The sequence below is a fragment of the Rana temporaria genome, chromosome 2 (genome assembly GCF_905171775.1).
Source record: "Rana temporaria chromosome 2, aRanTem1.1, whole genome shotgun sequence".
Taxonomy (NCBI): domain Eukaryota; kingdom Metazoa; phylum Chordata; class Amphibia; order Anura; family Ranidae; genus Rana; species Rana temporaria.
In genome coordinates this window covers 236,418,458-236,490,546 of record NC_053490.1, presented here as the reverse complement: position 1 = coordinate 236,490,546, position 72,089 = coordinate 236,418,458, and the positions used below count along the sequence as shown (strand labels likewise).

At 42.8% G+C, this 72,089-nt stretch overlaps 1 long non-coding RNA gene and 1 pseudogene across 1 annotated transcript; both read right to left on the bottom strand.

The window, feature by feature from the left end:
- Window positions 1-31,319: 31,319 nt before the first annotated feature.
- Window positions 31,320-31,526, bottom strand: LOC120929968 (annotated as a pseudogene).
- Window positions 31,527-47,695: 16,169 nt separating this feature from the next.
- LOC120928586 lies at window positions 47,696-48,848 on the bottom strand. Its single transcript, XR_005747243.1, has 3 exons — window positions 48,477-48,848; window positions 48,033-48,237; window positions 47,696-47,896 (listed from the first exon to the last, which is right to left on the bottom strand). It is a non-coding gene; the product is annotated as an uncharacterized LOC120928586 (long non-coding RNA).
- Between the last annotated feature and the right edge of the window lie 23,241 nt (window positions 48,849-72,089).

Genomic DNA, 72,089 nt, shown 5'->3' with positions numbered 1-72,089 from the left:
GCTGCGATAAATGCAGTAAATTACTTGCTGATATTAGAGAATTAGAGGGTTACTTACAATATGACTTCTCTAAGGTGCAATTATAATACCTTTATTAATTGACACATTCTAGTTCTACTGAATATAAGACAAGAAAACAGTTACAAATTGATAACTCTGTGGTAATGGGTGCCTACAGTTTTGGCCTCTGACTAATGTTGTAGGGACTGTGGCCACCGTTGCACATTCCTTCATATCTGATGGGAGTGCCACAAAATTACTGCCTTTTGGGCAGACATAAGGCAGCAAATTGCAAAGATTCTTGACATCGATCTTACTTTCACACCATTGCAATACTTACTTCACGTTCCTACACGTTACTACTACTGTTCCCTACTCCATCTACTTAACACAGATTAACGCTTACTACCAATCTATTGAATAAGGACACAAGTCCCTAGCAGAAACGACTGGATTATTATGAACCGGAGGATTGGATAGCCACCTGTAGTGATAGACAATACACAATCTTGCCACATGGGGCCAGATTCACGTAGCTGCGGCGCAGCGTAACGTAACCCGTTTACGTTACACCGCCGCAAGTTTTCAGATTTAGTGCCCGATCCACAAAGCAATTACCTGGAAACTTGCAGCAGTGTATCGTAAAGACGTCCGGCGCAAGGCGAGCCAATTCAAATGGGCGTGTGCCATTTAAATTAGGCGCACTCCCGCGCCGGACCTACTGCGCATGCTCCGTTTCTCAATTCCCTTTGTGCTTTGCACGCAGTGACGTCATTTTTTCGAACGGCGACGCGCGTAGCGTAATTCCGTATTCCTGGACGGCTTACGCAAACGACGTTCATTTTTAAATTTCGACGTGGGAACGACAGCCATACTTTAGACAGCAATACGTTTGCTGACTAAAGTTAGGGCACCAAAAACGACGACTAACTTTGCGACGGGAAACTAGACTAGCGGCGACGTAGCGAACACGAAAATCCTTCGTGGATAGCCGTAACTCCTAATTTGCATACCCGACGCTGGTTTACGACGCAAACTCCCCCCAGCGGCGGCCGCGGTACTGCATCCTAAGATCCGACAGTGTAAAACAATTACACCTGCCGGATCTTATGGATATCTATGCATAACGGATTCTATGAATCAGTCGCATAGATAGAAACAGGGGTACGCCGTCGTATCAGGAGATACGCCGTCATATCTCTTTTGTGAATCTGGCCCATGGTTCTCTTAACACCTTGGACTAATAGGAGCCTTGGACGAATGACCAACATAAAAGCTTGGGATCTTGTCAGACACATTTAAAAAAAAATCCCTTTACTTTTTCTGTGTTTTACAATGCTAGACCTCAGGGATTGAAAAATGGGGATATGTGGGACTTTGAATGAGAATGCAACGGGGGATTTTGCACCTCCATCCCTAATTGCTATGCAAAAAAGAAGGGGGGAGGGTGGGACTTTGAATGAGGTGTGTGTGTGTGGTAGAGCCAGACAATTCCATATATGATTGTAAAAAATTATATGACGAGGTCGGCCTCTCTTGTATCTCCAGCCCAAGCCCCACTGAAGGTGGAACAGATGGTGGCTAGGGTCAGGAGGAACACGAGTGCCTGTAGGTGTTGCTTGCAGAACTTGCAGATGGAATGGTAGGCTCGGTGGCACAGGCAGGATGACAGGCACGGAGACCAAGGCAGGGAAGGAAGGCCAAGATCAGAAACAGGTATCAGGCAGAGTTCAACAGGGAATCAGAAGATCAGGAAATAGCTGAAGACCAGTCAGCACTGTTTGGGAGTCAGGGCCCACTTTAAATAGGCCGTCTGGCACCAATTGGGGTTAGGGACGTGCTCTTGTGCGTGCACACAGTCAGTTGCACACGCGCATTAGCGATCTGGGAAGCCTGCTGTTGTGCGTGTGCATGCGCACGCGTGCACGCCAAGGTTGTTCTAATAGTTCTCTTACATGTCTCAATACAGGTGCCCAAAGTGTATATATTTGCTTATATTGTTCAATAGGGTTATAATACCGGTAATAGAGGGCGCTGGTGATAGTGGTTATAAGATGTTTCAAAAGGGTAGGTGGTTTCCTCAATGGTTCTTTCAGGGGGTGGGAAGAAAGAAAAAATAAGGCCCTAAATTACATTTATGTCTGCTCTTTTTTGTGAGTGATTAAGCTATAAGTTTGGTGTATTCATCAGTAGTAATAAAGTGTTGCCAGCATGACCATATTTTCCTGAATTTTGAAGTGGTATCATTGGCTTGATGAATGAGTTCTTCCATTTCTGAAGTTTTCTGTATATGTCTAACCCACTATTATATGGCTGGAGGGTCTGAGGAGTGCCATTTGGCAGATATGCACATATTTGCTGCTTTTACTATGTGAATGGCCAGGGAGTGTAAGTATAATGCTTTCAAAATTGTAGAATGGTGTAGAAGAAATTGGGCTGGTGAGTAGTCTAGGGTGAGAGTGGTGATTTGGTGAGTCTACTTCTTTCCAAAATAGTTGTATGAGAGGGCATGCCCACCATATGTGAAGCAACAATCCCAATTCCTTGAAACAGCGGCAGCATTGGGGAGGATGACTGGGCAATATTTTATGTAGTCTGAGTGGGGTCTTGTACCATCTAGAGAATATTTTGAATGCATATTCTTGTACAAAGAAGTTAACTGCCCCCTTATGAATGTATGTGTAGATATTTTTCCATTCCATCTCTGAGAGATCAATGGACAGGTATTGTTCCAATTTGTGACTACCTAGATTCGATTTGGAGTTCTGATCCACAAAAAACAGAGCATATGTGTTTGAGATCAGATACCTTTGGGGTTCCATTTTTAGGCACATTGAGTCAAAGGGTGTAGTTTGTAGGAACCAGTCTGGTCGAGGATGAGATCTTTTTCGAGGAATTGTCACAAAATATGAACGTAGTGCGAACGATTGGTTAAGCATCCGGGAGGACAATGATTATATAGGGATAAGGCGGCCTTGCTCATAAAATTGTTTTGCACGTATATATGGATGTGGCCATGTATCTATTAGAAAGGTTGTGGATATGCCTTGGGAGAAGTCTAGGTTTTAATGAAGTGGTGTCATGGGGCCTAGAGTGGACAAAATGTTATGTTTGCGACAGGATTCCTGGAAAGTTACTAACGTGGGATTTATTAATGGGTGGTTCCTGCAAGTCAATAGGATGTGTTTGGGAGCAATCCAGGGAAGTTGACATAGTGGGATTTGGGACATAGCATGTTCTAACTGGACCCACGACTTGACGCCGGAGTGAATGTTCCAATCGATTACTCTTGTTAATTGGCATGCTCTGTGGTATTTAAGGTTGTCTGAAAGGCTTATAGCAACTTTTAATTTAGGAATGGTCAGTCTCTAATTCTGGGCTTTAACTACTTGCCGACCGCCCATCGTCGTTATACGTCATCACTTTAAAGTCGGTAGCGGCGGAGGAGATCGGGACCGTTCGGCAGCTGTGCGGGGTTGCGAGTGAAGGAAAAATCTCCTTCACCCGTCCCCATAGCTCTGCTGGGCGGAAGTGACGTCAAAACGTCAGTCCCGCCCAGCGTCTTAAAGCAACATTTTTTTTTGTCATTTGAAAAAATGACATTTTCAATTTTTTTTTTTTTTTTTTGCATTTAAGCCTAAATATGAGATGTGAGGTCTTTTTGACCTCAGATCTCATATTTAAGAGGACCTGTCATGCTTTTTTCTATTACAAGGGATGTTTACATTCCTTGTAATAGGAATAAAAGTGATATTTTTTTTATTTTTTTTTATTTCAGTGTTAGAAATTGTAAAATAAATAAAAATAAATCCGAAAACCCCCCCAAATTTTTTTTAAAGCACCCCGTCCCGACGAGCTCGCGCGTAGAAGCGAACGTATACGCGAGTAGAGCCCGCATAGGAAAACGGTGTTCAAACCACACAAGTGAGGTATCGCAGCGATCGTTAGAGCGAGAGCAATAATTTTAGCCTTAGGCCTACTCTGTAACTCAAAAAATGCAACCTGTAGAATTTTTTAAACGTCCCCTATCGAGATTTTTAAGGGTAAAAGTTTGACGCCATGCCACGAGCGGGCGCAATTTTTAAGCGTGACATGTTGGGTATCATTTTACTCGGCGTAACATTATCTTTCACAATATATAAAAAAATTGGGCCAAATTTATTGTTGTCTTATTTTTTAATTGAAAAAAGTGAATTTTTTTCCAAAAAAAGTGCGCTTGTAAGACCGCTGCGCAAATACGGTGTGACAAAAAGTATTGCAATGACTGCAATTTTATTCTCTAGGGTGTTAGAAAAAAAATATATATAATGTTTGGGGGTTTTAAGTAATTTTCTAGCAAAAAAAAATGTTTTAGTCTCGTAAACACCGAATCATAAAAACAGGCCCGGGGCTTAAGTGGTTAATAACAGTTTAATACATAGGTTAAAGTGAAGTGTTGTATTACAGTTGTTGATTTTCTAATGCCAAAATTATGATACCACTTTTGATTATTGAACTTTTTGGTCTGTTGCATTACCATTTTTCTTACATTCCTGTATGTAACTGGCACTAAATTAAAGTGAATATTATTCACAATTGTCTATCTTAATGCATCATTGGATTTCACTACACAACATCCGACACACCTGGAACCACCAAATACCATCAGATACCTGCAGCACCGTAGCTCTGAAAGACAGAAAAGGTTGGAGTCACCACTAACCTTACTGATAAGTACTACTAATCTATTATAGGCTGTTTGTATTTTTTTTTCTTTTTCATCAAGTGGTAAAAAGCAAATTTAAGCGGAATGGAAGTTCTGGTGTAAGAAACAGCAAGCAGGCAAGCAAGCAAGCAAAAAATAAATGAACCGTCTCTTCTGCAATAAATTGCCCCTACCTGCCTGCCCTCTATATCTTCCAGAACTGTAAACTGAGCTGTGTATGTCCAGCTCAGCCTTCAGTGCTGGACTGGTCTCTGAGTACCAGGATGATGGCCAGAGAAAATGCCCAAAGACCAACACTCAGAACAATATTTTAGCATCGGTATGAGACCATTGGACAGGCAAGTATTAAGCCTTTAGTTCTGCTTAAAGGTGTAAATACAAAATATGAATTATGCAGCAGTGACCCATCTTTGCAGTTATGCGTTCTGTCAAGCTCCGTTTCTATGTTTAGCGTTTTTGACTGAAGAGTCATGTGAAGTCTCTTTTAACAAAAATGTTTCCCTGGCAATTTGTCTTTGTTAAGTGTATGCAGCATGACACATGCACTGTGCAATGTACAACCTAACTCTCTTTCCGGCATGGCGAGATGAGATAACTGTGGATAGGAGGTAGCTGTGACTTAATATGCAAATATGTGTGTGTTTGTAGGTTTAATTCCTCTTTAATTTTGACCATCAATAGTTCCTGTTCACAGCTCAGCAGAAGCATTATCAATGGGTCTCATCTCTACACAATTACTTTATTGATTACATATGCAAGCGATCACAGAAATGTGATGCTTAGAAAGCAATTCTAAAATAAACCCATATAGAATTGAATGTTAAAGAACATATTTTAAGCTTCCTTTCTTTCTGAGAAGTCCTCATGATGGAGGGTGCTGCTGGAAGCCAAGCTGTTCAACTGTCTTATCAACCCTACCCTTATGTTAACCTTTTGAAAATGCTTGTCTTTAAATTAAACCAAGTGCGTAATGTGCTAGAAGTAGCACAATTACTTCCAATATGCTGTATTTGCACTGTTTGCTGTTGCTGCAGAAGACAGAATTAATTCAGATGTACAAAATGCAAGCCAATGTTCTGTGGTTATATCAAATGAAAGCCGATAATTAATATTTCATGAGGTGTGAGTACTCTCTAATGAAAGGAAGATGATTTCACTACATACCATTAAATATATTCTCTTTGTTCTTCTCTGCAATTAGCAATGATAACATGCTTTTAAATTAGAAAACAATTTCAGCGGTAGTAAATTTTGCATGCATGACAACACCTTAAAGTGGTAGTATACTCTGTACTACCACTTTAACCTACAGGTAAGCCTATAATAAGGCTTACCTGTAGGAATAAAGAATATCTCCTAAACCTGTAAGGTCTAGGAGATATTCCCCCCCTCAGATATGACCAGGGAGTGAATTAGAAGCTTTGTGGTGGCATTGGCTAGGAAGGGGGTGCATTTTGGAGATGTTGCATGGGTAGAGGCAGCAAGCTTTTTTAATTTAAAACATTCAGAGATTCAGCTTAAAGTGGTTATAAAGCCTTACATATACCCACTGAAGTGGCTAACTTCAGGAAATACACAGAGAAGAAACAAATCTTACTACATAAGCTATACCTGTCTATCTGCAGCCCTCTGTTCTTTACAGTCATTCAAAGTAAAGTTAGACAGCATTCCCTAGCTCCAGTGCAGGGGGTGGGGATCTGATGTCACATCCTGCACAGCACACAGCACAGAGCTGAGTGTAATCTGAGACCTGGGTGGAAGGAATGGACACCCCCTCTACGCAGTCTCATAGAGAAACATGCACAGCTGAGTTGGTCTATCGCCTGCTGTGTGCTGGGGGAGATTTTTATTGGTGGCTGTTTTTTTATATATACAAAGTTTGTTGATGCACTGGTTCACTTTATCACTCGCCTGAGGAAGGGGTGCTGTGTGACCTCGAAACGTTGCACTATTGTGATGTTTGTTTTGCATTAACATTTTTGGACGTAATTGGACGATCCGCGGTGTGCTGGCGAATATGTTCGTTTGCTGGGGGAGATGTCTCCAGGGATTGCTTGATGTCAAGTCACATCTGACAGTTGATCATTCCACCCCTGCTTCACTATTCTTCTCCTTTCCCTTTAATCACCCCTTTACTGCTTTTCAACCTCTTTCTCCTCTGTACCCTTCCTCAAACATGGGCTTTATTATGTGGTTGTTATTGCATACCTATTTTAAAAATAAATACATGTTATCCAATTGGGGTCTATATGTTGAATGATGAAACTGTGTAGATACATACAATATTCTATAAGAAAGAAAGGCGCCTCTAAGTGCAGTATTAAGAGATTTAATATATAGAACAAGTGGTTAAAAACACTTACAGGATCGTAGAATTAGTAAGGCATGTAAAGCAGAGTCCTCGTGTGAGTTCCTAGTCCTTGCTCTGTCTGCAAGTGGAGAGCGGGAAGAGCCGTCAAGCAGCTGTCAGAATTTTCCAATGGCGTGCAGAAGCGAGGAGACAATGAGGTGGCCTGGGTACTGAATTGACGTTGGAACACACAAGGCCATTGGCGTCAGTGGAGGGTGGAGGGGGTAAAGTGTTTCGTAAAATGCGCGGCTCCTTCATCAGACTGTTGCTGCTCTGGCTGCACGCGCAGTTGAGGATGGGGGCAGAGAAGAAGAGATTGAAAAGCAGTACAGGGGTGATTAAAGGGAAAGGAGAAGTGAAGCAGGGGTGGGATGATCAACTGTCAGATGTGACTTGACATCAAGCAATCCCTGGAGACATCTCCCCCAGCACACAGCAGGCGATTGACAAACTCTATATTAACTCTATGCTCTATATGAAATATCTTAATACTGCACTTAGAGGCACCTTTCTTTCTTATATAACCTTCCAGAGTTGCTTCTTTCTCGAACAAGCTCTGCCTGAAGTTCCATCCCTAGACCGGCTATCCACCTCCACCAGAGTGCCCTCAACTCTTCCCTTTCTGCACCTACAATATTCTGTCTACATTTAATGTTGATATAACATTAAAGCGGGGGTTCACCCTATAAACCCCAAAAAAAATATATTTTTTTCTTCTACCATAAAATCAGGCATTGTAGCGCGAGCTACAGTATGCCTGTCCCGATTTTTTTATCCCCGTACTCACCGTGTACTCGTACATCGAAGATACCGACTCCCCTCGGGGAATGGGCGTGCCTATGGAGACGGAGGATGATTGACGGCCGGCTCTGGCGCGTCACGCTTCTCCGGAAATAGGCGAAATAGGCTTGGCTCTTCACGGCGCCTGCGCATAGCCTGTGCGCAGGCGCCGTGAAGAGCCGAGACCTACTCCGGCTGTCTTCGGGGAGAGTGACGTGCCAGGGCCGGCCGTCAATCATCCTCCCTCTCCATAGGCACGCCCATTCCCCGCGGGAGCCGAAATCTATAATGTACGAGTACACAGTGAGTACGGGGGTAAAAAAATTGGGACAGGCATACTGTAGCTCGCGCTACAATGCCTGTCTCGATGGTAAAATCGTGTCACTGAGGGTGAACCACCGCTTTAATAACAATTTTGGAACATAAAAGCATGTATACATATCTCTACCGCCTTCTGTTTCCTAAATCTCTATGATTAAAGGTGTAATAAAACCCAAAATTTTGTATATTGTAGCTTACCAATTCTTATATGTGGTGGCTACATTTGTTTTCTTTCATTTTTTGGTCCAACCTGTCCAGCAAAATTGGCAGTTAGAGGGTTGGGACAAACCATTTAACAACGACAGGGATGCTTACAATGCTCAGCTTTTATTTATTCATGTCCAAAAGATGCTGGAAAGAACCAATTAATGGGCCAGATTCACGTAACCCGGGCGCAACTTAACTTTTCCGATTTAAGTTACACCGCCGCAAATTTTCTGCCTAAGTGCCCGATCCACAAAGCACTTACCTGGAAATTTGCAGTGGTGTAACTTAAATTCGTCCTGCGCAAGGCGGGCCCATTCGAATGGGGCGAGTCCCATTTAAATTAGGCGTGCTCCCGCGCCGGACGTACTGCGCATGCTCCGTCGGGTAAATTACCCGACGTGCATTGCGCTAACTGACGTCGCACCAACGTCATTTGCTTAGACGTTAACGTAAATGGCGTCCAGCGCCATTCACGGACGTCTTACGCAAACAACGTTGATGTTTAAATTTCGACGCGGGAACGACGGCCATACTTACCATGGCTTAAGACAACTAGGGCTCAGCCCTAGTTTTACGCGGCGTATCTCGATGGAAACGACGTAGATTTAGATCGACGGGCCGTTCGGTACGTTCGGGGATCGCCGCAAGTCTTCATTTGCATATTCTACGCCGGCCGCAATGGCCTCGCCACCTAGCGGCCGGCCTAGAATTGCATCCTTAAGATCCGACAGTGTAATTCAATTACACCTGTCGGATCTTAGGGCTAGCTATGCTTAACTGATTCTATGAATCAGTCGCATAGTTAGAAACAGAGATACGACGGCGTATCAGTAGATACGCCGTCGTATCTAGTTTGTGAATCTGGCCCAAAGATCCTGCCAATCTGTACATTTAAATGTCATTGTGCCTTTCGGGATGTTAGCACTATGCCAGGATTTAATGATACTACTACCTTTCCCTCTGCATTGGTAACTTTTATGGTGCACATACATTTGTTTTTAGCTGTTCTGTAATCTCTTTCTAATGTTACAATATATTTACTGAACTTTTAACTCTGCAGTTATTTTCCTGCAAAAGTATCCATTCCTTCTGTCTTTGTGTGATGATTGTATAGAGAACCAGCCAATGTCAGACAACCACTGTAATTTCAAAGTGTATGTTACAATTGACTTCAGAATGAGCCGAGGAAAGATAAGGTCACCAACATTTAGATGTCAAATGCTTTTTAAAGGCAGATAATCTATATCATTTCAGACATTTCATGAAGTGTCAAGGCAAAGATGAATAAATAAGGGCAAAATATCAGAGAACACATGAAATGCTTTTAGCATGACATTCTTACTTTTGTCCCCTCAATTTTTCTTACCGATGAACAAAATAATAGTATTCACGGTACATTTCTTGGTAAATTAGTTTAAAACACTTTAATAAAGGGCATCTGCTAAGAAACAAGGTTCTATTTGTTGTATGACTGACATTAAAGGCAACAGTTTGCTATACAAATGCATTTGTGTTTTATTTAAATCAAATTCCATTGAGGGCTCAGATTTTCCATCTTCCACTTATTTGTGTATCTTCTATAAGTGCTGAATAGACAGCTTAGGGAGCTCCTGTCATTAAATATATAACAAAATAAATAAAAATAAAATAACTGCGTATGAAAGTACGGTTACCAGTACCACATCTATTGCAGTGAATATTTGCTCTCTTACTGGTGGAACCATCAGCATCGGAATATTTGCTTTCTTGCCAGTAGAAACTTCGGAATCTTACATTCTGGAGTGTGCTGGTTGCCTCTATATCCCCATTGTGGCTCCCCCTCTTCCCAGTCACTACTGTATACCAATTGGTTTTCCCTTCAAAGCTGCAAGGTGGTGGGGTTGGGAGCCAGAGCGTACAACAGCCAACACACCCAGAAGTAAAGTTTCTACTGCCTTCTAGCTCTACAAGTGAGCAATGTTTGGCTGCAATGAAGGGGTTACTGGTATGCATTATTTCCCCAGTGGGGCTTTGGACAGCAATGTAACAAGAGCAGAAATTTGAATATTAAACGGAGTTGTTTATTGGAAGAGTAATCCAGTAGCATGAAAAAAATACAATAGAATTTAGTCTGGTCCAATGATACAGTATATGTACAGTACAAATACAATTTAATGCAATAAAAGAACATAATTGTGCACATCACTACATAGAATGCGCTATGGGTTGTGCGAGCACCGACGCGTTTTGAGCTCTGTCCGGTCTCCTCAGGCCCCGTACACACGACCAAACATGTATGCTGAAACTGGTCCGCGGACCAGTTTCAGCATACATGTTCGGTCGTGTGTAGGCGCGAGCGGGCCGAATTCCAGCAAACATTTGCCCGCCGGGCCTTTTCCCAGCAGACAAATATTCCTGGATGTGTTTTAAAACCGTCCGCTGGAATCCTGCCCGCTCGGACATGTACGGTCGTCAGTACAGACCTACCGTACATGTCCGAGCGCCCGCCGTCCCTCGCATGCGTCGAATGACTAAGACGCATGCGTGGAAGCCTTTAAATGGCAGTCCCGCTCACGTCGCCGCGTCATCGTCGCGGCGACGACGCGGACACGCCCCGCATATTGTTTACGAGCGGACTTCTGTACGATGGTTAGTACAGCCATCGTACAGAAGCCCTCTGGCAGACATGTACGGTGAAAACGGTCCGACGGACCGGTTTCATCGTACATGTTTGCTCGTTAGTACCCGGCCTTAGGGGGACAATTGGCTCTAAAAATACATACATTACATTGCATTACATAATTTAAAATTTAGAAAAACGTCATATATATTGTTAAATAAATCATAATGGTATATTTACCACTCAACGGTGAAATAACTATTCATGTGACCAGAGATAATAATTCTGTTGAAGAATCCAGGGGGCTGGATTGCCACCCACATCCCCCCTGAAGCACCACCAAAGGAAAAAGACGACTGCCCCAAGGGGCTTGCAAAAAAAAAAAAACCCATAGTCCTCTTTTACATGGGCTTTACAGTCAGGTTTGGCTGTTAGTAGACATATGCACACTGAAATATTTAGTTTTGGGAATTTCATTTTAGTCCAAAAAATAAATTCATTTAGAAATTTGTTTTTATTTATTTTGCTTCGTTAAAAAATGCATTTGTTCTAAGAAGATTCGACGGAGCAGCTAAACTGTACGACCCCGCGATTGTACATTTCCGGTCGAATGTTCCACCTACAAGCTATAGAAGAATTCTAATGTTGTATGACACTAGTAATAATTATATTTAAAAATTATTATTACTAGTCAACCAACATTCAAATTATTCTATAGCCTATGGGCCAGACATTTGACCAGAAATGTACGATTGCGGTGTCGTAGTTTAGCTGCTTGTCGTATCTTCTTAGAACTTTCGACAGTCACCATAAGCCTTCAATGACAGATTTGACGTTTGTATGTTTTTCGCTGCTTCGTCGAATCTTCGTTGTTCACTGTCTCTATAATGTCGAATTTTTCCTCTCTATGTAGGATAATCTTGGACTAATAGAGTTAAGGTTAGGCACATTCGACCACAGGTTTGATAGACACAGATTGCTATCATCAGCGTCATGTCGAATCTTCTATCTCTATCGAACTGTTGTCGCAACAAAAACGAAAATTAAGCATTTTTTATGTCGAATCTTTCGGATTTCGGATTCTGCACGTTCATTTTCATTTATTTATTTTCAAACGATAACGAAAATACCTGAAATTCGTACGAAAATGCATTCGGACGTAAACTAATGCACATGTCTAGCTGTTAGTGTTTCAGGTGGACCTGACTGAAAGCTCCATGCAGTTCTATGGGCAGACGGGTGGCCAATCTCTCAGTCCATCTAGGTCCAGAAAATAAAACAGAGAAGAACTGAAGACAGTCAACTGAACTTAAGACAGATGTGCAACCTGAATCAGTACAAATTTTCCTACCACAAAACAAGACTGAACTGATGATTCTAATGTGACAGGAAAGCAGGCCATCATTCTCTTTAATCACTTCTAATCAATTTACCCAGTCCTGTTTTTCCTTTTTTTTTTTTTTTACCCCAAAATACCTTTTTTTATGCGACCGTGCACTTTCAGGTTTCTGACCTTGATGAGAATGACAATTCCCCCTGCCCAAAACCTCTTAGGCCTTGTACACACGACCGAGTTTCTATGCAAAAAACAGCAAGAAACTTGCTGGGATTTTTTTTTTTGCAGAGGAAACCGGTCGTGTACATTTTTCGACGAGGAAACTGTCGAGGATCCCGTCGAGCCAAAAAGAGAGCATGTCTTCGTTTTCCTCGACGGGAATGGAGAAACTTGCCTTGTCAAGCTCCTCGACAGCCTAACAAGGAACTCGACGAGGAAAACGATGTGTTTCGCCCGTCGAGTTCCTCGGTCGTGTGTAGGAGGCTTTAGGATACTCACAGTACACATCCCAGGAGGCTTTGGAAGAATCTCCAGCACACTGCACATGTGCAGGGGTGTGTCTTTAGGGTTCCTTCTGCAATGAACCGGAGGAGACCATCTCCCTAAGGAGGCAAGAAGAGAAGATCACAGTTTAGGACCCAGCATGTGGAGTGGCATGTTACACCAGACAACAATCGATTCCCTGAGTGTGTAAGTATGGTTTTTGAGGACAGCCCAGCAGTTAAGGTACTGGCACACTGGAAAAAAATGCATGTGTATAATAATATTAATATTATTTTGGGTTTTAACCTTTATTTGCCATCTGTGCAAACAAGGGGCCAGATTCACAAATGAGATACGACGGCGTTTCACCTGATACGCCGTCATATCTCTGTTTCTATCTATGCGACTGATTCATAGAATCAGTTACGCATAGATATCCCTAAGATCCGACATGTGTAATTGTTTTACACTGTCGGATCTTAGGATGCAGTACCGCGGGCGCCGCTGGGGGGAGTTTGCGTCGTAAACCAGCGTCGGGTATGCAAATTAGGAGTTACGGCGGATCCACAACGGTTTTTCGCGTTCGCTACGTCGCCGCTAGTCTAGTTTCCTGTCGCAAAGTTACACTTTTTTTTTGGTGCCTTAAAGGGTCACTAAAGGATTTTTTTTTTTTTAGCTAAATAGCTTCCTTTACCTTACTGCAGTACTGGTTTCATGTCCTCATTGTTCGTTTTTTGCTTTGAAGTAGCTGTAATTCTGCTGTGATCTCCACACTTCCTGGTTGCCTGTTTCCTTATAACCATCATACTGGGAAATTTTCACGGTGGTCTAAGCTGTCATTACTGTGTGTCTAAAACTCCTCAGAACCAATCAGATTAATTTTAAAAACAAAATACTGCCCTGGATTTGTTTGTATTGGTTCTGTGTGTCTTCCCGACTCACCTCTCACCCAGAACTTCATGTATATACCTTTAAAACCGAAAATGAAACTAGAGGCACATTATATGATAGATTAAATTCAATTTATAATAATTTTTAAAAGGAATCAGTTAACTTTTATGTCTCTATACCCAATAAACAGTCATTTCAGCAAAAAAAAAAAAAATCCTTTAGTGACCCTTTAACTTTAGTCAGCAAGTGTATTGCTGTCTAAAGTATGGCCGTCGTTCCCGCGTCGAAATTTAAAAATCAACGTCGTTTGCGTAAGTACGCTACACGCGTCGCCGTTCAAAAAAATGACGCCACGGCGCGCAAAGCACAGCGGGAGTTAGGAAACGGAGCATGCGCAGTAGGTCCGGCTCGGGAGCGCGCCTAATTTAAATGGCACACGCCCATTTAAATTGGCCCGCCTTTTGCGCCGGAGGCCGCGGGCGTAGTTTTCATCGCAAGTGCTTGGTGAATCAGGCACTTGCGATGAAAAATTGCGGTGGTGTAACTTATCTAGGATAAGTTACGCCGCCGCGATTCTACGTGAATCTGGCCCAAGGTTCACAGCATGATAAGTACAATGGGCTTCAGACAAAAATAATAGAGTAAACTAATAAGAAATTATCTAACACCAATGTCAGAATTTATCTAGTATTCACATCACAAGGCTAGATGAAGGACTGACATGACAGAAAAGCAGGCAAACAATCTGGACTCAATAGACCTATTACTCTTACTGATGCTGAAAGACTTACATTTATGCTTTCATTTCAACAGAGACATTTTCAAGTTTATGACACTTATAAATTGAGCGTTCACTACTCACCTGCTAGAGAAACTGCCATTCAAGCTTTTGCTGCAGCTTTTATCACACTGAGCTTAGAGGAAACTGAAAAAGATTTATTTATTTCCAATTAATTACTTAATAGAAGGAAACTATAAGAGCAATAATAAAGATGTGCGAAAAGCAATATCCTGTACCAAAAAAAATTCAGTTTCCTGCAGTCGGATTATATTTCAGCTATATGTTGCTTTTTAGTTTTGAGGGTAACTCTGTTTACCATTTCGCTTTTCATTTTCCTACTTAATTTTTTTTAATCACAGAAAGTATGTTTTTTCTGTTATGTAAAATACGACATACGTGTGCCGTAGAAATAATAGATAGCAATATCTTTATGTAATAAAGGATGCAGAACATTTTCCCCTGCAGTTACTGTAGGTAACAATCACATCCACTATTTAGGCACTAAAGTGGTGTCAAAGGGATTGATTTACTAACGGCAAATAGAGACTGTTTGCAAGGGGAAGGGAAGTTGCACTTTGCAAGGAAATTTGCTCCAGAACCTCAAACATAAGGTGAAGCTCAGATGACAGACATCATCCATTCGTGTGCAAGCAAAATATATATTTTTATTTTCCTTGTGATATTCATTGCAGATTGCAATTTTGCTACATTTACTAAGCTCTGTGGCAATTTCTCTTGTAATTTGCTTCTTCTCTTGCTAAGTAGACAGCCTATTTGCCTTTAGTACATCAACTGAAAAGAGTATAGAATCTTTGGTTTGGTTAACATGGAAAGATCCCTACTTTGCCTAACGACTGAAATAGAAATGTAGTAGATTAAAATAAAATACTAAAACAATGGACTAGCTAGAGAAAAGATATATATATGTGATATTTGGAATATTTACAATTTTGACTATCATAATTATAATTCCCAAGAGCATATTCTCTATGGGCTAGATTCAGGTAGCCGGGCGCATTGTTACGACGGCGTAGCGTATCGTATTTACGCTACGCCGTCGTAAATCAGAGAGGCAAGTGCTGTATTCACAAAGCACTTGCCTCCTAAGTTACGGCGGTGTAGCGTAAATAGGGCCGGCGTAAGCGCACCTAATTCAAATGAGTATGAGGGGGGTGTGTTTTATGTAAATGAGTGGTGACCCGACGTGATTGACGTTTTTTACGAACGGCGCATGCGCCGTCCGTGTACATATCCCAGTGTGCATTGCTCCAAAGTACGCCGCAAGGACGTGAACGTAAATTACGTCCAGCCCTATTCACGAACGACTTAGGCAAACGACGTAAAAAAATTCATAATTCAACGCGGGAACGACGTCCATACTTAACATTGCGTACGCCTCATAATAGCAGGAGCAACCTTACGCCGAAAAAGCCTAACGTAAACGACGTAAAAAAAAAATAGCGCCGGGCGTACGTAAATTTGTGAATCGGCGTATCTAGGTCATTTGCATATTCTACGCCGAAAACGACGGAAGCGCCACCTAGCGGCCAGTGTAAATATGCACCCTAAGATACGACGGTCTAAGAGACTTACGCCAGTCGGATATTAGGCTAATGTCGGCGTATCGTGCTTTCTGAATACAGAAAGAAGATACGCCGGCGCAGCTTTGAATTTACGCGGCGTATCTATAGATACGCCGGCGTACATCAATGCTGAATCTAGCCCTAAGTATTCAGCTGAGAATGACTGCTTAGGTATGAAATTACTGCATGAATTGTAGGGAGTATCAGCGTAAACTTACAACATAATATGAACTGAACCTTGAAATGCCATTCATTAATTTTCATGAGCATCCCAGAAGTCTTAAAACTTGCAGAGCCACATTATGCAAACGTACAATTCTTATGGTAAAGACAAGAGAACCCCCCCACCCCATCCCTTGTATCTTAATACCAGTTACAGCAATGGACCCATAGAGAGGTATGGCAGGGGGTGGACCAGGCCTTGACTTGCCAGGAAAAGCCCACATTTGCGTTATAGAATGCACTGGAATTCAGGTCTTCTAAAGTGCTCAAGAGGGTAGTATAAGGTGCAAGCAAGCATATCTAGGTAAGTGCAGTTTATTCATGTTGCAAATTCAAAGCCTGTGTCCAATCACAGCTGATCATATGTAAACAGACTTGCTGGTTATCGGCAGTCCTTTCCTCACACGCTGTGTCTGTGAAAGGAAAGGTGAGCGATTAACTGGCAAGCCTGTCAGCACCTCTTTATTATTTATATATATATATTTTTCTTGGATATCTCCATTGTAATTTCTTATCAAAAAATTATTTTTGTTAATTCATATAAAATCTATATGATTGTATTCATTATTGCTTTTGTAGTGACCATTTGCTGTATATTGATTCCTTCTTTTGATCCATTACAGTTCAGTTCTAAAATCACTCCTGAAGAAGCTCTCACGAGCGAAACATGTTGAGAGAACTGCAACAAGTTGTTATATGGAACTGAAGTTTCCATGTTATACACTTCAGCTGGTCTTGTAATTATTTATATATATATTTCTGTACTATAAAATGTATTAATTTTTTTTTCTATTTTTCTAAAACCATTGTGTCTCGCACAATTTATCTGCACCATATAATAGTCCCAGGGTCCTCAGGTACCCAACTCCCCTCTATCTATACACCTGTCAGCACATTGTTTACACTGATAATGAGGGCACTGATCACCAGTGCCCTGATTATCAGTGCAGCCCCATCAGTGCCAATCGGTGCCCATTAGTGCAGCCCATCAGTGCCCATCAGTGCTGCATATCAGAACTGCCTATCAGTGAACATCAGTGCCGCCTCATCAGTGCCCATGAGTGTCGTCTCATCAGTGCTCATCAGTTCAGCCTATCTGTGATGATCAGTGCAGCCTATTAGTGCCCATCAGTGCAGCCTCAAAATATAAAATGTATATTTTCTTGCTAGATGATTTGTGACCTTTAAAGTGGAGGTTCACCCTATAAAAAATTTCTAACACTACATCCAGCACCGTGCTGCATATAAAATGACACTGACCTTTATTTTATTTTTTTGCCGTAGATATCGCTTAGCCGTGGAATTCACCGCGGCTTCCGGGTTGGGAATCCCGCGGGAGTGGGCGTTCCTATTGTCATGCCAATTGATTGACATGCTAAACGACGGCGCACACAGCGCGTCACGACTTCCCGAAAGAAGCTCGGGTCGGCTCGGCTCTATTCGGCGCCTGCGCACCGGCATTGACATGCCGGTGTGCCTGCGCACCTGCATGTCAATCAATTGGCATGACAATAGGAACGCCCACTCCCGCGGGATTCCCTACCCGGAAGCCGCGGTGAATTCCACGGCTAAACGATATCTACGGCAAAAAAATAAATAAAGGTCAGTGTCATTTTATATGCAGTACGGTGCTGGATGTAGTGTTAGAAATGTTTTACAGGGTGAACCTCCACTTTAAAGGTCACAAATCATCTAGCAAGAAAATATACATTTTATATATTTTTTATATATATATACATATAATATAATATAATATATAATTAACAGCTATTTGTGCAGCTACATTTTTACTGTTGTCTTTTTTTGGGAACATATTTTGCTGTACATACACATGACAATAGTTTTAACTGCTTCAGTTTTGATCATTGGATCAATGGGAATTCAAAATAGAGGTTGTGGCTATGTTTGGCTGCTTTTGGAAAATAAGTATATGGCCAACATATCTGCAGAACAAGTCCTAGGGCAGTGTCTCTCAACTGCTGTCCTCAGGGCCCACTAACAGGCCAGATTTTAAGTGTTACCTTGGGGAACTGCAGACTAGAATGCTGCAATCACTGAGCAGAAAATGATATAACCTGTGATGTATTTCAGTTATCTTGCAAACCTGGTCTTTTAGTGGGTCCTGAGGACAGGAGTTGAGAACCACTGGCCTAGGGGGACATCTGCCTGATTGACTGAAATATGTTTCATGCTCTATATGTGGTTTCAGTCTCTCTCTCTCTCATCACAGGCCTCAGAGGAAGCAGTGGTAGCCATGGGCTCCTGCCAATCAAATCCTGTGTAGAGGGGGTGGCAGGGTGGGATGAGCAGTGTGTTTTTACAACGGCACACAGCCCGCCTCAGGATTGATTGAGCGCCCCCATAGCAAGTGTTTTGCTATGGGGGCACTATAAAGGGAGAAAGAGCTGTGAGTTCTGATAGGGGATCCCAGAAGAGGAGGTTTAGGGCCTCTCTGTGCAAAACCTTTGCACAGAGCAGGTAAGTGAAACATCTTTATTATTTTAAGAAAAATTAAACCTTTACAACCACTGTTAGTTTGTCACTTGGCTTAAACTCTTGTTTGTGTTCAACAAGATATTTACAAGTACTAGCTGCTAAATACTCAAAATAGTTTTATGGATACACAAATAAAATTAATTCATGCTTTGTAATTTCTTCATAGGTGAAAGGCTTTCTAACCACATAGGCCCAGATTCACGTAGGAGATACAACGGCGTATCTCCAGATACCCGGTGTATCTCTGAGTGTGAGGCGTCGTATCTTGGCGCCTGATTCAAAGAATCAGATACGCCAGAATTTGTCTAAGATACGACCAGCGTAAGTCTCCTACGCCGTCGTATCCTAACTGCATATTTACGCTGGCCGCTAGGGACGTGTACGCTGATTTACGCCTAGAATATGTAAATCAGCTAGATACGCCTATTCACGAACGTACGCCCGGCCGTCGCAGTACAGATACGCCGTTTACGTTAGGCTTTTTCCGGCGTAAAGTTACCCCTGCTATATGAGGCGCAGCCAATGTTAAGTATGGACGTCGGGCCAGCGTCGAATTTTCCGTCGATTACGTCGTTTGAGTAAGTCGTTCGCGAATAGGGCTGTGCGTCATTGAAAGCATTGGCTTTTTGCAAGTTAATTTGGAGCATGCGCACTGGGATACTTTCACGGACGGCGCATGCGCCATTCGTAAAAAGCGTCATTTACGTGGGGTCACAATAAATTAACATAAAGCACGCCCACATGTTCCACAATTGAATTAGGCGGGCTTACGCCGGCCTATTTACGCTAAGCCGCCGCAACTTTGCTTTGTGAATACTGCACTTGCCTGTCAAAGTTGCGGAGGCATAGCGTAAATAGGATACGTTACACCCGCTCACAAATACGCGCTCCCTACGTGAATCTGGCCCATATTCTATATTTATCTACAGCATAAAGGCTCCTAGAATGTCCTTGCAATTTCACTTTATCCTTAGGAATCCACAAACATTTCAAAAGCAATAATAAGGCCTTAAAGCAGGGGTGCCCAACCAGCCCTGCTCTGGAATGGAATAGAATACTGTTATTAAAGGTCAGTTTATTACTAAAATCACAGTGTATAGGGCATATCTTTTCTGCAGTGGTTACTGGGCTACCTTTAAACAAATCCACAGATGCAGAGCAGCGCACCTGCAGGTTACCTGCACTGAGCCATAGACTTATGTTATTACCGGCGAGTTTGGTGAGCTTTCTGAAAGTGCACCAAACCTGCAGAATATAATAGAAGTCTATTGCAAAGTGCAGAAAAGCCAAAAGATACACTGTGTTGTACCCGTGGTGTGGGTAATGAACAGCGCATCAGTATGAAAGCAGCCATGGGCCCCTTTCACACGGTCAGTTCAACCCAATTGGACCCTCCTTTAATCTCTAAGGAGTGGCAGATGTAAACCGACTTGTGTCCTACCTCCAATTCAATCAGGCTGTGTCTGTGTCCGCTCTGCATATGCAGAGTGGACACGGACCTGCCATCCGCCCGCTCTGCTGATTGTGACCCATGACCGATTACCAAGTCACTTAAGTGGCCCTTGTGCTTCAAAAGATTGGGCATCCCTGCCTTAAAGTGTATGTTACCTGAACATTTCATATTGCTTGTATACAGTATGTATGTTGTACTGGTTACTTGTGTTAAAAAGGATTCTGTCCTCTTTGTATTTCTTCCTTTGTGTGAAATACCCAGTGATAATACCAGTCCCCCTGCTTTCATGTTTCAAACTGACCATGCCAGAGCATAGAAGCACACCCATTCTAGTGTGGTCAGTTTTATAGCTGTGCTGGGAGCCTGTTCTCTAAGGCCTCGTACACAAGACCGAGAAACTCGTCGTAAAAGAAACATTGTTTTCCTCAACGAGTTCCTTGTCAGGCTTGTCGGTAATCTTGTCAAGCTTTCTTTACGTACACACTGTCAAGACAAAATCTTGTAGTTCTAAAATGCGGTGACGTACAACACGTACGACAGCACTAGTTCAATTCCACTGGCGCCACCCTTGGGGCTGCTTTTACTAATCTCATGTTACTGCGTGTTAAGTAAAAGTTTGGTGAGAGACGATTCGCGCTTTTCAGTCTGTTACAGCGTGACGAATGTGCTATCTCCATTACGAACGCTACTTTTACAGAAGGTGCGCTCCCGTCTCATACTTTATTCTGAGCATACACACGAATGTGTTTCTCGTCGTAAACCAGCCCGACGAGAAACACGACAAGGAAATTGAGACTCCTGACGAGAAAAAAGAGAACTTTTTTTCTCGTCGAGATCCACAACAGTTTTCTCAACGAAAAACATACACACGACCGTTTTACTCGGTAAAAAAGCTCTGCCACCAAGTTTCTTGATGGATTTTGTTGAGGAAAACGGTTGTGTGTATGAGGCCTAATTGTCAGACTTGTGATAACATCCTTATTTAAAATGCTCTTAGTAAACCGTTTTGAGTTCAGTACTGATTCTAGAGGCAGTTATACATGGTTACTGAGTTGTAATTTTTACAAAACAGCCAATGGCATAATTCATTATAGATATATATTGCTTTAGGAGGTTGTTTGCAGGGTTGGCACCTGGGGCATAGCAAATTTCCCTAGTCCTAATACAAAATAATAAAGTGGAACTCCAATAAAATTTTTTTAGCTCCTCTTCCTTCTTCAATAGAGAAAAATGTGCCCATTGTACTTACCCTTTTCACAGCTTCCTCTTCCATCCAGTGCCAACAATAAGCTTTAAACAGATTGACACTCTTGTCATTCTGCCCATTTTCTGTGAGTTCGTCCTGTTACTGACACACCCTGTGGAGGGCATGTTTTTGTGCAGCTTGAAGAGAATAAAAAATGCGCCTAAGTGCTGTATGTCTGATAATAGTAACATTTATTCATAGAAACAGCCAAATGGCTACTCACTATACAGTTGTACAAAAGCGCTCGTAGGAAAAGGAAATGGAGTCACTGTAAGCCGTCATCGATACTCCGTGTGATGATGTTATATCTCCTCCGGTGTAGATGTAATTTGTTGCCGGCCTGGAGAGGAGCGAGATGGAGCTCAATAGGCACTGCACAGCCGGAAGTAGCTGTTCAATGGCATGCGTTCCAGCCTGGAGTGCACACGGCTCTCAGCGACAGGAAGTGACGTCGGGTTGGGTTCAAAGTGACGACGCGTTTCAATGCTTCCGCATTTTCATAAGATCTAATAGGAGGAGGAGGCTGTCAGCTACTACATAGTGTGTGTTTTTTTGAAAATTCGGCAGCTAAATAAATGTTTTCACATGGCGGATGTGTGGCCACGTGACAACCCAGTTAATGTCAGAGGAAAATCTCAACCCCCCCCCACTGTAGTCTTTAAATCAGGGAAGGACAGCAGTGGGCAGTCACGTGGCTGCACTTGGCGATGTGAAAAGAGGTATCTAGATGCTGAATTTTAAAAAAATACAAACACTGTGTAGCATATCTATTTATTACAGAGGGGCTTGCAGGAATTGGGGTCACTGGCTTTATAACCACTTTAATGTTATATGTATTATGCAGTAGTTTCTCTGCTCCTAATGCCTTTGATTACTTGCTAATTTTCCAGGAAGGGAATCCTCTCTGTTCCGAGGCCCTGTCCTGGGTGGAGTTACTGCCAACTTTATTATCAAACCCACTCTTACACTTAACAAAGTTTCTGGTTCTCTTATTTCCCTAGAAGTTTAGTGCAATATCCTGGGGAGAGTCATTTCTCAAAACCCCCACAAGAGGGCTACAATGGCAAGAGGTGGTGGCTCTGGAATTGAAAACCTGAATTGAAAGAAGAGCAGATTAAGTGAGAAAGTAAGGCCTCGTACACACGACCGAGGAACTCGTCGGAAAAGACACATCGTTTTCCTCGACGAGTTCCTTGTTAGGCTTGTCGAGAAACTCGACAAGCTTTCTTTGCGTACACACGGTCAAGACCAAATCTCCTCGTTCTCAAACGCGGTGACGTACAACACATACAACGGCAGGGGAAGTTTGATTCCACTGGCACAACCCTGGGGGCTGCTTTTGCTAATCTCATGTTACTGCGTGTTAAGTAAAAGTTTGGTAAGAGACAATTTGCACTTTTCAGACTGTTACAGCGTGACAAATGTGTTATCTCCATTACAAATGCTACTTTTACAGAAGGTGCGCTCCCGTCTCATACTTTATTCTGAGCATGCGCGGGTTTCTTAGCATACACACGAACATGTTTCTCGTCGAAAACCAGCCAGACGAGGAACACGATGAGGAAATTGAGACTCCCGTCGAGGAAAAGGAGAACTTGTTCTCTTTTTTTCTCGTCGAGTTCCTCGACAGTTTCCTCGATGAAAAACATACACACGACCGCTTTCCTCGGCAAAAAAGCTCTGCCACCAAGTTTCTTGATGGATTCTGTCGAGGAAAACGGTCGTGTGTACGAGGCCAGACCCCTTTCACACTGAGGAGTTTTTCAGGCGTTTTAGCGCTAAAAATATCGCCTAAATACTGCCTGAAAAACTCCTGCCATGCAGTCTCAGTGTGAAAGCTCGAGGGCGGTGCGCTAGCATAATCCATAATCTGAAAACAACTGCACCAGGAATTAATGCACTGGTGTTTTACACATCTTAAAAGGTACCGGTGCGGTTTCAAATTAAGAAAGTAGGGGCCTCAGTCTTAAGAATAAAACGTTGTTGCATTGAGTTTCCTATCTTGATTGGAGTGTCTCTTTAATGTTATTTTTGCACATACATAAAATATACATACAATCTGCAAGCCATTTTATATATATATATATAACTATATGGTTGCACAGCTGATAGTTATTAATAGACAGTTAATGGGACCTTCATGCAGGATGTATTCCTGAATCATCTAGCAGCCTGGCTAGGAATAATTTCCCCCTGCCTGGTGATCCACATTAATATATTTTCCCACATAAGAACATATATCACCGGATACAATTTTTCAAATATAAATATTTTAAATTATATGGCTATCAGATTTATTTTAAATTACTTGGACTCCAGTGACATTCTCAGCAAACATTCAAATAATTTAAAAAGGGTCACCAAGGCTAATATATTTACTAGGTAAAAAGAAGTTTAATAAGAAACATAGTATAAAATTCTTTAACTTTGCATTTATACATATACAAAGTAAATCGAAGGCTATGTAGAAAATAACCCTATAGATATACCACATCAACAAAGAGGTGAGAGGCAGAATAACTAAGGAAGAATATTTCAGTAAATTGAAGGCAACATAAATCGCTTTAAACATTCCTTTTTTTTTAAGACATCCACAATAACTTTTACTTTATTTATTATCATAAGAAACACGCAAATTATGTGATTGCAGAGATGGCTGCTTTTTGTTACAAATGTTTTTTATCATTAAAATAATAACCATAGGGAAAGCACTTTCCCAACAATTTAAATAAGATTGCAACAAAATAACCACGTAAATAATAACAATAGCAACAATTTATTAAACTCAAAAAGAAAAAAGATTCTGGTTTCTCACTGACACAAACAATTGGTCAGTTTTTCCACTGTCACCAATGCTGGGGCATTTTCTTTGAACCTAATGACACCAACCATTGAGTCATTTTTCATCCCACTGTCCACTGATGGTGGGGCATTGTTTATCCTTTCACTAACAACTGACACTGGGCCATTTTTCCTACACTGATGCTTGGGGTTCATTTTTTCCCCCAATAACCATGGATTATGGAACATTTTTCTTCTCACGGACCACCCATGCCATGCACCAATGTTGGGATTTTCTTCCTACAAAACATACTCCTAACCCCTACACTCTATATGCTAGCTTATATGTTACATAGACTTGACACCTGTGCTCTATACACTAGTTTGTTTGTTTCCTAGTCTTAACTGCTGCATTTTATACACTATGGCCCGGATTCACAAAGCACTTGCGCCGTAAGTGCAAATATGCGCCTGTCGTATCTGTGCGCCGTGCCCACAAAACTAAGATACGCCTAAAAACAGGCTTCATTCCACCGATGTAACTTGCCTACGCCGGCGTAAAGTGGGCGCATATTTACGCTGGACGCATGTGGTGCTCCCATTGATTTTCTATTCAAATATGCAAATGAGGGAGATACACCGATTCACGATCGTACTTGCGCCCGACGCAGGCTACGACTGGTGCGCGTAAGTTGTACGTATGGTGTAAAGTTATGCCCCATAAAGGAGGTGTAACTCAGCAGCATCCATGCAAAGGGCTGCACCAGGGAACACAAGCCCGCGTATTTTACGTAGTTTACGTTGGACGTGAATATGACTAGGCGTAGGTTACGTTCACACCGTAGGCAGTGATCCGGCGTATCTTAGGCAGTTGTTCCGACGTGATTGTGAGCATGCGCACTGGGATGCGTCCACAGGACGGCGCATGCGCCGTTCATATACGTATCTGTTTGACACTCAGCCCATCATTTGCATGGGGTCACGCCTCATTTGCATGGCTCACGCCCACTTCCACCTACGCCGGCTTACGCCTGAGAAACCCAGCGCAGATTTGGGAGGAAGTGCTTTGTGAATTCAGTGCTTGCGTAGCGTAAAGGAGATACGCTATGGCGGCATAAATATGCGCCAGTGTCTGTGAATCCGGGCCTTTGTTGTGTGTTATATAATCTGACCCCTGCAGAATAATTAAGGCACATTTAGTCGGTAAAAGGACAGTGGCATACTGAAACATGTGTGCAGTGTACATAGTAAAACAAAGATGGCAACCGCCCAAATTTACAGGTATAACAGGCTTTTAGAGTAAGTTGCACACAGGAAGGGTTTTGCAGAGAACATACAACACCCAATTTTCCCACCAAGCAATCTTGCACACTAGCCAGCAATAAAAAAAAAAAAAAAACAGTTTGTGCTAAAACAAAAGTTTTAGTTGCACATGGAAGGCTTTCCATATGGACCTCTACTATAATTATAAACTGGGGAAGTTGCAGTATTTACTCAGCTTGCTGTAATTGGTGCAGGAAAACATTGGACATCTTCAGTTGCCATCTTACTGTGCTGTTCTTCTAGTGTGTCTTTGTGCCTTTAGGCCAGTTCACACCATGCCCGCAGCTGAACTTCACAATAATACACTGTGTGGGAAAGATCCACAACCAGCGGGCGCAACGTAACTTTTGTGATTTAAGTTACACCGCCGCAAATTACACAAGTTAGTGCCCGATCCACAAAGCACTTACCTGGAAATTTGGCAGCGGTGTAACTTAAATCCGTCCGGCGCAAGGCGGGCCAATTCAAATGGGGCGAGTCCCATTTAAATTAGGCGCGCTCCCGCGCCGGACGTACTGCGCATGCTCCCGACGCTATTTTCCCAACGTGCTTTGCGTTACGTTACGTTGCGCCGAGTTTTGTGAATCGCGACGGGTAAAAAAGAAATGCGGCGGGAAAAAAATAATTAAAAATAAATTTGACAGCGACGCGGGAAAGACAGGTATACTTTTACATGGTGTACTAACTTTACACTTTGTAAAAGCAGCCCTATCTTTGCGACGGCAAACTAACACTTACGGAGACTTAACGAAGGGAAAAAGCTTCGTGGATCTCCGTAAGTGCTAATTTGCATACCCGACGCTGGATTTCGACGAGAAATGCCCCCAGCGGCCGCCGCGGTACTGCATCCTAAGATCCGACAGTGTAAGTCTCTTACACCTGTCGGATCTTAGGGATATCTATGCGTAACTGATTCTATGAATCAGCCGCATAGATAGAAACAGGGATACGACGGTGTATCAGGAGATACGCCTGTGTATCCCTTTTGTGGATCTGGCCCTGTGTTCCTGTGGGATTCACATGCAGTTCTGTGCAGTGCGATTTCAAGCCCATTCATTTTCACACAGCACCACGTTGCACAAAAAGTAGTGTATGCATTACTTTATTTTAAAAGTACCATGCGATCTGGTGCGGTCAAACTCAATGTGTTTGTGATGACCTGTGTTTGGGGTAACTTTTTATTGACACCTGCTGCATATTGCAAATGTACTGCATTTTGCATGCAGTTGGAATTGCACAGGAACGCACAGTTCCTGGATGATTTAGCTGCAGACATGGTGTGAACGGCCCTTAAAGCAAAGTTCCACCCAAAAGTGGAAATTCCGCGTTAAGGAATCCTGACCCCCTGACATGCCACTTTTGGCATGTCATTTTTTTTGGGGGGCACGGGTACCTATTTTTGACAGGTACCAAGCTCCCACTTCCGCTCGGACCACCTTTTCAGTAGTGCCCAAGGGTTCTCCAGTCCTTTTACAGTCCTAACAACATTTGCTCCTCTGGGGAGTAGTATTGGTAGGGGACAAATAGGCATTTAGGGATTGATTAATTTGTCATGTGAACTTCAGGTCCCACACTTTGGGCCAGATTCACAGAAGAAGTACGCTGGAGTATCTACTGATACTCCAGCGTACTTTCAAATTTTCCGCGTCGTATCTTTAGTTTGAATCCTCAAACCAAGATACGACGGCTTTTGGCTTCGATCCGACAGGCGTGCGGCTTCGTACGCCTTCGGATCGTAGGTGTAATACTTTGGCGCCCGCTGGGTGGTGTTCGCGTCGTTTTCCGCGTCGGGTATGCTAATTAGCTTTTTATGGCGATTCACAAAGGTACGCGCGGCCGTCGCATTCTCTTATGTCGTCGCTAGTCGGCTTTTCCCGGCGTATACTTAAAGCTGCTATTTCTTGGCCTATCTTTAGACTTGCCATGTTAAAGTATGACCGTCGTTCCCGCGTCAAATTTTAATATTAATTTTTTTGCGTAAGTCGTCCATGAATAGGAAAGGACGTAACTCACGTCAACGTTCAAAAAATCACGTCGGTGCGACGTAATTTCACGCAAAGCACGGCGGGAAATTTCAAAACGGAGCATGCGCAGTCGGTATGCCCCATTTGAATTAGGCGGGCTTGCGCCGGAGGGATTTACGCTACGCCGCCGCAACTTTACAGGCAAGTGCTTTGTGAATCAAGCACTTGCCCGTAAAACTTGCGGCGGTGTAACGTAAATGCGATACGTTACGCTGCCGCTATTGAACCTGAATCTGGCCCTTTGTATTTAAATTAGGTACCACATTCTGTCAACCCTACAAAGGTGACTCCCTCCAGAGTTGATTCTGGTCAGCTCAGTAGATTGTCCTTATTGTACATATAATATAACTGGGTACTAACATTTATAGGTAAAGTTGATCCAGGGAAAATCTGATTGCCTATCGGAGGATCATAAAGGATTTTTTCCACTGCTGTGGCAAATTGTATCATACTTTGCTGGTGTTTTTCACCTTCCTCTGGATCAACTTTGGGTGAAGGATTGTGTTTATGGGCTTGAATGATTTATTTATTTATTTATTTTATTTATTTATTGGTTGAACTAGATGGCTTTGTGTCTTTTTTCAACCTGACTAACTATGTAACATGGGCAACCAGAGCTGAACATGTAAAATAGGACATACAGAGAACATACTTTAAATATATAATCAGAAATAAAAAGTTCAGAATAAGCAAGGTCAGCAACAAGAGTTAATCATACAAACATACTCAGCCTCTTCAACTGAACAACACACATAAAGATAATGCATGTAAAGGTGCACGTACACAGGAAGGCAATCTGTAGTTTGGAAGAACCCATCACAGGTTGCTCAAGAAGAGTCAGGCCTCGTACACACGACCGAACATGTCTGCTGAAACTGGTCCGCGGACCAGTTTCCGCGGACATGTCCAACTGTGTGTAGGGCCTACAGGACCGGATTCCTGGCCGAGCGGACAGGTTTCCAGCGGACAAAAGTTTCTTAGCATGCTAAGAAACTTGTCTGCTGGAACCATGTCCGTCGGACATGTCCGATGGTCAGTATGACTCATCGGACATGTCCGCTGGTCAATATGACTCATCGGACATGTCCACTGGTTATGACGTATAACCAGCGGCCCGAAATCCCACGAATGTGTCGAATTGATTCGACGCATGCGTGGAAGCATTGAACTTCTGCGACAAAGAACGTCGGTGTCGTATACGTCACCGCGTTCTCTGTCCGCAGGGATTTTGGTCTGATGGTGTGTACACACATTAGACCAAAACCTCCCAGCAGATATGTCCGATGAGACGGTCCGCGGGCCGTTTTCATCGGACATGTCTGGCCGTGTGTACAAGGCCTAAGAATCAGGCAGCAACCAAGAGACAACTAGCACCAAGGGTGCAGAAGGAGAATAGCCAGGAGGCTCAGACAGTGAGGACCAGACTGGAGGTATCTATACTGATACTGCCTATAGGTCCTTGATATCATACATTATCTGACATTGGCACCATTTATCTGATCCATAGAATCATTGCACCCCTATATATGTAATTGATGTGGTGGTCAAAACAGCAAAAAATGTTTGAACATATATATTTTGTCTTATTACAGTGATGGATGAGTTTTTAATTCTACTATAAGACAGCTTTCAATGTTCTTGCTTTCATTTGTAAAATAAAACCTGTATAAACATTATGTTTTCCTTCTAAATTATATGTGTACTTTTTATAAATCTTTTATTGTGTATGGAGGATATTAATTATTACGAGGCTCTGTGGCTTAGCCAACAGAATAAAGAAAAGCTGATGAATTTGCCAGGGAGACTGTAAAAGTTCTGTGAATATACAGATTACACATTCTTTATTGTCATTCAGGCACATTACAAGTTCTTCTGAGGAATGCTAAGAGAGGATTTCTGCTCGATGAATTAAAATACAGAGTCAATGCACTCTCGCTCTTTTAATATCTCCTATGAATATTAGAACATTTGTATCCATTGTAATGAGTAATTATACCTTACACTGCTTATTGATGAGGTGTACAAAACACAGTGAAAGCCAAGTGAGTTGATGAATAGCCCTGGCAATCACAAGCAACTTTAGGAACATTTGGACGACTTAAGGGAATGAAGAACAATCTTTCTCCTTTGTACTAGACCTTTGAGGCAAAACCTGCCATATTCAGTGGAAGTTCTGGATACTTAAATGAACCTAATTCAGGGCCGAATGTTAATTGCATGGGGTTTGTAAACAGTTTGCTTTTATTTTGGTGTGCACTGATGCTTAGCAAAGGGAGCAGCTAATCAAAACACCCTGCCCTAGGTAAGATATGAGCCCAAAATGCTGGCTCCGTAGTCGCCTTTCTTTTAGGATTTGCAGCTAATGCTACTGTAATATTTAAACAAAGGAATATCATTAACTGCTTTTGTAACAGCTAAGCAAACCAATTAAACCAAAGAAACAGCGCCATTACACCTAATTTTACTGAGCTCTACAATTATTTATTATTACAGGCGTTTATATAGAGCAGACAATTTATGCAGTGCTTTATGTATATTGTACTTTCACATCAGTCTCTACCTCACATGCATAATAGACTAACTGCAGACAAAGGCAAACTAGGAGCACAGCCAGGCTTACTTAATTTGAAACTCTAGTTATGCTTGAGAAAAGAAAACTTCTCACTAGAAAAGAGATATACAATGCAAGGATTTCCAAGAACATTATTCATAGACAACAAGGAATAGCTAACGCACCTACTATACGCTCCCTCCAAAAACTCAAGTCGGGTGCAAGATCTACATGCTTGCATACATATACAATGTTGACGCAAAGTGATCAGCACATCGTGAATGAATAAAATTAAAGTCTTCAATCATTGCATTTTTTAACCCCTTTCGTGCCCATAGTACCCATAGTTTGTACCTGAATTACAACCTAAAAACAATAGTGCAAATGTATTTTATCCTACACACTGACATTGACACTAACTGGCACTGATACTAATAAAAAAAAAGATCCTGTCAAAAAAAATACTCACCCTGACCGTGACCTTTGATCCCGACCTTGATCCAAACACTAACCCTGGCACTAACCAAGTTTAAACCTTGATCTAGGTTTTTTTTATACACCATTTTTTTTCTCTGCAAAGAGAGTTACAATGTATTTCTCTCCTCCATTTACAGATAACACAGGGGCAGGCTTCACAGTGACTGATCTTATTTTTTTCTAGCCCGTGGTGTGTGAAACACACCTGAACTAACACTCGGGGCAAAAAAATAAGTGCACACACAAAAGCGAGAACACAAAAAAGTGCACAGGGTGTACACATGGACCTCCTCCTATGAAGAAGGAATTTTACCCTGATCCCCCCCGGGGCGCAAGGCTCCTGACAGGGACTGAGGAACTAGGTGGACCCCGTTCTCTGGGATGATCTGCCGAAACAGACCAGATTCCAAGTACTAAATGGGACACCCCCCAAATGTCCACCCCCTCCCAAGACTTTCAGGAAAGGCCAGAGGACCAAAACCCTACTAATCACAGTCAGTAAAGTGCACAGTGCAAGTGACAAACACACAAAAAACACAAACACACAAATACAAGTGGGGAAAGGGAAGTGGAGAAGTGCAGTAGTGCCATAGTGCAATACCATGGCAGGAAACAAAAATTACTCTGGTCCTAGTTAAAAGTCCCGGCCTTTAGGCAGGCGTGAAAAAAGTGTGTGTATGGTGCAGTGACCTCGGTGTCAAAAAACTCAAGATGAGCATCCCCACCTGTGAGATTTACGAGGCCAGATTCAACACAGGAGGAAAAGTAGGCCTACCACCACCATCACCATTCCTTACCAATTAAAGAGGGCTACTAGCCAGCACCCCATCTCTCCATAGGGCACTGACATTCTCCCTCCTGAAAATGGATAAAAACAGATACTACACTTGATCTTAGCCAAAAGGCTGAGAAGCGATACTGATCATTATGATAACCAATCAGAGGCTATCACAGCGATCAGGTGACCCAAAATCGGGAGTTCCGGGTCCTGATCGTTAGTATGGGGCTTGGGGCTCGTGGTGAGGCCCCAGTTTCTGTGCTGGAGTGCACCATACAGTGTGCTCCCAGCATAAAAGGGTAGGATGCAAATATTCGGCCCCACAGAATAAAGTCCTGTCCAGTTGGGCCGCATATTTGCATATGCCCGGCGTGAAGGGGTACTTTTTCAAATTAGAAAACGTTATTGCAGAGTCAAGTAAATTTGAGTTTCTGTTTTCTTGTAAAAAAAATTGTGTTTCTGTAAATACTGAGAAGACTAAAGGATTGTCTACTTTAATATAATCACATTACCTATTCAGGTGTTAGAAAAGACTGCACCCCTTATGAGTAGTGTATTTAGGTTTTGTGCTGCCCTAGGCCTGACTAAACTTGTGCACCCCCTAATTTAATATGACCCACCCCTTCCTGTCAAGGCCACGCCCCTTTCTGTTTAAGACCCACCCTGAAATTTTCGAGTGGGGACACTATTTCTTAGGGCCTGGGGGGCATTGGATTCCCTTAATTTGCATAGATTTCCTCTCACTTCCTGTTTGGCTATGGGGCAGGAAGTGAAGGAGGATCTCTGCAACGGGACAGGGATGGTAAAAAATAAACTGACAGGGGCTATAACTCTCCCTTAGTCTATCCAAAATAAAATAAAATAAATGTTGCCTATAGTTCTACTTTAAGCACAAATTTCTCATAATTTCTCATAATTTTATGGATAGGACTAAGAAGATATAACCATTCAAAAACGTAAACAAACACATTACATACAGTATACTGTATTCTTATAGATTACAGTACTGTATGTAAAAAATACACACCCCCCTTGTTTCTAGTGGTCTCCCCAGTGCCCTACCTGTTCTTTTATATAATAAAAACTGTTCTTTCTGCCTGCAAACTGTAGATTGTCCATAGCAACCAAAAGTGTCCCTTTATGTCAAAAATGGTTTTAGATCAGATAAAAAACAGCGATAATAAATTATAATCACTTGCAGAATTGTGCGATAGCGATTTGTGGGGAAATTCGTCATAAAAAAATAAAATAATGACAGCGACAATTCTGCAACTGAGCAAATTTCAGTGATTTTGAGTTGATTACATTATTGAATAATTTTTATTATACTTATATTATTATTTGTTATAATTATTTATAATTATTTATTATATTATAATTTATAATTTTGTTTTTAAAAAAAATTCATACCCGGGATGCCTACAATACTCTTTTTTGGTCAGATTTAAGTGAGTTATTTCTAAAAATTACAGACCTACAATATAAAACGCCAAATTTCCTTGCAAATAATGGTACCGCTTTCAGCACTTTTTTCTGAAAGAATCATACCGCCAGGGAGGTTAATTCTTTAAATACATTAAGGATATGAATATTGTTCAGGAGGGCAGTATTTTCAATATGAAGCTAAGATCAAAAACACAAGGACCTCAGACAAGCAGGAGGAAAGTTAAGCATAGAAAGTATTTTTTTACTGTAAAAGTAGTTGCTGCTTGGAATAGAATTCCAGCAGTGATAGTGAGTCAGTCAACAGTAAGTGGATTGTAACATGCTTGGGACAAACATAGATTTTTTAAAGTAAAAATAGGTAAATAAATAACTAAAAAAATAGGGCAGACTTGATGGAACACTTGGGGGGGTTATTTACAAAAGGCAAATCCACTTTGCACTACAAACTACAAATGCAAAGTGCACTTGAAATTGCACTGAAAGTTCACTTGGAAGTTCAGTTGTTGTAAATCTCAGGGGTAGATCTGAAATGAGGGGAAGCTCCTCTGATTTTATCATCCAATCATGTGCAAGCTAAATGCTGTTTTTTATTTTCATTGCATGTCCCCCTCTGATCTACAGCAACTGCACTTCCAAGTGCACTTTAAGTGCAATTTCAAGTGCACTTTGCACTTGTAGTTTGCACTTGTAGTGCAAAGTTGATTTGCCTTTAGTAAATAACCTCCAAGGTCTTTTTCTCTGCCGTAACACTTCTATGTCTCTATGGATATCCCTTTGGCATGAACAAACATCCTGATACCTGACAAGAAGTTTGCAGGTAGATACTATTATGATAAGAACATCTGTATACACACAATCAGAAATGATTCTATGCTAGTGCATTAAAATGGTCTATCCTAGATAGCCAATACATATAAGTGCAGTCCGATTTGTAACCCTAATTTTGCTATCCCCTTGGTTTCACACTGCATAAAATTTATTTTCCATAGTACCTTTAGGCAGACTTTGATCATAAGACACTACCTGACAATTTCTTTATCATCAAAATCTGCACTCTTCACCTGAGTTACTTGAGCAGAACTTCAAAAAATACTGTAGCACAATCAATCACATCTTTCTCTCAGTGTTAGAACTGTCAATCACATAAAGGCATACCCCCTGGATACCATGTTAAGATTCTCCATCTACATTTGTTTCTTCTGGAACATGTAAGGGATTTTCCTCTTATTTTTTCTTCTGCATTTTTTGCTGTTATACTATTGTGCAGGAGCCTGAGACGTCCCCATTTCCTTGTATTGCTGTGTGTGTGTAAGCTTGTCTTGAATACTGGAGCACTATGGTAAGTCAAATAATTTTCTATTTGTGTTCCTATTATGCAGGATGTTTCTTCTGTCCCTAGTCTGCTAAAATGTGAATAAACAAATATACACATACTGTACTGTACAGGTGAATGCATATACAAACATACACACAATGGTATTCATTAATCCCAAATGGTATAGGGCCTGTCTATCAAAAAATTAATTGTATTCTGATAAGTGTGTGTGGTTAATACATGCAATCAATGATATTATTATCTAGTTTATTAAAGTGTATGTCTCAGAGAAAATAAAATAAAATCTCTCTCTCTCTATATATATATATATATATATACACAGTACTGTGCAAAACTTTTAGGCAGGTGGGAAAAAAACTGTAAATTAAGAATTATTCTAGAGATAGAAGTGCTAATAGTTAATTTGTATCAATTAACAAACTGGAAAGTAAATCAACAGAAGAGAAAATCAAAACAAATCAACATTTGGTGTGACCGTGCTTCCAAACAGCATCAATTCTTCTAGAGATACACAAGGGTTGATTTGCTAAAACTGGAAAGGGCAAAATCTGGTACAGCTGTGCATGGTAGCCAATCAGCTTCTAACTTCAGTACTCCTTGTTCTTCTTTACGCTAAAGATAGTTCTCAATGACATTGGTATCCTCATACAGCATACCTTTGGGGCCAATCACACGCTTCCCTGATGATGGTATAATTCAGGGCTTTTTTTCAGGGGGAACTTGGGGGAACTGAGTTCCACCACCTTTGGCTCAGACCCTTTTGTGCCTGCTCACCACAATCACTTGTAAACACGGAAGTCTGGTTTCTGTGTTTACAAGTGACAGCTCTGCACTCTGTGTGTAACCCCCTGAACTCTGTATTCTGTATGTAATGCAATGCTGATATTTAATGCCCCTTTAAGACCCTTCTACTGTTTGTGAAATCTGAACGGGGTTGTGGTTGAGTTCCTGCACCTATTTTCTGAGAAAAAAAGCTCTGGTATAATTAGTATATATATATATATATATATATATATATATATATATATATATATATATATACGGTATATAATATTTGTGCAATACATGTCCATTTCTCTAAAATCTGCAAGCACAGACAATTACCTCTTGATCTGGGGAGGCATATCCATCGAGGGGACACACAGACCTCTACAGGCTACACAATGGCACCCTGACTGCCATTAGGTATTGGGATAAAATCCTTAAATCCATTGTTAGACCATACGCTGGTGCAGTGGGCCAAGGTTCCTCCTAGTGCTCGACAGTGCCCGACCTTATGTGGCAAGAGTGTGCAGCCAGTTCCTAAAGGATGAAGGAATTGATACCATTGAATGACTCTCACACTCGCCTGACCATAGAACACCTCTGGGACATTATGTTTCAGTCCATCCATTGCTGACAGGTTGTACCTCTGTCTGTTCAGGAGCTCAGTAATGCCCTTGTGCTCATAAGTTTACATACCCTGGCAGAATTTATGATTTTTTGGCCATTTTTCAGAGAATATGAATGATAACACAAAAACTTTATTCGCTCATGCCTTTTATTATCAATCAACTGTGTTTACTCTTTTTAAATCATAATGACAACAGAAACTACCCAAATGACCCTGATCAAAAGTTTACATACCCCAGTTCTTTATACCGTGTATTGCCCCCTTTAACATCAAAAAACAGATTGAAGTCTTTTGTGGTATTTGTGGATGAGGCTCTTTATCTTCTCAGATGGAAAAGCTGCCCATTCCTCTTGGCAAAAAGCCTCCAGTTCCTGGGCTGTCTTGCATGAACTGTATGTTTGAGATCTCCCAAGAGTGGCTCAATGATATTGAGGTCAGGAGACTGAGATGGCCACTCCAGAACCTTCACTTTATTCTGCTGTAGCCAATGACAGGTCGACTTGGCCTTGTGTTTTGGATCATTGTCATGTTCAAATGTCCAAGTACGTCCCATGTGCAGTTTCCTGGCTGATGAATGTAAATGTTCCTCCAATATTTTTTGATAGCATACTTCATTCATCTTGCCATCAATTTTGACCAAATTTCTTGTGCCTTTGTAGCTCACACATACCCAAAACATCAGCGATCCACCTCCGTGTTTCACAGTAGGAATGGTGTACCTTTCGTCATAGGCCTTGTTGATTCCTCTCCAAATGTAGCGATAATTGTTGTGGCCAAAAAGAAAAATTTTGGCCTCAGCACTCCAAATTACTTTGGCCCGGATTCTCAGAGGACTTACGATGGCGTAGCGCCATGTTCGCCGTCGTAAGTCCGAATCCGACCCGTCGTATCAATGCGCCTGATTCTTAGAATTAGTTACGCATAGATATCCATTAGATCCGACAGGCATAAGTCTCTTACGCCGTCGGATCTTAACTGCATTTTTTTTTACCGCTAGGTGGCGCTTCCGTCGAATTCCGAGTATGCAAATTAGCTAGATACGCGAATTCCCAAACGTACGCGCGGCCGACGCGGTAAAGTTACGACATTTACGTTAGGCTTTTCCCGGCATAAAGTTGCCCCTGCTATATGAGGCGCAGCCAATGTTAAGTATGGCCGTCGTTCCCGCTTTGAAATTTGAAAAAGTTACGTCGTTTGCGCAAGTCGTCCGTGAATGGGGCTGGACGTCATTTACGTTCACGTCGAAACCAATGACGTCCTTGCGGCGAACTTTGGAGCAATGCACACTGGGAAATTCCACGGACGGAGCATGCGCCGTTCCGCAAAAACTTCAATCACGCCGGGTCACAGTAGTTTTACATAAAACACGCCCCCCCTGATACAAATTTGAATTAGGCGGGCTTACGCCGGCCGATTTACGCTACGCCGACGCAACTTACGGAGCAAGTGCTTTGAGAATACAACACTTGCCAGTCTAAGTTGCCGCGGCGTAACGTAAATCGCATACGTTACGCCGCCGCAGAGATACGCCACTGGACGTGAATCTGGGCCTTTGTGCCAGAAGGTTTGAGGCTTGTCTCTGTGCTGTTTGGCGTATTGTAAGTGGGATACTTTGTGGTATTTGCATAGAAATTGGCTTTCTTCTGGGACTCGACCATGCAGCCCATCTTTCTTCAAGTACCTCCTTATTGTGCATCTTGAAGCCACAGAACATGTTTTCAGAGAGTCCTGTATTTCATCTGAAGTTATTTTTCTTGGGGGGTTTTCTTTGCATCCCAAACAATTTTCCTGGCAGTTGTGGCTGAAATTTTAGTTGGTCTACCTGACCGTGGTTTGGTTTCAACAGAACCCCTAATTTTCCACTTCTTGATTAAAGTTTGAACGCTGCTGATTGGCATTCATAATTCCTTGGATACCTTTTAAAAAAAATGGGGGATAGGGTTGGGACCAACCCTATCCCCCCTTTTTTTAACACAATCCAGGGATGGAGATGCGCTTTAGGAGCGCAATAAAGTGCCTCAACAGATCTACCACCGGCAGTTAATTATACATTGTCATTTTTTGACTAGCTGACCAGGTACTTTGGTTTGGTAGGCATGTTTGGTTCCACTCCTGCATTTCTTTTGTTTTTCCAGTGCTCTTTTTTGCCAGACCAACTATAGGTAGGGGCGAGTTTAGGTGATCACCTGCCCCCTATCTATTGATTAGCACTCCTGTGCTCCTATTTAGGAGACTTTAAAATTCATAGTTAGGACTGCAGTACACGGAGTGCCTGCAGCTCACACAGGTATTTGCAAATACATGCAACTAAACCTCTGTTTTTAATGCATACAGTTAGACAGATTAATTTGGTTAAGTGCTCTTTTGGTTGGTAACTTTGAGCCTGGCTATTATGGAAAAAAAATTATATTCCATATATATATATTTAATCGCATACTGCTAAAAACGCATCTCATTTAAAGTCCCAAAACCTCCCCCCCCTTCTATCTGCATACCTTTTTATATCCCTTTCCTGTTTTATACAGTTCAAGTACCTTTTCCCGCAGATCAGAAAAATTAAACACATTGTCACATTCGACAGGTATTATCAACGCTACATAAGACCCATGCAAGTTTATGGGACCGCATTGCAACCACCCCACAATCATGTGCAATTTGCGCAATTGAGGCTTGGTGGGGCAGCATATACAGGGTTAGATCAGATGGCAAGGAGACAACATGTGACCTCCTCACCGCCTGTGAAATGGCAAGGGCTGTCATACATGTGAACAAGCAACAAGAGTAAAGAAGTAAAGGATCCTTTCTGCAATCTAAGGTTAAACATTCTTTCTTCTGACCTCAGATTGTGGCTGCGTGTCCTCTTTAGGGACCTTAGAGTAAACAGTTTATTTGTCTCTATTTGTGCATGGCAATCATATTCGGATATTCCCTCTAAAGTGCCTTTTCTCCAGAGTAAGTAAGGCTGGGTTGAATTTTGCTGTTGGTAGAGGTGGTAAATACACTGTACTTTACTCAGGGCCATCTTAATGCATGGGGCACTCCCCAGGGGTCCCAGGTGCATTGGGGCCCCATGATAATTTTGCATTACATCATACTTGCAAACTGTCCCGGATTTACTAAGCTGTCCTTACTGTTTTTTAGTGTGTCCTCTTACCCCCTGTAATGTGCCCTCCTGCCCCCTGTACTGTGCCCTCCTACCCACTCTGTACTGTGCTCTCCTTCCCCCTGTACTTGTGCCCTCCTGCCGCTTCCCACTCCGTACTGTGCCCTCCTGCCCCCACTGTACTGCGCCCTCTTGCCCATCATACTGTGCTCCCCTGTCCCCCCCTCACACTGTGCCTTCCTGCCCCCTATATTGTGCTGCCCTTCCTCAAGTAATGGGCCCTCTAGCCCTCCCTGTACTGCGTCCCCCTGTCCACCATACCTTACCCCCCTGCCCCCCCCTCATACTGTGCCTTCCTGCCTACCCTATATTGTGCTGTCCTCCCCCCTGTACTGTGCCCTCCTCCCCCCCAATGAACTGTACCCTCCTGCCCCCCCCTGTACTGTGCACTTTGTGTTGATTAGTCTTTGATTTATATTATATATTTCTATTGTTTAAAATACATTTTATTGAAATAACTAATGCGCAGAATAGTGTATACAGTATTGATGGTACAGCTCTAGGCTGTGAGGATGTGACATGCGTGGGAGTGACATCACCATGGTCCATCCAATCAAGTGGCCGAAGTGTCTGAACGCAGAAGGAAGAAAGGCATAAAAAAGTGTTGACAGTTTAGCTTTAGAGGGGATCACTTGGCAGGTAAGTGTGCCCTATTGTACTAATACTATACAGTATGTGTTGCATGATACTACATTACGGCGTAAAGCTCCCAGAGACTATCTTTTCATTTTTTATGCAAAGGTTTAATTCTACTAGAAAGGGCCACTGAGAGCTGGTACCAATGTACATTATTCCACTGAAATCACTATTTTTAAAAAGCAGGGCAACCATTCCTTAGTAATATGGAGTTAATACTTTTATGGCGTTATGTACTCTCAGGACTTTGCTTTATTTGAAGTTTGAGCTGTTATGTGATAGAGTCAGAGAACTTGCTGAATAAGCATTTTGTATTTTTGTCTCCCTTTTGATACCCCGCACATCCTTAGCCCTACAGTAGCTGTTTTTAGTGAAGATTTGCTCCTTTAGACAGCTTTGGATAAGAAGCTTAAGCCAGTCTCTGAAGCAAACACAGCACACAGTGTCTTTTGAAATTCTAAGAAAGCAGATATACACCTGTCCACTACATTAAAGTATAAAAACCTTCTCACATTTTGTCACTTCTGGAAGCTGCTATATATTTGGATTTAATATGTATTTGTAGAAAGCAGATAAAACGTTGTCACTCCCTCCTTCGCCCAGTAGATGGCACTGTCTTGCTATGAGAAATGTTGCAGGCACTTGTCTGCTTGTGTACATTTCAGGATAGGAAGATGGAAGGGTATTAGATTTCTTGCATAATATAATAATGCAAATATAAGCAAATGATAAAGATGTACTCGGTACCTTCAGACTGAGGATTGCCAATTAGGCAAGGTACATCTGTGTACATGAGATATAGAGAATATCGCACAATTATGAATACAGGAAGCCCCAATAATTTGCAGCAAAATACATAAAAATTTGCAGCTATTTCCAGATAGAACAGAAAAAGAACTGTTTAGGACAACTTCAGTTTGGAATTGTGCAGCCGCATATCTAGGATCAGCTCATTAACACATTGGGCATAAACCTAAATCAACTAACCTATTTTCTCCTAGGTGAATTGTGCCGGGAGAGAAGTTAACAAGCCGATCATGCTTTCAGGAGCGATAATTCCCCAAACAGCTACAACCGTTTTATAGGGAACCGTATTAGCATGTGGCTGCGCAGAATGTGGCCTAGTACACACTGCGGCTATAAAATAAGTAGAGAATCGGCGGAATGTGTAAGCGCTTCTGAGTTTTACACAAAGGTCTAATAAATGCATTAGATGCACAAACTGATACAACTAAATTGGATTCTAATTTTATGCAGCCTGGGAAGAGTTGGATGGAGTGCAAATAAATAAGCATACTATAAACAATGCAAATAGTTATCCATAGTACAGCATACAGTCACCCTATTAATATTTAAATAAAGTACAATGTAGTCTAGCCCTACATCATATGAGGGTTAAACAGTCAGGAAGGATGTGAACAATTACACCGCCATTTTTCCTGACTCTTGAACTCCCTTCAGTGCTGTAGCTGTGATGAGAAGAGAGCAGTGCACTGATGCAGATCTGCTGTGATATAAATGGCAGGAGCTCTATCTGGAATAAAGTCCCCTAACATACTGACTAATGTTTGCCGGGAGCCTTTTACTCTTTTCCCTGTTGTTAGCTATATGCAGGCAGATCAACAGCAGTATACACTGCCTTGTCTTATCTTTGTTTATCTTTTTCACTTTCTGCTTTCTCGAAAACGGTTTAAAAAAGCACTATGTGAAAAAAAATCTGGTTTACCTATTTTTGTTACAGTAATAAAGAATGTGTTTCTGTAGAGTGCACTTTATTATTTTTTATAGTTTTCGATAACATTCTATCTATCTATCTATCTATCTATCTATCTATCTATCTATCTATCTATCTATCTATCTATCTATCTATCTATCTATCTATCTATCTATCTATATATATATACAGTATTTATAGATATATAGATATATAGATCTATATAAAGATACATATCTATATATACTGTATACCAAATACACCTGTATTGTATTACCAAAATACACCTGTACTGTATTACCAAAAGTATTGGGATGCCTGCCACACACATGAACTTTAATGACATTCTGGTCTTCGTCCGTAGGGTTCAATATTGAGTTGGCCCACCCTTTTCAGCTATAACAGCTTCAACTCTTCTGTGAAGGCTGTCCACAAGGTTTAGGAGTGTGTCTATGGGAATGTTTGACCATTCTTCCAGAAGCGCATTTGTGAGGTCAGGCACTGAAGTTGGACGAGAAGGTCTGGCTCGCAGTCTCTGCTCTTATTCATCCCAAAGGTAGGGTGACCAGACATCCTGGTTTCCGGGGACAGTCCTCAGATTAAGGACACTGTCCCCGGACCAAGTCTGTCCCCAGTTTTGTCACCGGACTGGATTTGAACAGGGGCTGGGGCAATTTTATAGACAGTCAATGCAGAATAAAAAAAAAAAAAAAATCTGAATTACAACCCCCGGTCCACCGCATCTACTAGCTTAGGGGGTGTATTTTTTCCATTAATTCCGTTATCTGTGCCCCTTTCTGATGATCATATGCTGGTCAGAGAGGAGGAACCATTTCTTCAGTTTCGGCGCATGCCTATTCAGCTCCGCTTGCATGTTCTTCTGCCTTGGCTCAAGTCTCGGCCAACCGCCTGTTGGTTTATCTCCTTGCCTTCCCTGGTGGATTGATCTTCCTCCGTTCCGGGGCCCAGAGAGTGAGACTTGAGAGGCTGTGAAGCAGGCGGCAGCAACAACGAGCAAAGAGAGGCAGCAAAGCTCAGCTGATGGTGTCCAGCAGGAACAGAGGGGAAGTGGATACGATCGTGGGGCTGCCAGTGCCTTCAAGGCTTCAACCCAGGTGTGCTTTGGGGGTGTCTGTGGATAGACTGCATTGCACTTTGTCTGTCTCTCCGGCATGGATGATATCATGTTAAGCGTGGAAAATCCGTGCTACCCCCATATGTATAAAAAGTGCATGTAGTGCAACAAGTTTGCGTGAATGCAAAGAGATGATGCAAACTGCAATAGAGCAAAACACAAGTGAATTCTTAACAATAGTACTAATTGATATTAAAGTGACAGTGCTGCATCTATAAAGATAACTGGAATATTCAGCAATATAAGTATGTAAAAAAGTTAAAATAGATGCGCAACCTAAAATATTGCAAAACACAAAGAAAAATATTTTTAAAAAATATTCTGAAATAACAGAAAAAAAGTCCATAGGGAACAACAGTCCAATTAAGATAAAAAGGAAAAGTCCAATTATGAACAGCTCCTAAAGCTTGGTGGTGATCCAGGAAGCAAAGATACAAATCTTCCTCCTTTGTTTCCAAGCTGCAAACACAGGATACTAAAAGTGCAAAGTGGCCGCTTACCAGATAGGTTGGATCTCTATAACGGAGATCTTATGGGCTCAGTATCAAAAGATATCCTCCTGGTAACAGCAATGATCTGGTCAACCTTCCATCACTGAATCCACTGGTCAGCTGGGTGTGTGTTTAGCAAAAAATCCTTCACCGTCTCAGTGCAAGTGGAGTGGTTCATGCAGCAATGCAGGGGACCATATGTATGAAGTGGAAAGATAAAAAACACTTCATGCTGCAGTAGTTAGGTAAAAAAGTGTACCCTTTAATCAAATAGCTGGGCAACTGACATCAAACAAGGTTTTAAAGCGTAGGTTAAAAAACAGACATTCACACAGCCGTGGCTCAGACTAACACAGCTGTTGGTGTGGTGACGTCAGGATCTCTGGCTCCGCCCGATGCTGCGTTTCTCTGTATGAGGCGGTAAGGAGGCCTTCAGTGTCATTAGCCAGTGTCATTAGTACAGTGACAGTGCATATTTTTATCACTGACCACTGTATTAGTGTCACTGGTTGCCACAAAGTGTCACTTAGTGTCCGATTTGTCCGCCGCAATATCGCAGTTCAGTTATGAGTCGCTGATTGCCGCCATTACTAGTAAAAAAAAATGTCCCCGGATTTAATTTTAAAAATCTGGTCACCTTACCCAAAGGTGTCCTATCTGGTTGAGGTCAGGACTGTGCAGGCCAGTCAAGTGAAGTTCCTCCACCCCAAACTCGCTCATCCAAGTCTTTATGGAGTTTGCTTTGTGCACTGGTGCGCAGTCATGTTGGAACAGGAAGAGGCCATCCCCAAACTGTTGCCACAAAATTGGGAGCCTGAAATTGTCCAAAATGTCTTGGTATGCTTTGAGACATTGTAAGAACCTGACAATCACATGCATGACTCCTAGAGGCAGAAGCACGATGGGATTTGTAGTTTCACCACAGCTGGAGGGCCAAGTTTGCCTTCCACTGTCTTAAGAGTTCCCTTCATTGGAACTAAGGGGCCAAACCCAACCCCTGAAAAACAACCCCACACTATAATCCCCCCTCCACCAAATGATTTGGACCAGTGCACAACACAAGGTCCATAAAGACAGGGATGAGAGAGTTTAGGTTGGAGGAAATTGACTGGTCTGCACCTGAGTGCTGACCTCAACCCCATAAAGCACCTTTGGGATGAATTAGAGTGGAGACTGCAAGCCAAGCCTTCTTGTCAAACATCAGTGCCTCACCTCACAAATGCGCTCCTGGAAGAATGGTCAAACTTTCCCATAGACACACTCCTAAACCTTGTGGACAGCCTTCCTAGAAGAGTTGAAGCTGTTATAGCTAAAAAGGATGGGCCAACTCACTATTGAACCCTACAGACTAAGAATGGCATGCCATTAAAGTTCATCTGTGTGTACAGGCGTCCCAATACTTTTGGTAATATAGTATACTGTATATATATATATATATATATATATATATATATATATATATATATATATATATATATATATATATATATATATATATATTTATCTAACATATATTAGGGTATTTTGATAGTAGGCTGGAAGTAAAAGTGTTAGTTAACCTTTACAGAAAAATGTAAAGGTGAACTATTCTTTACACCCTTCCCACCCTCCAGTCCCCACTGTACTTACCTCCAGGGATGCTGAGATGTCAGTGCCCATGCAGTGGTTCAGAGATTTGCAATCCCTGCTCCTCTCCCACTTCTACGTCCAGTGTTTTCCACAATGGACAATCTCTGTGATGCTGCTGACCAATCACAAGTTCTCTGGTCACTGCACAGAGATAAGGGGGAGGAGACGTTTCCAAAACCCAGGATTGCTGGACCAGCTGAGTGGGCACTGACAGCTCAGCAACCACAGAGGTAAGAACAGCAGGGACCAGGGTTGGGAAGGGTATATGGTGTTAGTTCACCTTTACATTTTTCTGTAAAGGTGAAATAACACTTTAACCCCTTTGCGCTAGCGGCGGCACCCAACCCTTTAAAGGATTTCAGAAGCTGGAAAGGCGGGGAGGGGTTTATGAACATGTGGCCGCTGTGATTGGCTGTTATGCTGCTCACATGATCGGAAGGCTTCCCATCACAAGAAGTAATCTGGAGTTTTTGGTTAGCCATCAGTAACCGTCCCGGGAGTGCACAGGGTGCACACTTTTGGAACAGCTGTGTCTGTACATTGGTACGCAAATGCGTGGCCTCTTGGCGCCAAGGTCCACCCGCCGAGGGGCGGCATGTTTGCATACCGTTGGTGCCTAGGTGTTAAGGATATGTTATACTATCTTACATAGGCGTGCGCAAGGGGTGTGCCAGGTGTGCCTAGGCACACCCTAATCCTGGAGTTGGCAACCTGTCAATGGTGGTCAGGTGATAGGTAAATCACAATCCTTCCTTGCCGACCCTCAGAACCTGGACGGAAGAGGTGGTGGGGTGGAATTTAAAGGAACTGATCTGCATTTTCCTCCTGCAGCAGCTGAAATTAGGCTTCTCCTCTCCCTTTTGTCAACATTCAGCTGTCGCAGGAGGAAAATATAGGGGATTGGTACTAATATATGGCACCCCTCCTTTCTCTGTTCCATTTCCTTCTGTTGCCTGGGTCCCCCATGTGCTCCCTTGCGCCCCCTTCCCCTCATTGTTTCCGGATAGAGAGCGGGGAAGAGGCCGGTAAATATGTCAAACGCATATATGTTGGAGGTATGTGGTGCACACCCTAATGCAATAGGCTGTGCACACCTATGCTATCTTATACCTTAGTACCTTACCTTGTAACTTAGTGGTACACCAGATATTGTTTTGTTAAATTTTTAGAATAGTTGTTGTAACAATATTAATAAAGGTATGATTATTAATTATATAAAATGCTTGTTGACTCTAAGTAGTGTCTGAAAAGACCCCAGTTATTTGTGTATCTACTTTACCTAGTGTTGTTATAATTTTCGGTCAGTCCCATTCACACTATAGTGCACTGTGTTCATGCCTATGCCACTATGTGCTTTTTTGTGTGTGTTGAGGTATGCTTTTGAAAGCACATTCATTTTGAGGGAGCCTCAGCCTAGGTTCACACTAATGTGGTACAAGAAACCCTGTGATTCATGCGCGTTTCCCACACCGCAAATTTAAAACGCACTGCCCTTGCGATCTGTAGTGGGTGTCAGTGCAATCTTAGCGATGCCCCAAATGCAGGTCGTACACACACTGCGTTTGCCCACACCAGATCGCACAGATCACATGGTACAAAAGTACTATATGAACCGGTTGGAGTGCGGTTGTAATGTTGTGCGATTTGAGCCCATTCAAAATGAATGTGCTCAAATTGCACCGCGCTGAATCGCATGTGAATTGAACAGGAATGCGGCGTGGTTCCTGTGCAATTCACGTGTGGTTCATAGTGTGAACCGAGGCATATAAAAAAAATCTCTCTTGGGGAATATTTATTTATTAAGGCATTTACATAGCACCGACAACTTATGCTAAGGTGACTAGATTTTCCAAATGAAATTCAGGGACGCCATACTGACCACACACATTTTTATTAGGATGGGGAAGGGGCAGAGCAGGAGGTAGGGATAATATCAGCATGTGAAGTGCGCACACCGAATGTTGGGTGTGGCCAAATTGTGACAGTAGGAGGGGCCTAAAGGGCTAATAAAACCTGCATTAATTATCTTTTCTTTGGCTTTTTTCCTCTGTTTTACCTGGGGATCTGGCCGGTAATACATCTCCTGTTTTAGGAGTGCCCCCACTCTGAATGAAGGGGGAAAGGGGCCCATCAGCATCGTCAGACTGTGTGGAGGGGAGTGTTACATGTACTAGGAGATTTAAATACACTAACAAACTGAAGACAAACTCCAGTTACAGCAAACAGTTTTTTTTTTCTTTTGGGATACAGATTTTACATTAATATATAAAATCTGATCATTGTAAGCACCAACAAGTGTTAAATGGTTTGTCCCATCTCTGTGACTGATACATTCTGCTGGAGAGCGTATTCTTTTGATAAACAACAGGCTTACTAGCTAGATCAGCAGATAAAAATAGAAGGAGGAATGCCTAAAAAAAAAAAAAAAATGCAGCCATCACATCTAAGAATTGGTAAGCTGCAATATAATAAATGTTTGATGTTGGGTTTAAAACAGCTTAGCATTTTTTTGCCAAAGCTCCTAAACTCAACTCCATAATAGACTGTGGGGTTGATTTAGTAAAGGTAAATTCACTCTGCACTGAAAGTGGGGGAGGGGGACATGCAATAAAAATAAAAAAAACACAGAATTTTTGCTTGTACATAATTGGATGATAGAAATCGGCAGAGCTTCCCCAAATTTCAGATCTTCCCCTCAGATTTACAGCGACTGCACTTCCAAGTGCACTTTCAAGTGCATCTGTAGTGCAAAGTGGATTTGCCTTTAGTAAATCAAACCTATAGGCTTTTACAATAGTTTAGAAGCTGCTGTGGTTATGGGAGGTTCAACCTCCCCCAACCTTCCCCAATGTCATTCTTCTAAATGCAGAAGAATCACGGTCAGGATAGAAACGCTTTGACCGCCGGCCACAAAATGCAGCAAAATTAAGATAAAAGGGGGGGGGGGTGTCAGTGCAAGTCTGATCATTGGAGGAGAGCAGGCTGAGTTCTCAGCACAGCTAGAGAACTGACCACACTGTGCTCTAATGCCTAGTGTTGTCAGTATATAGGAAAGCAGGGGGACTGGCAGGATCACCAGGGATTTCACACTAAGGAAGCAATGCTGTGTCATCTCCATTACAAGTTGTAAATATTTGTATATATCTTTTTAAATAAGTAACAAGGATTAGTGGTATGAAATGTTATATTTTAATGGGTTAATGTAGTGATATGTGAAAAAGATTTAGCTCATGTATAGAGGCATAATGTTGCCAACATCCCTATGTCAATACAAAAAATGGATACCTCTAAAGGAGGTGGGACTTTTAGGGCAACAACAAGTATGGTGACAACTGGGTCATAAAAATATAGACATTTATTACAAAATAGTATTACAAAAATAGTCAAAGAATAAACACTTCACAGTAGTATGTCAACATCTAAAATAAAAAATTGGAAAAAACTGCTGCTATGAGATCATCATGTACCCCAGCACAAAACTGGGGGTATGGATGGTCGTTTCCAACGCGTTTCAAATGCTTTTGGTAATACATCCTTCTTCAGGGAACATTAGCAGTGAGGTTTTTCTGAAAGATGAAATATAAGAAAATACATATATACAATGAAAATACTTGTTACCAGACACAGACACTGCAGCATGTGGACAATAGAGGGGAGGAAATTGGAAGCTCAACATGCAGGTGGGAGGAAAAGGAAAATCACCCTCTCCCAAGCTTGGAGTGCCCAGATCGTCCCCAGAGAGCCCGTGTGTGCGCCGGATCCAATGCGGCCAAGTCAGATGGTATGCTCAATGCCCATAGGTCTCCCCCACTCCCAGAGGGCTCCAAGACCATGAGGGGTGTGTGAAATAACAAACGTATTCACATAAAAAGTGTCAGCAGCCAAGAATGGATATGAGGTATCACAACTAAGGGAAAATTTAAATAAACACAAAAGGTCATTAGACCAATACCCAGCAACAAAACACAGAGTGAAACAAAAGAGCACCAAAAAGTACTCACCACTCCTAATCAGTAGGCTCAGCAGCCAAGAATGGATATGAGGTATCATAACTAAGGGAAAATTTAAATAAACACAAAAGGTCATTAGACCAATACCCAGCAACAAAACACAGAGTGAAACAAAAGAGCACCAAAAAGTACTCACCACTCCTAATCAGTAGGCTCAGTATGGATAGACCAGCATTCCAAGTGGAGATGAAAAATAAATCAAAAATAAAAGAAAAGAAAAAGGTGGTCAGAGACCAAAATGACCTCCCTCTCCAACAGTGGAGGGTAGGGAAATGATTGCTGGACAAGCCCCTCTGACTCCCTTATAAACTTACCATTGATGATGCAGCCCCAGGTGAAATGAATGATCTCCTTGTAACAGAGCAGCTGTCATTAGTGATCAAATCACTAGCGAGGAAAGCCTAACCACAATAGTCCCTGCCTTCTCCAGATCAGCTGAGCCTGAGAGTAGAGCATTCGATGCAGACACCTATGTCAGCTGGCCGTGCTGCAACCAATAGGAAGCGCAGCATTCCAGCTCGACGCTTGGCGTCACCCATCTAGTGTGTCATTCAGCTGGGACCTGAGCATATCTAGTTGCATCCAATGAGGCGTGCGGCCACGGCGCAACCAATCAGGTGCATCGAAGGTCGCTCGGTTGTGACGCGCCGGGAGTGCGGGCTGAAGTCAAATGTTCGGCGCGTCTCTAGTGACGCCGCCTTACGCGCCCATTCGACGGATCATGGCCGGACACAGAACGGAACCGTATCCACCAACAGGGGGCGGCCCCCGCCGCACATGACACACCCAAAAAGACACACTCAAAGATAAGCAATAATAAACAAAGGACATGGTACATGCCCATTGGGAGGAAACGAGGCAGCCAAAGGGCTGGTGGAACAGCTCACATGTATACAGGAGTAGGAAAAGGGGCCGAATGTGTCCCAGCACAATTCCACCCCAAAGGGAAGGAAATAAAACCACAAACGAACTCCTAGATGTGATACTAAGGAGTTCTATATGGTTATGTGGGACCCCAGTATCTTATAGACTGACAGGCAAAAAATCTGTCAGTTGCAATAAGGGGATATAGTCACCACTGCCGGAGACGGGGGTTCCTCCAGGGTATAAATGCCCTGGTGGAAAAGCACCTGAGTGCTCATCTCCCCCCGGCAGTGGATGGAGGAGCCCTACTAGATTGAGAGGGGGAAGCACTACAGACACTGAACAGGGCATCCCATAGGCCCCAAACCGGGCAAGGTGTTTAAACACACGCAGAGTCTCAGATGGAGACCATAGAATGCTGCAGGCAGGTTGTCTGAATCTGATCACAAGTTTACAAACAGCAAAATTATTATTACATGTACATCAAAAATACATTACAATCTTGATAATTACAGTGTCAATTGGTTTGACAAAATCAAATTTAAATAAATTGAAATCCTACTTTTTTTAAAAATCTCGAGTTATATCCCAAAAGGATCCCAGGTCCCTACGAGGAGAAGAGCGAAACAAAGGACAATGAGGAGGGGGAAGAAAGGGTGAGGGAACGGGTCTGTGGGAAAGAAAGCATTAGTCTGTCTTCCCCGAGCGGAACCCCTCCAGGAAGGGCCTGAAACTCTCCGTCTCATTTAGTCCTGGAAAAATTGTCGCTCTCAGGTGTCTAATCCAGCGCATTTCGCGCTGGAGTAGCACCTTATTCCAATCCCCCCGCGGAGGGGGATATGTATTCGGTCAAGGACTGTAAAATTAACTTTTGGCATGTGCTACCCATGGTTTTTGGCCACGTGTCTTCCAAGAGGAAGGTACAGGTTGCCTATTCGCATAGAGTGCATATGTTTCTCCACTCTTTTAAAAAGAGGCTGTTTGGTTTTGCCCACGTAGAAGGAACCACACTGGCACTGCATGAGGTAGACTACCCCACGTGTGGTGCAATTAGCATAGTGTTTGAGCAAAAAAGTCTCACCATTGGGCAATGCCAGTGTGGTCCTCCTACCAATGACCTCACATTGTGCGCAATGTCCACATGGGAAAGTCCCATGTGTCTTGCATGGATCTTTCATAGAGTTACCCCTATATTCACTTCGGACCAACATAGACCCCAAGGAGTCCGCTCGTCTGAAGGTGAGTTGGGGTCTGTCCAACAATAAATTTTGAAGGATAGGATCCTCCATCAATATTGGCCAAAATTTTGTTATTATCCTTCGGATTCTCACATGCTCATTTGAGAATCCCAGGATAATCCTTGAATTGTTTTCTTCGGACCCCACTTTCTGAGATTTGGTTTTGAAGATCAGTTGGCGTCTGTCTAGGGCTTTCACTCTATTAAATGCCTTCCGGAGACAAGTTCTTGTATATCCCCTAGAAGATAGACGAAGAGAGAGTGCATTGCACTGCTCGTGAAAGTCATCTTCCAAAGAACAGTTTCTTCTAATCCTAAGGAACTGACTGAAGGGTATTGACCTCTTGAGAGGCTCGGGATGAAAACTGCCAGCATGTAAAATAGTATTCCCGGCAGTCTCTTTCCTAAAGAGAGTCGAGTAGCTTTTGCCATCAGAGTCCTTCCTAATGCTGAGGTCTAAAAAATTGATTTCCGATTGGTCATGAGACATAGTGAAAAACAGATTAAATTTGTTGATGTTCATAAGTCTCAGGAGTTCCTTAAGGTCACCTTCTGATCCGTCCCAGACGATAAGAATATCGTCTATGTAACGCTGCCAAATCAAAATATGGGCAGCGCACATCGAGGCATTCTCTCCCAGGAGGAAATCCCGCTCCCACTCCCCCAGGTACAGGTTAGCATAGGAAGGTGCACAGCACGTTCCCATAGCCACACCCTGTACCTGGAGGTAGTGGGAGCCCTGGAAGAGAAAGGTGTTGTGATACAAAATAAATTCCAACATGGTAAGGATGAAGGTGTTGAACTTCCAATCGGTGGTGGGCCGCTGCTTGAGAACCTGTTCAACAGCTCTCAAACCCAGTATATGGGGAATGCTGTTGTACAGGGTCTCGACATCGACGGAAACCAAAAAGGCATCCGTTGGTATCGTCAGATCTTCCAGCATCTGTAGAAGATGTATGGTGTCTTTAGTGTAAGATGGTAAATTGAGAACATGTGGTCTCAGGTATTGGTCAATGACCTCGCTGACACCTTCAGAGATTGAGCCGTTACCCGAAATTATGGGTCTCCCTGGAGGGTCCAAAAGACTCTTATGGACCTTGGGGAGAGCGTAAAAGGTGGGTTGCCTGGGATGTTGTACCCTTATAAAGTCCCAAAGGTCTTTGATTATGACCCCTCGATGAAAAAAGTCATCGATAAGGTCATAAAATTCTTTATTGAAGCCTTCAGCCTGGGCTGCCGAGATCTTGAGATAACATTGTTTATTGTTTAGGATCTTGAGGCACATCCTCTCATAGTTAGGGTTATCCATCAGAACCACATTTCCCCCTTTGTCAGAGGCCTTGATAGTAATGCCTGTGAGATTTCTCAGGGTTTTCAATGCTAAATGTTGCTCGGGGCTTAGGTTTGGATGGACAGTGTCCCTTTTCATGGATTCAAGCTCTTTAGAGGTTTCTCGGACAAAGTGGGAAATGGCTGGATTTAAATTCAACATGGGAAATTTGTTGGATCTTCGTTTAAATTTTGCCATTGCATCACTATTTGTAGTTTCATCCTCATTCTCCATTTCCTCGAGAGCCTCATTGTCCCAGGCTCCATCTAGTGTAGCATTTTCCTGAAGCAGGAGATTCAAATCCCTAAGGGCTTTGAAATCCGCCGCCTTCAGGTTGGGGGCCAGTTCTTTTGTAGGGTCAACATGTTTAGCGTATAGGCTCTTATAAAACAACCTACGCGCAAACAAATGTATATCTTTCACAGCATCAAATGTGTTGGTACCACTATTGGGACAAAAAGAGAGTCCCAGTGATAAAACCTCATGCTCTATTGCTGTGAGGTTGTGAGAGGAGAGATTAATGATGTTGAGACCCCCTCCTCGCTCGGTTTCGGGGAGGCAGATATTGTGTCCAACTGTCCATGGCTGTCAAATTGGGGGATGTCAATGGCACCCCCCTCTTGTCCAAAATATTATCCAATACAGTGCGTTGTATTTTTGAAGTAGCCCCACTATCTTTCCTGGGAAAGAGTCTACTCCTATTAGATGTAGTGATATGTACCCCTCTATGGGAGGTAGATTTGCAGGCTTTAGTTTGACAACCTTGCATACCTAATGCCCCATTCAAGAGAAGGTTATGACCTGGCATGATACATTTTCTCCTCAAGAGAGGAGGTGCTAGTGAGGAGCTAAGTTATGCTAAATCTAGGGGATGGGGAAAATGTCCAATCCTGGATGAGATACGCCTGGAGGGACAAGAGGGGTAAGATAGTTCCACCAATTAGGATGGCCCTATGCAAGTCTATGAGATATAGGTCTATATTAGTTTAAGTCTTAACCTCCCTTGCGGTAATCCCGAGTGTGGCTCGGCAGGGAATTTTCCTTACCAAAAGCGGTAATGAACACTCACACTGTAAAGATTGGTACAGAGAAGGGAGAGAGGAACTAATCAGACCCTCCTCAACATCCTCAAGTCCTGCTACAAATCTAAAGGAGAACGAAGATTCGCAGTCCAAGGACAGCGGCTATGGAACGCTCTACCTACAGACATTCGGATGGAAGTGAACCATCGGGCCTTCAGACACATCTATTCTGAAGTGTGGCTGGACAACAACATTGGATACAGCGCCTTGAGGCGATTTAGTTCGCATTTGTAGCACTATACAAGTTTCTCACTCAGGAACCGGACATGATGCCAGTTTGTTGTTGTGATCGCTCCGTCATTTGACAGAGTGATCACATGGTAAACAGCCGCTGTCAGCAGCCATTTACCGTGATCCGTGATGTGCCAGGTCTTCCGGACCCGGCGGTCACGGATATTTCCAGCAAGATTCTGGGAGGACATCCATTAACACCCTCCCAGAATAAGCTGACCGCGCTGAAGCCGTCTTTCGGCTATGGCCCGGTTGGCATGTGGTTAAAGCTTTCACTCATGGTCAAAGAACTCTCATTAACTCAAATCATATCTGAGAGATAATACATCTCAAAATATAACTTTCGGGTAACACTACAGAGAGAACAGGGTACATTTTCATACATGGTACAGCAGGCACATACAGTATCAGGAATATAAAATGTTGGGTTTACTTATTCTTTAATCACTTCCGGACCATGCGCCGTAGTTTTACGTCGGTATTTTGAAGAGGGATATCGTTGTTATGGCAGCAGCTAGCTACCATAACCCCGGTATCCTCTTCTTCAGTGGGCGGTCCGCTTCAAGATAAAAGTGGTCTTTGCGATGGATTCGCAGCGAGATCACTTTTATCGACGGCGGGAGAGGGGCCCCCTCCAGACGCTCTCCGGTGCCCTTCACCGCTTACCAGAGCCGCCGGCAGCTGCGGAGGCGATCGTGTCTGCTCCCTGGCTTGTCATGGAGAAGAGTGAGGGGAAGATGGCCCCCACCCGTCTCCATATCACTGCAGGGCGGCGGAAGCGACATCAAATCGTCACTTCCGCTCATAGCTCTTAAAGGACCATTTTTTTTTCAAATGACATTTAATTTTTTTTTTATTGAATTTTAGTGTAAATATAAGATCTGAAGTCTTTTTGACTCCAGATCTCGGGCCAGATTCACGTAGATCAGCGGATCTTTAGATCCGCTCGATCTACCTGATTTAAGATCCGCTCCCATAAGTTGGTGGCTTCACATGTGGACTCTCTGATCAGAAGTGCATTCTTTGATCAAAAGTGCCTGAGTTAAAAACCAGGAGTTTGAAACAGGAGGTAAGACAGGAGTCTTCATTATTTTTTTTTTTCAATCACTGATCCAGAACAAGCTTGCAGCTAATAAAGTTGGAACTCTTGCTATATAGATTCAGCGGTGCAGCAGACGCTCTCATCTTAGTCTGCTCACCCCAGGGATAGTGAGAGCAGGACGCTCTCAAATGAGTCGGCTCTCCCCAGGGATAGTACAGCCAGGCAGGGTCCTCCCAGCTCTTAGGTGCTGCAGACACAGCTCAAAAAAACAGGACTAAGACCCCCCCCCCCCACCCCCACACCCCCCTAGCCAATTGATCCAGGGTTGCACCGATTGCCGTTAAGGGGTCAGGAAGGAATTTTTTCCCCCGATCGCTGCAGATTGGCACAGCACGCCTGGGGTTATTCGCCTTCCTCTGGACCAATTGGGGAGAGAAGACTCAACGAGTGACGGCTCACTTGGACAGTCTTCCACCCATCACGTCCGGCGTCTCGCGGCTCTTCCCGCATCCGCGCCAGACCAGGCCTCATTCGCGGCCGCCGCAATTAGGAAAGACTGATGACAATGGCTAATCTGCAATACTCTGCGGACTCTATTCGGGGTCTGAGACAATTCGCAACAGCATTACCAGCCGTCACCAAAAGGCCTTAAAAATAGAGCAACTTTTGAGATTCGATCGACGATCGACCATCAAAAATGTAAACTATTTAACCCAGCTCAAGCACATATCATGTGCTTTGATCAACACAAGATCGGCAGTAAAACACCGATTAGAAATCCACGATTTCTTACTACAAAACGATCTAAACTGCCTCTTTATTACAGAAAGCTGGCTCTCAGACGACTGCAACACCATTCTCGGAAAATTGGTGCCAGAAAACTATCGCATTATAACGGAAAACAGAATAGGGCAAAGAGGAGGAGGCCTGGCGGTGATCCACAAGAATCACATTAAAATCACTAAGCCAGCCCTTCAAAATCCTCTTCCATTCATGGAAACCCTTACTCTTCAACTTCAAACTTCCCCCCAGGAGACTGTTCACATTCTCCTCTGCTATAGGCCACCTGGGCCAAAATCGCAGTTTTTGCCATCTTTAACAGAGTTTATATCCACTTATACCCTTAACAGCAAACACCTTTTGCTGCTCGGGGACTTTAATCTGTGGGCCAACTCCGCACAGGATCCCATTGCGGACGCCTGCATCGATCACCTGGAGGGATTAGGGCTACAGCAACTTATATGCGGGCCAACACATGCTTCAGGTCACACACTCGACCTAATTTTCAGACAAAATCTGAAAATAAGCATTTTAGAAAATGAACCATTGCCATGGACAGACCACCATGCAATCAATTTCATAATCTCCAAAATTCCCCCAGTGATAAAAGCACCCAAGCCGGTGACAATACACTGGGCTAGATCTCATAAGAAGCTCCATTCGGAACTCTTTTAATCTACCTTGGGAAACAGAATCAAAACAATCCATCCACATCAAACAGCCGCAGATACACTGGATGCCATAAACGCAGCCCTGCTACAGTCAGCCGATTTAGTAGCACCGAAACGCAAAGCCTGCATCCGAAAAAGAAAGTCTGGCTGGTTCAACAACCAGCTGTCGCTTCTGAAGCAAGAGCGCAGAAGGGCGGAAGCCGCCTGGAAAAGAAGCCCTGCAGAGGATAACCTCATCATCTACAAGGCAATAACAACACGATATCATAAAGAAATCTTCAAAGCCAAGAAACATCATTTTTCTATGGCGATTAACAGCGCCCTAAACCGCCCCCGCGAACTCTTCAAGATGGTCACCCAGACCATGAATCCAGGATGTCTTGAAGTCCCCAACTCAGACACCCAAGAGTTCTGTAATGAACTATCGGATTTCTTCATCAACAAAATTGAAAGAATCCGGGAAAGCATCTTGCAAAACAATACCCCCCTCAACCCCACCGTCAATCAACCACAAAACACCCACAGAAACGCTCTACAATCAACAAAGTTCACTCTGGAACCGATCTCCATCGATACCACAAAAAATATCATTGGTGCTTTGCGGAACAGCACATCGCCCAATGATATCATCCCCACCAAACTGCTGAAGGAATGTGCCGACATCCTGGCACCACCCATCACACAGCTTATAAACCAGTCATTTAAGGAAGGCACAGTGCCATCCCTGTTGAAAGAGGGCACAATCCAGCCCATCTTGAAAAAACCTAACCTGGATCCCAAGGACCCAACTCACCACCGTCCCATAACAGGCCTAAATGTTCTCTCCAAGATAATGGAGAAAGTAGTGGTACAACAGCTGCAACAGCATCTAGATACCCACAATCTACTGGATCCATTACAATCAGGCTTCCGTCCCGGACACGGGACAGAAACGGCCTTACTCAAAATATGGGACGATGCCCTCGAGGCCGCAGACGAAGGAGAATCTTGTCTCCTGGTTCTGCTGGACCTAAGCGCAGTCTTTGACACGGTAGACCACAAACTGTTACTGATGCGACTAGCCAAGGTAGCAGAAGTCGCAGAAGGTGATTTACCATGGTTTTCTTCCTTTCTTGAAAACCGATCACAAACAGTTAAATTGGGTTCTTTCACGTCGGAAAAGCGCACAGTGTCATGTGGAGTCCCCCAAGGATCCCCCCTGTCACCGGTGCTTTTCAACATCTATCTTCGCCCTCTCTTTGATATTATCAGTAGCCAAGAACTACTCTATCACTCTTATGCAGACGATACGCAACTGTATTTTCGCATCCGCAACAAAAAGGATCATCATCCCAGTTTAGAGAAATGTCTCTCTTTGATAGAAAACTGGATGACAAAGAGTTATCTTAAACTCAACAGTTCAAAAACAGAACTCCTTATGTTTCACGCCAGCCGAAAGAGTCAACTGGCAACAACCTGGACACCCCCGCCCATTCTGGGCCAAATCATCACCCCTAGCTCCAAAGTCAAAAGTCTCGGGGTCATCTTCGACACCTTCATGACAATGGACGCACAAATAGGGTCAGTAGTCAGCGGAGCGCACCATCTGTTGCGCCTACTACGCAGACTTATTCCATTTATCCCCAAAGAAGACGTAACAGTCGTGGTGGGAACAAGCGTGAATTCCAGACTGGACTATGCTAACGCCCTGTACCTCGGACTCCCAAAGTACCAAATCTCCCGTCTGCAAGTCGTTCAGAATACGGCCGCCAGACTGGTGACTGGGAAAAAAAAATGGGAATCAATCTCACCTTCGTTGAGAACCCTTCACTGGCTGCCAGTAAAAGACAGAATTGCATTTAAAGCACTCTGCCTGACACATAAGTGCATAAGTACATAAATCAGGTGTGGTCCCGCGCCGATTTAAATGCGCATGAGCCGTCCGCGAAATTTCCCGGCGTGCATTGCTCCCACTGATGTCGCTAGGACGTCAGCGGTTTCGACGCTTACGTAAACGACGTCCATCCGTATTCGAGAACGACTTACGCAAACGACGTAAAAAAATTCAAATTCGACGCGGGAACGCCGGCTATACTTAACATTGGCTGCGTCTCATAGAAGCAGGGGTAAGTATACGCCGGGAAAGCTGCTACGGAAACGACGTAAGAACACTACCTCGTCCGCGTACGTTTGTGAATTTGCGTATCTCGCTGATTTACATATTATTCAACGTAAATTAGCGGGAACGCCCCCGGCGCCATTTTCAAATTGAAAATAAGATCCGACAGTGAAACACAGTGTAACACTGTCGGATCTTAGCCATATCTATGCGTAACTGATTCTATGAATCAGGCGCATAGATAGGACCAGTGTAAGTCAGAGATACGACGGTGTATCTGGAGATACACCGTCGTATCTCTTTGTGAATCTGGCCCCTCATATTTAGGAGGACCTGTTAACATTCCTTGTAATGGGAATAAGAGTGACACCATTTATTAAAAAAAAAAAGAACAGTGCAAAAATTAAAAATAAAAGGTAAAATAAATAAGAAAAAAAATCAAATAATTTTAAACGCGCCCCGTCCCGCCGAGCTCGAGTGCAGAAGCGAGCGCATACGTGAGTATCGCCCGAATATGAAAACAATGTTCAAACCACACATGTGAGATATCGCCGCGATCGTTAGAGCGAGAACTTTAATTCTAGCCCCAGGCCTCCTCTGGAACTCAAAACATTCAAACTGTAGAATTTTTTTAAACGTCACCTAAGGAGATTTTTGTCGCCATTCCCCTCTCGGGCGAAACTTTGAAGCGTGACATGTTGAGTATCAATTTACTCGGCATAACATCATCTTTCACACTATAAAAAAAAAATGGGCTAACGTTACTGGTGACTTAGGTGACTTATTTTTTCTAAAAAAAGTGCGCTTGTAAGACCGCTGCACAAATACGGTGTGACAAAAAGTATTGCAACCACTGCCATTTTATTCTTTAGGGTGTTGGGGGGGGGGGGAATATATAATGTTTGGGGGTTCTAAGAAAATTTTCTAGCAAAAAAACCTTGTTTAACGTGTAAACACCAAATCTCAGATAGAGGTTCCGTTTTTAAGTGGTTAATGACAGGCTGACAGACGTGGTGGCACATTTGGGCATTTATATCATATGGTGATTCACAAGCAACCCTGGGTGCAAGCTACTTGCGTCTAGGGCTGTTGGACAGTCCCTGCACGCATATAACTTCTCAGGTAAATGTATAAAGCCGTTGCATCTTTCAGCCTGTCATTGATTTGTACAGGATGTGCAGACACTTATGACTCCTGGGTGTGGAAATCCTCCTCTTTTGTATGCTTTATGGTCCTGTGAATGAGACCTTAAAGTGGATGTAAACCCCCAATTTTTTTTTTTATGTCACAATGTAGAGAATACGATTTCCTATCATCTGTGCCCAGTCTTGCCACACAGAGTTAATCCAGCTCTGAGCAATCCTCTTTTTATTGTTCAGTGAAATAAAACAGACTTCCAGATAAAGACCAAAGTCCTTGCTTGAGTGACAGGTTATTTACATATCGCGTGCACTAGCTTGCAGACAAGCACAGCTTCTTGTCTATGTATATTCTGATGGCTGTTTACACTGAACTGTGGATCACCCCATATTTTGAAAACATTTAATCAAAACCCAGGAAAGACAGCCAATCCTGGGAGAGCTGAACGGGAGAGGAGGAGAGGGGAGGAGGATGTGAATTGTGTACTTTACAGAAGCTGTGCTTGTCTGCAAGCTAGTGCACGAGATATATAAATCACCTGTCACTCAAGCAAGGACTTTGGTCTTTATCTGGAAGTCTGTTTTATTTCACAAAGAGGATTGCTCAGCGCTGGATTAACTCTGTGTGGCAAGACTGGGCACAGATGATAGGAAATCGTATTCTCTACATTGTGACAAAAAAAAAGTGGTTTACATCCACTTTAATGTGTTAATGCCATTATTTCATGCAGTTATACAGTCATATAATGGATAACTGTAAAAGAAGAGTGGGAGATAAAAAAAAAAGCACACTACATAGTGCTCTATAATTATTGTCCTCTGCCGCAGACCTCTGTTACCGACAGGTAACTTTGTCTTCTTTTTCTTTCCAACTGCAAAAGCTTGGCTCGGTGAAATTGCTGCCATGTCTATTGACTGAGCACTGAGAACTGACAATGATTGGATGCTGAGAGGTGTGCCTTCCCCAGTGATGGCACTCAAATAAGCAGTGACAGCTTCTATGTTAACATAGAGACTGGAGAATACAATGAGGCAAAGGTGAGAAAGTGCAGCAGAAGATGAGATATTGAAACCTTACAGCTTTACTTCTATTCCTGAGGCTTTTCACAATGCAGAGCTGCATAGACAGAATAGTCACTAAAGAAACTAGACAATAGAAAAAAAAAAAAAGTTTATTTGTAAAGCAATTCTTGTTAAAATCTTCTATTCATCTACAAGAAAGAATTACTAGCAAATATCAACAGGATAATGTAGTCTCAGGCTTTAGAAATCTTTAAAACATTGTCACAATAAATTTTTCCTGTCCTTAAAGAGGAACTGCAGTCTGTTCACATAATTTGTAATAAAAGCATCTTTGCCATTCTGAAGCTTCCCTCCAACCACTTTGCATATTATTTTACAGTTGTGTTCAAAATTATTCAACCACCCAATGCTGTAAAGGGTTTTAGGGAATTTAGTGTACATTTGTAATTGTATTCAGAATGAAATCCTACAAGGACTTCTTAAAGAACCATATGCAACTAAAATGACATCAATTGGTTTTGTAATACAGTAGTAAATGTTTCTTTTGTGAATTCTTCATTTACACAATTATTCAACCCCTTAAAGACTACAGAGGTTCATTGAAGTGTTTTCAATCAGGTATTGAAAACACCTGTGGATGTCAGGGAGCTGCAATAAAGCCTAATAAGCACCAATCAGGCAGCTTTAACATGACTTTGATACTCGGCTCCTTCTAGACATTTACTGGTGTGGTTACAAACATGGTGAAGTCAAGAGAATGGTCCAGGAAGACAAGAGAAGAGGTGATTACTCTTCACAGGAAGGGCAATGGCTATAAGAAGATTGCAAAGATGTTAAACATACCAAGAGACACCATAGGAAGCATCATTCGCAAATTCAAGGCAAAGGGCACTGTTGAAACGCTACCTGGTCGTGGCAGAAAGAAGATGCTGACTTTGACTGCTGTGCGCTACCTGAAGCGTAGAGTGGAGAAAAGTCCCCGTGTGACTGCTGAGGAACTGAGAAAAGATTTGTCAGATGTGGGTACTGAAGTTTCTGCTCAGACAATACGGCGCACACAGCATAATGAAGGCCTCCATGCCAGAACTCCCAGGCGCACCCCCTTGCTGTCTCCAAAGAATAAGAAGAGTCGACTGCAGTATGCAAAAATCATGTGGACAAACCACAGAAGTTTTGGGATTGTGTTCTGTGGACTGATGAAACAAAATTAGAAGTGTTTGGGCCCATGGATCAACGCTATGTTTGGAGGAGGAAGAACAAGGCCTATGATGAAAAGAACACCTTGCCTACTGTGAAGCATGGCGGGGGGTCAATCATGCTTTGGGGCTGTTTTGCTTCTGCAGGTACAGGGAAGCTTCAGCGTGTGCAAGGTACCATGAATTCTCTTCAGTACCAGGAGATATTGGATGACAATGTGATGCAGTCCGTCACAAACCTGAGGCTTGGGAGACGTTGGACCTTTCAACAGGGCAATGATCCCAAGCATACCTCCAAGTCCACTAGAGCATGGTTGCAGATTAAAGGCTGGAACATTTTGGAGTGGCCATCGCAGTCACCAGACTTAAATCCGATTGAGAACCTCTGGTGGGACTTAAAGAAAGCAGTTGCAGTGCGCAAGCCTAAGAATGTGACTGAACTGGAGGCTTTTGCCCATGACGAATGGGCGAAGATACCCGTAGATCGCTGCAAGACACTTGTGTCAAGCTATGCTTCAAATTTAAAAGCTGTTATAACTGTAAAAGGATGTTGTACTAAGTACTAAGATTGAATGTCAACTGGGGGTTGAATAAAACTGATAATGATGTGAGCACAGAAAAGACATTTGTGGTTATTTCATTATAAATGTTATGTTATATTTGTCTGACCTACACGTGCCTCTTTGATTTAATTGTAAGCAGGATGACTGAATGATCAAAATCAATGTCAAACTGGCCAAAACAATCAATTTCAGTGGGGGTTGAATAATTTTTAATACAACTGTATATATAATGTGATTCTGTACTTTCCAAATATGCTGCAGAAATCTTCTTCCACTGAGTCTGTCTGCAACCATTTTAACTATGGGCAGCTGAAGCTGTTGCCTTTTCACTTCCTGGATTTACACAGAGGCACACCTCCAGCTCTGCAGCTTTCATTGGCCCTCTCATGACTCACCCCCCCTCCCTTCCTGGCAAACTCTCACAAGAGTGAGAGAGAGAGAGCTGGGCATGATGTCATAAGCCTAGGCTTATCACCAGATAAGAAACAGGAAGTGGGCTGTATAAGGTATTTACTGATAGGAAAATAAATATTTTACTATCCAAAGTTAAAACAACAAGGGCTGATGATTTAATAGTTGGAAAGTTAAAAAATTCCACTTTAATAGGTTCACTTTAGCTATCCCGTTTGCTTAGAAGTGCAGCTATGACATGGATATATGGTGGACTGGATTTTCTGCATATGTGACCAGTAGGTTTTCTTGTATGGTCACTGGTGGTTATAGAACCCAGGGTCATTTCACTAAGGATAAAAGTGGTTATAATGTAAAAAAAGTTCCATTCCTCCTATCCCCCACCCCCAAATACTTACCTGAGTCTTCTCTCAATCCAGCACTGTGCCCAAGTACAGGACTCAGTGAGAGCAGCAGGAGCCATTGGTTCCTGTTGCTGTCAGTCAAATTCTGTGTGCATCTGTGGACGCACACAGGCAGACTTGGGTCTTGGGAGCGAGTCGGTAGTGTGCCATCATAGGAAGTGGCTTTCTTCGGAGGCACACGGAGAAGAGGAGGAGGCAAGTGAACCTGACAGGGGAGCCCAGAAGAGGAGGTTCGGGGCAGCTCTGTGCAATACCCTCATATACAGGGGCGGACTGACAACTCATGGGGCCCCTGGGCAATAGGATATTATGGGCCCCCAGGCAATAGGAGATAATGGAGCCCCCGGGCAATAGGAGAATATGGGGCCCCCAGGAAATAGGAGATTATGGGGCCCCCAGGCAATAGATTATGAGGTCACAAAGTATACACACACACATATAGTATACATACACAGTATACACACACAGCATACACACACACAGTATACATACACACAGACTACACATACACACACTGAAAAGGTACTGGAGAGGCGGGGTAGCTATAATCTTGTTTTTTTTTAAAACACAGATATTTACATACTGTCCCTGGTTTTGCTGAGGCTGGCAACCCTGATGGGGCCCCTGCTTGTATAGCTTCTTTAGTTTAGTAAAAAAAAAAGACTTTACAACCTCTTTAATGACTGCATGAATTTTTGCCTTTGCTGTCACACTTTGAATGACAATTGCACGGTTATGCAACACTGTACCCAAATTAAATTGTTATCATTTTCCCCCACAAATAGAGCTTTCTTTTGGTGGTATTTGATCATCTCTGCGGTTTTTATTTCTTGCGCTATAAACAAAAGAAGAGGGACAAGTTTGAAAAAAACACAATGGCCCAGATTCAAAGAGCAATTGCGCCTGCGTAACCATAGTTACGCAGCGCAATTGCTTACTTGCCCCGGCATAACGACTTCTCCTGATTCAGAGAGCTCGTTACGCCGACTGCAGCCTAAGATATGCGTGGCATAAGGCTCTTATGCCCTCATATCTTAGGCTGCATTCTTACTTTGGCCGCTAGGTGGCGTTCCCGTTGTGGTCAGCGTATAGTATGCAAATTGCATACTAACGCCGATTCACAACGTTACGCGAGCCCTGCGTATGCAGTTTACGTTGTTTGCGTACGGCGGTTTTTGCGTAAGGCTGCCAATGCTAAAAGCAGGGGCAGCCAATGCTAAAGTATACCCGTCGTTCCCGAGTCGCGAAATTTGAAATTTACGTCGTTTGCGTAAGTGAATCATGAATGGCGCTGGACGCCATTCACGTTCACTTTGAAGCAAATGACGTCCTTGCGACGTCATTTACAGCAATGCACGTCGGGAAAGTTTCCCAACGGAGCATGCGCTCTACGCTCGGCGCGGGAACGCGCCTAATTGAAATGATCCACGCCCCCTACGGGATCATTTAAATTACGCGCCCTTACGCCGGGCAATTTTAAAGAGCGCACACGCAATTTACGGAGCTACTGCTATCCATTTTTTTTTGTTTTTTCCCTCAGTTTAGGCCGATATGTATTCTTCTACATATTTTTGGTAAAAAAAATTGCAATAAGTGTATATTGATTGGTTTGCGTAAAAGTTATAGGGTCTACAAAATAGGGGATGGATTTATAGCATTTTTATTATTTTTTTTTTTTACTAGTAATGGCTGCAGTCGTCGATTTTTATAGTGACTGCGATATTGCAGCGGACACACCGGACACTTTTGACACATTTTTGGGACCATTCACATTCATACAGCGATCCCTGCTATAAAAATGCATTGCTTACTGTATAAATGTGACTGGTAGGGAAGGTGTTAACACTAGGGGGCTATCAAGGGGTTAATGTATTCCCTAGGGAGTGATTCTTACTGTGGGGAGAGGGGAGTGACTGGGGAGGCGACCGATGGTTGTCCCTATGTACAATGAACACACCATCGGTCTCCTCTCCCTGACAGGACGCGGATCTGTGTGTTTACACACACAGATCCACTGTCCTGCTCAGTTACTGGCCATCGTGGCCGCCTAGTAACTTTTAAAGGCGCGACGTCATATGAAGTCCTCTTAGAACAACAGTGTGTTCCTCCCGCCGTCTTTTGGCGGCGGGCGGTTGACAAGTGGTTAAAAGCCTTCTGTGTGTAGCAGCCACCCCAGCCGCACCCCCAATACTTACCTGAGCTCTCTAGGACTCTCCCTCCTGATTGGCTGAGACACATTGGCTCCTGAGGCTGTCAATCAAAGTCAGTTAGCCAATTAGGGGAGAGAGGGGGCAGGGCCGAATGACAGTTCCGTGTCTGAATGGATACACGGAGCTGCAGCTTGGCTCGGGTGCCCCTTTAACAAGCTGCTTGCTGTGGGGGCACTCGGCAGGATCGAGGGAGGGGCCAGGAGCACAGAAGAGGGAAGGATCCAGCCTGCTCTGTACAAATCCACTGCAACAGAGCAGGTAAGTATAACATGTTTTCTATTATTTTTTTTTTTTTTTTAAACAAGACTTTACAATCACTTTAAAGTAATCAATGCATTATTTTTCCCAAAAGCTGGACTTGATGGACTTGTGTCTTTTTTTCAACCTCACCTACTATGTAACTATGTTCACTGCTCACCTTTGCATCTCCCATCCACATCTCGCTTTCACCCCTCTTCAGCTCTGACCTCTGCAACCTTCCCTCCTTCTTAAAACCTACATCTTCAATGTCTTATTTTTGTTGCTGTATTAATCTGAAGCACCCAGCCGGCTCTAGAATGCATTAAAGGGGTGGTTCCCCCTAAAACAAAATTCTAACAATACATTCGGAAGACTGCTTACACTGCGGGTAGGCTGTTTTTTTTTTTTTTTTTTCGTACATACCTCGATATCGCCGTTTCATCCCTCGGCTTCCGGGTATGAGTCTTGCTGGACCTAGTTGATTGACGTTCCTCCGACCGGCGCATACTGCGCGTCACGACTTTTCGAAGAAGTCGAACGTCATTGCGCAGGCGCCGTATAGAGTCGGCTCTATACGGCGCCTGCGCAGCGACGTTCGGCTTCTTTCGGAAAGTCGTAACGTCAAGTATGAGTCGGTCGGAGGAACGTCAATCAACTAGGAACACCCAGTCCCGCAAGACTCATACCCGGAAGCCGAGGGATGAAACGGCGATATCGAGGTATGTACGAAAAAAAAAAAAAAAGCCAGCCTACCCGCAGTGTAAGCAGTCTTCCAAATGTATTGTTAGAATTTTTTTTTAGGGGGAACCACCCCTTTAAGGTGAAAAAACTTGAGGGTTTCCAACCCCTTTAAAGTTATTTTTAATAAATCTGTTTTATGCAAGCTATGAGATGTTCTTCTGCACTCAAAACTGAAAATACAACAGAAATAAAATTAATTGTTTGAAAGTGTAGCCTAAAAGTTTTTTTTTTTTGTGGTAACTGTTTTAAAGAAAATTGTGATGTCAGAACAACATTGAGTCGGCCATCACTGATCTTTATTCCTATAAATGCTAGGCCAGCAATGTGAGCCCATGTATTTTTCTCGTCACATTTACAATTTTGTCTCTCATGCCAATTCATTTCTATGACGGATGTGCAAAGAATTGTTTAACAACAGGTGACTACATCATGCTCTAACCACCTGCTTGTAATGTAAAAGGGAACAGCTCAGCTACCAACTTACGTCAATGGCACAGAATCATATCAATTTTTAACAAAACATAAATGCTATTTTAATAAGAGAACAAATCAACGAGCATATCCGATAAAACCAGTGCTTGGCCATGGTTTATGCGTTTCGATTTTTCTCTTGGGAAATTGCAGCATGGTGACTCACTTATTTGTTTTTGTGCAATGGAGCTCTTCTAACAATATACTCGATATCTCCCCATAGGGAAGAGCTGCATGGTCTGATCCTCCTCCAATTACCAAAGTTAAGTATGTTTTGTCTGGCTTTATCAAATTAAATCAATGCTCATTTGAATATGCTAACAACAATACATTTAGAACTTGGTGATAACATTTATGTTTTAAAAGTTTTATAATTTATAATAAAAAAAACAGCTTTGGGCACAGCTTTTTTTTGCTGTTTTAATATGACAAGATCTATGGGCCAGATTCAGAGAGAAATACGTTACGCTGCGGCAGCGTAACGTATCCCATTTACGTTACACCGCCGCAGGTTTACAGCGTAAGTGCATGATTTACAAAGCTCTTACCTGTAAACTTGCGGTGGTGTAACGTAATTCCACTCGGCGAAAGCCCGCCTAATTCAAATGGGGCGGGCACCATTTAAATTAGGCGCGTTCCCACGCCGAACGTTCTGCACATGCTCCGTGTTCAAATTTCCCGACGTGCATTGTGCGAAATTATGGCACCCCAACGTTTTTCTTTAAATGTGATGTGCGTTATGGCGTTTCGTATTCCCGGACGTCTTACGCAAAGAAAAAAACCGACGGGAACGACGGCCATACTTTAACATGGCTGATCTAAAGATAAGCAATGTTAAAGCAGGTGTAACTTTGCGACGGGTAAAAACGAATAGCGATGACGTACGGGATTGCGACGAACACGCGGATCTTCGTGGATCGCCGTAACTAGTCATTTGCATATTCTACGCTGACCGCAATGGCCTCGCCGCCTAGCGGCCGGCATAGAATTGCATCCTTAAGATCCGACAGTGTAAGTCAATTACACCTGTCGGATCTTAGGGCTATCTATGCGTAACTGATTCTATGAATCAGCCGCATAGTTAGGACGGCTGGAACACAGAGATACGACGGCGTATCAGGAGATACGCCGTCGTATCTCTTCTGTGAATCTGGCCCTATATGTTTAAATGCAGAATAGCGGAATATCTAAATCATAATGGAATGACCTTTAGTTTGCTAAAGCACCTTGTACCATAAACAGCTGCCTTTCTTTGTGCATTGTTGCATATTCCTGTATACTTAAACTACAGCAAATATGCCGCGTACACACGATCATTTTTGGCATGAAAAAAACTTTGTTTTTCAAAAACTTAATTTAAAATGATCGTGTGTGGGCTACACATCATTTTTCAGGTTCTGAAAAACGACAAAAAAAAAATTCGAACATGCTGCATTTTTTAACGTCGTTTTTCGGGTTATAAAAAATGATCGTGTGGGCTAAAATGGCGTAAAAAACCCGCACATGCTCAGAAGCAAGTTATGAGATGGGAGCGCTCGTTCTGGTAAAACTACCGTTCATAATGGAGTAAGCACATTCATCACGCTGTAACAGACAGAAAAGCGTAAATCGTCCTTTACTAACACGGAATCAGCTAAATCAGCCCAAAGGCGAATGGAACTTCCCCTTTATAGTGCCCTTGTACGTGTTGTACGTCACTGCGCTTTGCTAGATATTTTTTTTAAAACGACGGTGTGTAGGCAACGTTGTTTTAATGATGAAGTTGGGAAAACTTTGTTTTTTGGACATGCTGCGGCATTACGGTACTACATATCATTTCTCAGTCTGTGTTTCTTGATAATGACAGGGAGCAGTGTCAGTGGGGAGTGCTTGTGCAAGTACAATGGCCAAGCCACTAGTCGTCTTCATTGGGTGACTGGGTGACAATGTAGGAGAACATTTAGGAGCCAGGAACATAATCTTGTCACTCTATAGCAAGAAGTGCCTGAACAAGGATCTTTATGACATCATCATCAGGAATTATTTAATGAAGGGTGCATATTAAGAAATATTTTCAAAACATTAAAACGGTAATTGATGAAAAAAAAAAATCCCCAGTAAGGCAAGGTTATAATGTGCTAGTATGCATTGCATACTAGCACATTATGAGACACTTACCTCAAAGAGAAGCCCTCCAGCACCACACTGTCACTGAGGAGAGCTTTCATCTTCCCCCGGTCTTCCTTCCGGGTTCACCACCTCCTTGTATGGGGTCTGAAGGCCCGGCACTGTATGCCAGACCTTCAGAGTGCATGCGCTGGTGATGTCAGGGGCTGCATGAATTCTGAATATCTCCTAAACAGTTCAAGCTTAGGAGATATTTACAGTACCAACAGGTAAGCCTTATTTTAGGCTTACCTGTTATACAAGTGGTATAACAGAGTTTACTACCACATTAAGTTTTGCAATGATCTGTTCTCATAACATGCCCTCTTAACCACTTGTCGACTGTGTCAAGCAGATATACTGCGGCACAATGGCTCTCCTGGGCAAAATCCCATACGGCTACGTCCTACCCGTTTTTAGCCACCAGAGGGTGCGCCCGATGCACGGCGGGGGACCCGCCACCGGCCACACGCAATCGCATGCACGAGCAACAGCACAGGGATTTGTGTGTGTAAACACACAAATCCCTGTGCTATCAGAGGAGAGGAGCCATATTGTTTCTTCCTACGAAGTAGGAAAAACAATATAGCTTTTCTCCTAGTCACTCCCATCTCCACACAGTTAGAACATGCTGAGGGACCACACATTTAACCCCTTGATTGCCCCCTAGTGTTAACCCCTTTGCTGCCAGTGACATTTACACAGTAATCAGTGCATTTTTTTTAGCACTAATTGTTGTATAATTGTCAATGGTCCCAACAAAGTGTCAAAAGTCTCCAATCTGTCCATTGCAAAGTCACAGTACCGCTAAAAAGCGCAGATCACTGCCATTACTAGCAAAACAAATTATAATAATAATAAAAATGCCATAAAAATGCCGAAAATCTTTCCAAATAGTTTGCAGACACTATAACTTTTATGCAAACCAATACATATACGCTTATTGGAATTTTGTTTACCAAAAAAAGTAGAAGAATACATTGGCCTAAACTGAGGAAGAAATTTGTTTCTCTACTTTTTTTGGGGGGGATATTTAGTATAGCAAAAAGTAAAAAATATATATATATATTCTTTTAAAAAACTAAATTTTTTGTTTATAGCGCAAAAAATAAAAATAGCAGAGGTGACCAAATACCACCAAAAGAAAGCTCTATTTGTGGGAAAAAAGCACCCAAATTTTGTTTTGGTACGGTGCCGAACAACTGCGCAATTGTCAGTTAAAATGGTTGTAAAGGCTCATACTTACCTCCACTGTGCAGTTCGTTTTGCACAAAGTGTACCCGATCCTCCTGTTCTGGGGTCCCACGGCGGCTCTCTCGGCTCCTCCCCGCAATAACTAACCCCCTCTGGGAAGCTCTCTCCCGAGGGGGTTAACTTGCAGGCGCGCTCCTGTGTCATAGCCGCCGAGTGTATGACTCGGTCCCGCCCCCTATTGAATTTGATTGACAGCAGCGGGAGCCAATGGGTGCGCTGCTATAAATATATCCAATCAACGCCAAGACTGGAGAAGAGGAAAATCCGACAACAATTTTCCGATGGAGTATACAAACGGTCGGATTTTCTGACAACTGCCTGCCATCACACAATTCCCGTCAGGTAATCTGATCGTGTGGACAGGCCTTTAGAGCAGGGGTGGCAAACTCAAATTCATCGGGGGCCGCATTAGCAGTATGGTTGCCCTCAAAGGGCCGGTTGTATCTGTAAGACTATGTGTCCCCCTAGCCACACACTCCCGACGCTAGGGGTGCAACAGATTGAAAAACTCACGGATCGGATCGATCCTCGGATCAGAGTCATGGATCGGATCAGAAAAAAAAAAAAAAAATGATTGCGCCCACCTCACTGTAACATCCACCATTGCCCCCCCACCTCACTGTAACATCCACCATTGCCCCCCTCACTGTAACATCCACCATTGCCCCCACCTCACTGTAACATCCACTATTGCCCCCACCTCACTGTAACATCCACCATTGCCCTCCCCCTCACTGTAACATCCACCATTGCCAAAACTCACTGTAACAGCCAGTCATCCACCATTGCCCCACTTATCACTGTAATGTCCACCATTTCCCCCACTCAACACTGTAATATCCAGTCCAACATTGCCCCCACTAATCACTGTAATAGCCAGTCCAACTTTGCCCCCACTAATCACTGTAATAGCCAGTCCAACATTGCCAAAACTCCCTGTAATTGACTCGCTCTTGCAGAATAACCGGCTAGAAGATCCACAAGCAGATGAGGGAGGGGTGATGACGTCAGTGTGCACCTAGGAAGCCGCCGCCAGGTGTACCAAGATGGCCGACCGCTCCGGAGCTAGGCCAAAGCCGCTGACTTTCCTAAGGCCGAGGCAGCGGTGCGCTCCGTGGATTGCGTTCTGTGTCGATCCGAACACGGATAAGGTGGCAACGGCCGGCCCGTTGCGCGGGCCACATGGCAAGGTTTGGCGGGCCGGAATCGACCCCAGGGCCTTGTGTTTGCCACCCCTGCTTTAGAGAGTTACAGTATTTGCAGTTTGACTTTACATTGCCCATTGGTGTTAAAATGAACAGAATATTTAATGTGCTGTTTATAAAGATTGAACAATAATAAGAACTAGGACATTTTTGTCTAATTATCATGTTTAATATTAAAAGAAGTTTCCTATTTTTCAGAGTAATAAGGTCCTGCAATATGTTGTTTTTTTTCCTACCAGTAGATTTTATGATCTTTAATTAATTCTAGACAGAAGTGGGTGATTAGAGAATATTTTTTTTCATGCTCCAATGGTGTTGTATTTTCAACTAATAACTCTGATACGATGGTTTTATTAGAAATGAGGGATTGGTTATTTTATTAGTTTTCATATTTCATTTTATTTAATATTATTCATTTTAATTTACTATTGTATTATGGCTGCATAGTTCTTTAGACACTCATTGAATATAAACTTTTATAGTTGCATTGACTGTTTAAGGGATTTGAAATAACATTTATTTGTTGGTCTCTTGTCCCCATCTATGAGTCTAAATATATATATACGTTTTGAGACAAGGGAAGTAAAACAAACACAAATTGATCATGTTGTACTGTTTTGTAAGCAAGCCAATGAAGCTATTACAATTGTTGAGCATAAATGATACAACTTGAATTAAATGGGTTTGTTTTCTTCTGAATATAATTCATACCATTGCAGTTCATAGATGTGTTTACAGTTTAGCTGCTCATTAATTCTGCATCTGTTCAATGCTGCAGCTTTCATGAAAGAAGAACCTTAATGTTAATTTTTCGTATTGTATTTCCAATGCATTGTTCTGTCAGAAAGTTACTGACTGCTTGCAAGCATGGACAATTAAAAGCTAAATGCAGTTATGCCCTCTTCGGAGGGATAAACAGCTGAACACTATGTGCAGACAGAGCTGAAGAAAACAGAGCTACAGATGGTTACCAAGGTCTCTGGGTGCCACCGCCAACCCGTTTCTAAACTAGAATTTATGCTCTGTAAGGTATTCGCATTGGCATGCTATTATTTACTGAACGCTTGCACTTATTCCTAAAAGTGAAACTTCATCATGTAATAAAAACCTCACACTGTTTCCCCTTATATTCAGTAACCTACAGCATTTAAAAAAAACTTTCACGCTCATAGTTATTCTTACCTTAAAGTAGTCTGTGTTTTTAAAAAGAACCATCCCCTCTAAACTATTTGTTAAAATTCTTACCCCAGCATTTACATTTACAACTTTCAAAGCTGCTGGCCCCTACTCTTTTATTGTTGCTTCCTGGAAAACTTTTGGTCCTCACATATAAAGCCCTGTACACATGATCAGGCTTTTGCCTGGCCAAACTCACATAGGAATTCCAACGGAATTCCATCAAAGTAAAAGAG